Here is a 72,089-nt window from a genome sequence, read left to right on the forward strand (position 1 = left end):
CAAACGAAAATGGTGCAAAATACCCATTGCAGTTGCTTCGTTCCTTTCCTGTAATTCGTGGCTCCGTTTGCGTTTCGTTTCGCAAATGCATACGTGCCATAAGGTCGACACTGCAATAGCAGTGCTTTGTGATGTGCGTGGGGTCAGTTCTTTAACACTGCAAATGCAGGGCTTCGGTTCCTAGGGGTTAAATACGTTGCGTCACTTAAAAATTATATACGTATCTTGAAAGGGACAAAGCTAAAAAAAAAACACATTTAATTTGTAGAAAATCTTTAATTACCGGCAATTTTTAAGATTAAAATGAAATTTGCAACAATACACATAAAATAGCAGTATGGATAAATGCACGTAAATGCGCAACATGGTCTTAAACTAATCCATTCTTGTCTTGAGTGTCTTGGTGGTGATTTGATCCTTCTCAATGACGTGGACAATTGCTCCCCAACCAGAGATCGCATCTCTGTCCATAGCATTCATCAAAGCCTGGAATTATAAAACAATTCACATTACTTATTGAATTAACCACACCTCTATCATTGCAAACTGGAGGAAGACAGCGGAGCGACAGCAGGGGGAGCATTTCCCAAAGGCAGCCGGGAGTCTAAAAGGGTTATAGTGCCAATGGTGATTGGTTTGTGATTGTGTGTTTAACTCTTTGGGTGCAGTATGCCGACGTCGGCACACCAACCTACAAGGCCCTGGACGGAGCTATTCGAGAAAAAATTGAAGCCAGTGTGAAGGGGAAGATGCATGCAAACTGCCTATATCTAGTAAAATTTTTTAATGACATCCCATTCCTTGTCTCATCAAATACCAAAAAAAACCATAAGTCGATATAACTGCGTTAACAACACACAAATAACATTCATTATGCATCACTTGGCGCGCAAATCATTTCAAAAGTTTGTCATACAAGATGGATGCCAGGCAATTTCCTCTCACCCTAGATTTGGCTTCAATGCTAACTAACCATTATGCTGTTACCGCAGGGGTAAGCAGAGAGCACTCCTTGCCTCATTCACATTCATACATCGCGTCTCATACATACTCTTCTGTTATTCTGACTCTTGACATGGCCCGACTCAAGTATCTGTTTCACTTGGTCGTGCCATGTCTTCCTCGGGCGTCCTCGACTTCTGCTACCATTTGTATGCTATTCATACAAAATTGTAGTAATGCTCTGTCCAGAGCTTTTAGGTATATGCATCGACTGTTTGCCCCTTGAGTGTGGTGTGCCAATTTATAGGTTGTGTCGTAGAAAATGTCTCATTACGAAACTTGTTCACAGCACGGGGGACATGTCACCTGCTTATTCAACATTGAAAATATTGTACTTAAGCACTTATATAATATATTAAACATTTTTAATTAAGCATGCTTTCTATACATGCATAAAATAAATGAAGTCAAAGAAATGCTGGATGGTACTCGAAATACTCGTACTCATTTTTGTAAACTGGAATATAAATATTGCCGGAGTTAAGACTACCACGGTCGGGAGATCTTCCAGTCTTCGGCAACTCATTTGGTGGTATGTATTTGATAATAATATGTACATGTTTTGACCCAGCTTTTATCTCAATGAACCCATTATCTGGCAGTTATTGGTTTACTTCTGATTTGACGACCTGTGAGATGAATTTAAAAAATATATATATATAGTACAGGGTTTTCCAATAAGAGGTGTTATTTTGATATTCAATCGTAAAAGATCAATGGTTTCGTTGCTTGTGTGGCACGTAGCGCCGTCTTGTTGAAAGTAAACGTTGTCCAGATCAATACCATCCAATTCCGGCCATAAACAATCATTAATCATCTCTCGATAGCGCAATCCATTCACCGTAACTATTGCTCCAGCCTCATTTTCGAAAAAGTAAGGTCCAATGACTCTGCCGGACCATAAACCGCACCAAACAGTCACACGTTGAGGATAGAGAGGCTTTTCAACAATAACTCTTGGGTTTTCCGAGCCCCAGATGCGACAATTTTGCTTGTTGACGAAGCCATCGAGGTGGAAATGGGCCTCATCACTCAAGATGATTTGCATTTGATTCACTCAAGTTAATTTTAATAATTTCAATGCGTTGTTGAAGCGTGTATAGTTTCATTTTTATTAATCGCCATTAACAAATAACATAGTACTACGCCTAGTTTCTACTTGTCAAATGTCAAAAAATGACAGCTTCAAAAGTAACATCTACCGAAATAGCGGGCTATTCAAAATAACACCTCTTATTGGAAAACCCTGTACTACTCCACCACTGGGCAAGTGTCTAATTGGTGAAAGCGGCGGATTATAATACATACATACAATATATGCTAAAAATTAAAACAGATATTTCGTAAAACAAATTGATTTGAAAGTTAAGTTGTCACGTCTGTGCTTGCGAGAAAGCTTAATTTTGCAAAACAGAAACACATGTGACAGTTGCTAGAATCCTGGTGACAAGAGACCACGCTAGATGGCGGCATAGTAACCGAGTGTGTTAGAGTGAGATAACCCAACCTGTCGGTTTACAAAGCTTGGTGCTCGAGTATAGGCACGCGAGGGAATACTGAACTAATACTAGCAAATTATAGAGCTTGATTTTGTGCTTTCTAACTGACTAACGAACCATCACTATTTTATTACTCTTGACATAGTACTCAACTCAAGTATCTGATTCACTTGATCGTGCCATGTCTTCTTTGGGCATCCCCGACTCTTCTACCTTTCATATTTGCATCTTATATTCTCCTTAAACTCCCTTTTTCGTGCATTCGCTCTGCATGCCCACAAACCATCCGAGCGCCCTTTTTTAATCTTACTCAATTACGCTTACATCAGCCTTGCATTCGTTGCGGATCTCCACATTTCTTACACGATAATACATGGTTTTACCACACAAAGTCTCAGGGATTTCATTTCTACAGCATTCTGTCTACTTTCATCCTCCCTCTGACGGTTCCACGCCTCACTGCCATAAATCAGGGGAGGTACTAGAACGCCATTGTGAAAATAAAAATAACGGCAGATTATAGTAGGATAAAGAAGCACCGAATAACTGATTAGCCTTATCCTGACACTGCGGAGAGTGCTATAATTTTTTTGCTTGTTTGTTGGGAATTGCCTCGAACGCTAGGAGCGCAGTGTCTGGACAGGGCTATTGCTTTAATTACCTGTGAGATGGTTTCAAAAAGTTCATCAGGTAAGAGGTTGGGTTAGTTTAGGTTATTGCTTTAATTACCTGTGAGATGGTTTCAAAAAGTTCATCAGGTAAGAGATTGGGTTAGGTTAGGTTATTGGTTTAATTACCTGTGAGATAGTTTCAAAAAGTTCATCAGGTAAGAGATTGGGTTAGGTTAGGTTATTGGTTTAATTACCTGCGAGATAGTTTCAAAAAGTTCATCAGGTGAGAGTTGGGTTAGTTTAGGTTATTGGTTTAATTACCTGTGAGATAGTTTCAAAAAGTTCATCAGGTAAGAGGTTGGGTTAGGTTAGGTTATTGGTTTAATTACCTGTGAGATAGTTTCAAAAAGTTCATCAGGTGAGAGTTGGGTTAGGTTAAGTTATTGGTTTAATTACCTGTGAGATAGTTTCAAAAAATTTATCAGGTGAGAGTTGGGTTAGGTTAGGTTATTGGTTTAATTACCTGTGAGATATTTTCAAAAATATTAATGAGGGTTGGGTAAGGTTAGGTTATTGGTTTAATTACCTGTGAGATAGTTTCAAAGGATTAATGAGGGTTGGGTTAGGTTAGGTTATTGGTTTAATTACCTGTGAGATAGTTTCAAACAGATTAATGAGGGTTAGGTTAGGTTATTGGTTTAATTACCTGTGAGATAGTTTCAAAAAGTTCATCAGGTGAGAGGTTTGGCACCCAGAGGGCTTCACACATCCCGTACAGCTGTTCTGAGCAAGTACCGGCTACCACAAAGTCTTCAGGCTCGTTGGGGCATCCAATCTACATAGAAGAAACGATAATAATTATGTTACATTGTAATATAATATGTACATATTTATATGGTTTATTATGGTCACCAAATCAGGATAATGATGAATGACGGAGTACATTCCAGGGTCCAAACTGCCAAAGTGAAGTTAAGATTTATTTGTTTATTTATTTACGGTACTAGTATATTTATATACAGAACACATAAATAATTTTTATAAAAAAAAACTACAAAACAATTACAGTGAAAACTCCATTTATCGTTTTTGAAGTGACCTATTGAAAGATGAATGCGGGAAAACAATAGATGCGTGATTATAGAAAAATGCTACATTCATACAAATGTCGTGACAATCTACAAATGATAGAATATTTCGTTGTTTTCACCCATTACTGTGTGAAGGTCCCTTCAAAACAATTTTAAAATGTTCATAGTCATTCATGCCTATTTGTTTGTATAATATTTTTGCGGGTAGAGTATTCATATTCATAAAACGTCTGCATAGGCTTCTGCCATTTGCCAATGTATGACATTGCTGGGTGTGTAGCACCCCTAATGTCTACATTGGCTTCAGCGATTTGCCAACGTATGACGTTACTGAGCGTGTAACCCCTCAATGTTTTGTTTGTATCTTCACAAGAATCCCAATTGTCTAGAGCCATGGGAACAATGACATCCCCACTTGGGGTATGTTGAGAGCAGGGGGGTATAACTCCGAGACCAAAGTGGGTCAGTAAAAGACACGGAAATCTCTATGGCTATGTAACGTATTTTTTGCAAAAACCAATGAGAAATGACTATGAAAAAACTATTGAAAGATAAGTGAAATATCTATGGTTTGAATTCTTTTGTTATTATTTTTTGTGCGCGGTTCATGTTCCTTACGCCGATGTCAAAACAAATATTTTTATGAATATTGTTGTCAATATTGTTCCGCCGAAAATTGAACCGAGAATTGAAATTGGGAATTGAACCCGTGCCTTCTGATGTCCGGTCAGGTGCTCTGTATCCAATAGTATTTCGGATGACTAATTATTGCTTATAATTATTTGTTATCCTTTATGCTATGCATAAAACCTTGCCTTATAAACGTTAGTTTATCATTAAAAAATAATAATATTTGACGAGTCAAAAATATTTCACCAATAAATGAAGATATCATATGTATTTCGGATGACTAATTATTGCTTATAATTATTTAATTCGACATAGGATTCAGAGTTCTAAGGAGTATTGATATGAATATTGTTGTCAATATTGTTCCACCGAAAATGTCAACTCATAAAGTTCAGTGCGATGTGAAAGGTTTCAGGGTTCTAAGGAGTGCGACGAGAGTCTGTTTTAGTCTGTTTCATGAATGGTGTGGAGAATAAACAGGTTGGATCCCGTCATCGGACAATATGTGGAGGTACCTCGACCTCGGTGCGTTGAAAACAAGACCCGTGATTACGGCAAAAATACAGAATCTATCTTTGTTTGTTCCTAATTTATTGAATAACTTATCTTAATTTAACATCAGAATTGAATCTATTTTCGTTTTTAGACCGTACCTGTGACGATACTATTCTGTCAGGATTGTACAGCGCAATAGTGATGCACTCCAATATCAAGATTACATTTTACAAGGTACAAATGTCTTCTATATTACATTGACTTACCTTATTAATTTTATTCATATTATTATTTAAACAAAAATTTTATTTCAGAGCGTAATTTTTTCCCCGAACGCAGCAGTGTGCCTGTTGCTGCCAAAAGGGTGTCAGAAGATAATGAAGGTATATATAATAGTGTAAATATTTTGGTAGCTTTTGTTTTGAATAATGTAACCAAATGTTGTGTTTTTTATAGGTGAACGAAGGTGCATTTTAAGGTACATTGGGCCAACTGCAACCCTTTCTCCAAAGAAAAAGATGTTGCATATAGAGATTTTGAAGACCAGGCGTCACCTACGAAAAGTCCAACAAAAAAATTGCCTTTTATAAAAACGTCTTGCTATGGCAACTCATTATAGAAATAGTTCCTGCTTGGCGTCGAGAATGTATTAACCCTTAAATGCATGATTTATTTATTTTTCTGGAAAAAAAAATATTTTGTAGATATTTACATTCATATGCAAGGAAAAATAAAGAAATTTTTTTTAAATTTTTTAATGATAATTGATTAAAAAAACAATTGTTTGATTTACAACACCGTGTATTTAATAAAAAATAATATGAACAATTTACCTATGAAAAAAAATAAAAAAAACCTAAAACAATTTCTCAAAACTAATTAGTGTACCGGAAAAAATACGAGTTATTATATAAGTATTATATTATTGTATCTACTTACCTAAGAAAATCAAAATAATAACAGCAAAACAAAACTGTAATTCTAACCTCCAAACCAATTTTCGAGAATCTTCACTTTGTTAAAGAAAAAGTGACATTTGACATTCGCGAAAGAAAAAAAAGGTGATGCCACTCGATAAAATATATTACCGTGAACTTGATAATTCTAAAACGGCATGCATTAAGTATACACCAAAGAGTTAAAGGTGTTTTGAACGGTATGTTGCCGTTTTGCAACAGTATGCATTTAAGGGTTAAATCATAATTGCGAGAATTTGCATCTTGTGCCTATTATCAAAAAAATTATCCAAATATGTATGTTTCGATTGGATTAATTGTAAGGGGCATAGAAAAATTGTGATTGATGAAATTATTAAATTCACTGTACCCTTCATAATTAATTCATGCTGTGCAGACATCAATAAGAAATTATGTGGCAAAGACACGAGACCGTATAATAGACCAGATTCCATGAGAAAAATGGCCAAACGTTTTTTATAGTACACTAAATATAGGAGGAAATGGTTGTCCTAATTAGTTTATTTTATTTGTATAGCTTTTTCTTTAACTTACTCGACATTGTAATTAATATAATAATAATAATAATTGGATGACTTGTAAAGCATCGTTTTTGTGCAAAATCACCTCAAGGGCGCTGTACAAACTTATAGTACATTTCTGCAGTGATCTATGTTATAACTTAACTATTTATGGAGATAATATACAGTACAATACTTACCTGGTAGGTCACTTGAGATTAACACTAAATTAACATTATCTAATTGTTTATTAGCGAAATTTAGATACAGGATTGAGGACATAATTGGAAAATTGAATATAACTGGACTAGGAATGGTATATTTAATTTAAGGGTACGACAGCTTAAAAGGTAAGTTTTTAGTTTAGACCTGAATTCTGTTGGACTTGTGCGTATATATTATTGTATTTCCCGTTTACTGTTAAAAGCAGAGAAATGTCAAAATTCGATACTGTCGTAAAAAGCACATATTCACATTTCATATTTGATAATCTTATAAATGTTCTGCCTTTTAATGGATTTCAAATTTTGTATAATTTTCATAGTAATTATGTACCACTAGTGACACCTATGAAGGTTAGATTATATAAGGTTATATTATAAGGTTCTCGCCTCTGCTATTTGTTTGTGATTAAATTGTGTCCGCAAAGACAATCCCTGTTTTGCGGCCCTTTTGAATTTGAAGGTGTCAACAGTCTTTGTCATATAAAAGGTTGTGTTTCCTTAAAAACTCTCTCTTGCTCAAAAACAACCGAAGGTTTCACCTTTCCTAAAGAACCACAGGAACTAGCCTGTACCCAGAGTATTTATTAAAAAGTGCCTAGTCATATCATGTGATAGTGGATGTTTATTGTTAAATAAAAGTGATTCAGTTTGCTCTCAAGAACGGAGTTTTAATTCCAAGGACCTAATTTATAACAAATTTCAAGTTATTTTAGTTTATTTTTACGACAGATTGATTGTTCATCTCAGAACAACAAGATTTCACCTGATATGTGCTGTCCTGAGAAAATGAGCTTTAAACAAAGATACTTTAAGGTCATTTTAGCATGACAGCACTTTCTCGGATGGATCTTTTTTGTTGTGAGGGAATATTATGACATTTCAAACATTTTTATTTTTAAAATAATATTTTAGGTTGGTGAACGGGGTAGGCTCCGAATGATAATTATATTGTCTATGGTTGCGCCTTTTTTTTAGTTTCTTCTATCCTAGTCGATGGTGTGTGACATATTTTTTGCAGACGCATAAAATTTGTCTTAAATATTGGCATATCTATGGTAAAATTTAGGACCAATCGGTTCAGTACAAAAAGCTCGAAAATATCAATCTAGTGAGTGGTTTATTTATGGTTGAGAGGCTAAAAGGAGTGGGCAAGGGAAGGAGATAAAGTACCTACCTTATTTTAACCCGAACACTGCCCAACAAATCAGTCAACAGTCAGAAATCCACACTGCGTGGCTTTAATTTAATATTTTAAAGTTATCATTGTTTTTTAAAATTCCTCGATGAAGAATTATTGACCTTTACATTCTACAAAAAAAAAAATCCTAAGTGCCGTTCGATCACACAGGTATGTGACAGCTACAAAGGCCTTGACTTTCAAGCACGTTTATCACACACGTTGTCAAACACGTTTGCGTCAGCCGCATTAAAAGGTTAAATTATGGTTGGTTTACAAATTTTTAACAATTAAAAGAAGTCTGTTTACCAGGTCCATATTGCACACGTAGGGCTCAAATGTGACAGGATCCAGTCCAGCGATGACGGGCTCCACGAAGTAGGGGCCAAACCTTTTCTCGTACAGGAGGTTGGACACCATGGAGCAGAAGGTCTTGGGGGTCATGCGTCTGTTCTCCTTCAGCTCGTAGAGGTTCAATCTGCAGAAGAAATTAATAAAAATTTGTTTCGAAGGTTGTTCAATTCAGTTTTCATTTCTAGCGTTTATTGACTTTTAATTATATACATGCCCTTTTTAGGTACTTTTAGGACTAGGTGTAACAGTACAAGTCAAAAAAGTGAAATTTTGTAACGAGACGAAACCGCGCGACCCTAAACACTTTCTCGCTCACACCTATTATACGGCATCTCATGTAATATTGTGACAATTATAATTGCTGAATGTACTGTAGCCTGAGCCCAAATAAGTATTTGCTGGTTGAACTCCTTTATACAATATACAATTTACTTATCGTATACTAATACCTACCTGTGTTGTGCCTACTTATGTCTTTCATGCTTAGCTTATTATTTTATTTACTATGTTATACTTCTTATGATGCTATATACTTGTTATAATGCTCCTGTATGATTTACCTTGCATGTAAAAGCCGTCAAGGCGTGAACAAACAAACAAACAAACAAAAATCTCTATCTATGACATTGTAGATCTACTGGTTACGCAAATTATTAACCAACTAATCAGAGCCCAGCTCCACGCTACCTACCAAATGATGTACCACGGACAGCCTATACAAGCGGATGCACGGCCTTGAGTCGGTCGAAGGCTCAAGACCTGATCCTGGTAGCGAGATGTGTCGTCCCTTCTAGTGAGGTCTTAGAGATATCCAGATCAAGCCCTAGGCTCAACACCTGATAACTGATACGAAATGTGTCATAATTTTAAGTAAGTTAAAGAGTACGCAGAAGATTTTTTAATATAGTCTGAGATAACGCGCCGTGTCACCTTTTCCACGAGAACGGTTATATTGTTTTGTATAACTTTTTATTGTCATTTCTTATTTTTTCTACAATAAAGTCTTTGTTACGAACTCACTTTAATATTCAATCTTTGGGACAATATCTTCACGTGGTATCAAAATAAAAAATACATTTCAATTAAAAATAGGAATTTGTTACTTAATCTCCCAGTTTATAAATTTGAAATCGTTCTCATGAAAAGTTGTTATTTTTGACATGTACTCTTTCAGTCTTAGTTATAAAGCTTCCCTAATACACTGCTGCAGCCCTGGTATAGGTATACGGTGATGACGGCCATATAGTGCTCAGGTTAAAATATTTATTCATAATAATATGCATGCAAGATTTTTTAGACTTTGTTCCAATCCTCAAAAACATGGTCATTTTTGCATTTTGCATTTAGTTGCTAAAGTCACTTTCTTTGCTGCTTTGAATTGCTTCGAAATTTGGCCAATTTGATTATGCGTTCCGTATTTGCTTTGGTAAATAGATATTTCGGTTTAAAATATTCCTCTGATAGTGCTGCCAATGGGTATTACTACTTTTTTACATTTTCTTTGCGCGACCGATCAATATTTGTAAAATCAAACAGATTTTTAATAAAGTCCACGATCTTCGTCTTAATAAATTCATTTTATTTTTCTTTTTCTTTTCATTTTTCATTTCTCTAATATAATATTATGAAGTTTAAATCATGTTCTACATTTGTACAATGTATCTGTACTCTTGTACTACAGTGTGTCTACAGAACATTTTGATACGTAACTCACCTCAAATTACTACATTGTGTCTATATAATATTATGATGAACATGTCAACACAGCTTCTAACTTCTAACCTAATAATGTAAAATACTGCCACCATGGGTGGAACTACGGTGGAGACTCCCAAGGAGGATATTGTGTTTCCACCTATGACGGCAGAATAACACCCATGCGAACACCTCGGCACAGGTTCTCCCAGTGAGGTGTTCACAGAACATTACTACCTAAGCTTCAATCATGTACATACACATCACATTTAATTCTACTACCACGTTTTATACATATATATATATATATATATTTTTTTTTTTTAAAAGAAAGACAAACATTCCCGGGTTACGAATAACCCAACAATGTTTGAAAATCTCCTACTACCACCACAGAAAGCCGAAAATGTTGCTTGTGTTGTGATGGAGGACTTAGCCAGCCGAGGAATCGAACACGCGACGCTCGGGTGAGACCCAAGCGCTATGCCCACTCAACCACTGACCGGTCAACATATATATGGAACATATGGAACATCTATCTGTATTACTTGCACCCAATGTCAATATGTATACCTATAAACTGTATGTATAAGTGAATAGATAAATAAATAAACAAAATATCCCTAATCCTGGGGGTCAGATGGTTTAAAAATCTATCAGCCAATAATACTGCGGTATTACAGCTGATATACGCAGTACGCATGCGCGAGATTATGTGTAATGTTTTCTACCAACCTGTTCTTATTCCTCCGTATTATCTAAGTAAGACGGTATATGCTTAGCAAGATAGATTTATTATACATAACTAAACATTCTATTAACCTTCCAGCGGGCGCGTTGAGAAATTTAACTTGAGCGGGCGCTTGTCGTAAATTTTACGTCATCGAGTTTTCTCCATGTAAGTGTTGTTTTCTTACACAAATGTTAGGGAATTTTTTTAAGGATATGTAAAATGATAATAGGCAGTGATTATTTGACTTTCTTAAAAAAAAAAACGAAGCAACATTCTAAACATGTTAATATTTCAAAACAAAATATTTTATCGACCTATTTAGTCAGAATCAATATTCTCATCCTTTAATTGTTACAAACCACCTCAACTGAAGAATGGTTCTTGCATGTAAAGGACTGGCAACGGCAACACTTCATTGATGCTGAGGATCTTTTCTTATCCAGTGCACATAACCGACAAACACCGCGTTTTGGAAAGCTTCTGTTTTCTTCTTCTGTTATCGGTTAAACTGCCCGACCGTAATTCACTTTCAGAAAAACATTTATATCTTGCGGTAAATGTTTGACATTTGATTTGACTCTAGCATAGCTCGAAGCTCGATGCTGACGACTAAGTGGTAAGAGTGGGGGAAGCGATAAGGCGTGTCTGTCGTAAATTTTACGACAGCGCGCCCGCTGGAAGGTTAATTTAATTTAAGAGGGTTGTAGTTCAACTAAATTGCTGGAATACCCATTTTAAAACTTATAAAACATTAGAATTTATTTTGTATTCTTTCAATAGCTTGTACATGTAATGTGGGTTCCAGACGGGAGAATTGTACTCAAGTTGACAGTAAATTTTAACTTAAGACTGCCACACATAATATGCATAAATACCAAAACCAAACTAAGAACATAGAAATCTATAAAAAAACCTTTTTTGCAAAATATATATTTACCTGTTAGCCGGGCGGGATGTATAAATACGTCAAACGTAAACAGTATCGGGTACGGGTAGGAAATATGAATACGTCCTTGAAATATATGTTGCGCCCTGAAACGAGCGGGACGTATATTTCCGAGCATATCACACCGAAATTGAGTTTTTAATTTTTACATATTTTAATTTTTTAAACTCAATGTTTCTCTTTTATCTGTGTGCTTTTGTTTTTGTTCTGTAATTATAACCTTTTTTATATTTTTTGTAATCTTTATAATTGTTTGTAAAGTTTCTATTTTTTTAATTCGATGTTTTAATTTTTATAATGCATAAATGAAAAAAAAATAATATGTTCTATATTAGCACCGTCCGAGTATACATTTAGGCACAATCAAGTTTTAAAAATAATTCACCAAAGTTTGGTAATTAAACATAACTTGATTGACTGCCGTAATATAATACCATATAATGGATATGAAACAAATTCATTTTTAGAAAACGAATTTTATAAAATATATTATGATAAAACTATACTAACGATTAGTCATAATAGACCCGATATAGTTTTACATGACAAAATTAAAAAAATAACTTATATCATTGATGTCGCTATTCCAAATTCCTGTAATATTCAAAAATCTGCTAATGAAAAAATAAGAAAATACACAGATTTAGGAAATGAAATAAAAAGAATTTGGCATTCTCAGACTTTAAAAATAATACCATTCGTTATTTCGGCTACTCGCTGCCTTAGTTCTTGTATGTTCAATAGACCATTTAGCAAATTTTACAGGGGACGTTTTTTTTTTTTACAGGCAAATTCTAAAAAATTCTCGATTTTGGTCATTTCCTTTTATACATATGTGTAACAGGAAATTATTAAAGATCATTTTTCGAAGATTGAAGCTATAATATGCCCATATTATGACTTTAAAGGTGGACGTTGAACATGGCTTGAAAATGATTATTTTGGATATTGAACATATCGTATGGAGATTGAACAATTCGGCTCCCATAAGTTTGAGGTATTTTTTGTTCAATTAGCCAATTAGTGGTAAATTGTATACACAGGGTGATTTTCAGATTTCAAATACTTTACTTTTATCTTAGTTAGTAGTTGACTTAAAGTATTACTTTAAAATATACAAACAGAGTCCTTGAGTTGATTTTTCACAAAAACTGCTCTATTTAAATCATCCAATATTTTGGAAGTTTGAAGATAATGCACAAGTACAAAGGTACCTACCGCTAATATACTACTATCGGCTGTCGGTGCATGCGTGATGTGAAATATTCTTACATCGTACGTATTACGGCCTCCGTGGTCTAGGGGTACTCTTGACTAGAAATCTGGAGGTCGCGGATTCAAATCCCGGCGTGCGCAAGTAAATTTTATTTGATTCATTTATGTTATTTCACAAATTATTCATTTAAAATAACATATAGTCTATTTGCGGCATATTCCAGAGAGGAAGATATGGTGTAAAGACCACCATAAGAATTGAAATGGCTTTAGCCGTGTTTGGTGATCAGATCTGAATAGATACTCACATACCATCTCTCTTCTCCTTCATCCTCCTTCCTCTCTTTCTCCTCTCCATCTCCTTCCCCTTCACACTACCTTCAGCCTCACAATATACTAATATACCCCAATTGGGGATTCCATAGTCTCACTGGCTCCAGATGGTTGGGAGCAGTTAAGACTGTGTGCGGTATTCCATAAAAAAAATCCCGAGTGATGCGTAAAACTATTGAAGTTCAATTTTCAGTTGAAAATTTGTTTTATTTTTATTGTTTTGTTACCTACATTTGATAAATATAATTTTTAAAGTTTACTTACTTTAGAAAGATTTTTTTTTCTTTCGGAAGGTCTTATTTGCCGTGAGCTTATTATTTATGTTGATTATCGTGAGTAAAATATTATTTTTTTAAATACTTTCAGCTCTTAAAATCCTAAAATTATAATATCCAGCGATTTGGGTTATGGGTGTGCGCTATTTAACATTACATTTATTGTTGTTAGTCGTTTGCCTAGTTGGTTTTATTGTAGTTCCTACATAATATGTTTATTGTTTTTTATGTAACTAAAAAAAACAAAATTCAGAAACTTTTAATTGAATGAATTCAAAATTGAAATATTTGGACTTCGTTTTCATCAGCGATCTCAGCAGTGATAACGGACTAAATATGTGTCGTAGATGTCTTTCAATCAGACTATGAGGACAGTCGACTTTCTGCACATTTCCATTTCCTGGCTCTTTTGTTGTATTTCTTGAATAAAAATAAGTTTTAATGCACTAATATAATTTATTAATACTCATTTTAGGTAAAAGTCCTTAGTGTGTAAATAAATAATTGAATAAATAAATAATAAATGAAGCACCTGTATATTTGCCTAGCAAATTCAAGAATTACATTTAAAATATGGTGAAAAAGCCTATAAATGACATACATAATTTTAAGACTTACCTTTCTATTTGAGATACTGTTCTAAGGTTTATTGATTCTGGAGTCGGTGAAGTCATTTTTTAGTTCAATAACAGTATATATTCGCAATTAAATGTATTTTTAGTGGAACAATTTCGTTGTTAGAAAACAACTAAAAATCAACATGGCCGCACATTTTAACTAGCCGGCTCCTGATTGGTTGACAGTGGAGATTGAACATTCAAGACCTCAACCTTCTGCGGGATGTTGAACAAATATCTAAGAACTTTTTTAAAAATATTATATTCATAACTTTGAGTGTTTGAATGTTCAATATCCAGGAGATTGAACAAATAAGAACTGAAACATTATTCCGTGAGTGGATATTGGCACTCGAAAAATGCTTAAAATGTCACTTAAAAACAAAAAAATATGGTTTTTTTGAGCTTCATTAATGCGCAATAGGCTAATGAACATATTGGCATTCATAACTGAGTTTTGTAAAAAAAGGTCTATTGAACATACAAGAACTAGGACAGCGTACTGGCATTATACCTAGCTCTCTCATTAAAAATTTAGGCGTATTAGATCTATCAAAAAATTTATATATAAAGGTGCAAAAGTCGGTCATTTTGAATACATGTAGGATAACGAAAGATTTTTAAATATTTATGTTGAGGGATCAGTAGGATTTATAGGCCCTGTTAGAAGTTCTACCGAGCCGAACCCTCTGATATGAAAATATCTGGAGTCGGTGAATTATTTTCCCATTTGATCTCTGGTGAGTTGACGTGTTGTTCTTGTATTGTTTTGTATTTATTTTGCTTATATAATGCACTTACATAATGTTGATTGACTAGATGATCATTTGTGGAAAAGTGAGTGGAAGGGTTTAGTTTTTCCTATGGGGAAGATTTAACACGGACATAAAATCGGAAGTAATGTATTGAAATTACATCCTCCGGGCGTGACGTACTGATACATCCTAGTGAAGGAGTTCGCGCCCGTTATATGCTGCGTAATTCAAAACGGAATTCCCCGGTTAACAGGTTAATAAAGATAAAAGAGAGGCCTAAAAATGTATTTTATTACTAACTAGCTGTAACCCGCCACGCGTTGCTGTGGCTTAGTCTGTCTGTGAAGAAAGAGAAACAATAGCGCGTGTTGCTTTTATATCCAACAGATGGCCTTGTTTTTCAAAAAATCATGTTTTTACATGTCACAAGTGATATCTATATAACATAGGTATATAAAAACAAATGCGTTTGTTTGAATGCAACGTTGTTTCAAAATTTAAAAGCAATCCGTGAAGAACTTTTGGAGTTTTAAGATTTTGAAGAAACAAACACTTACATTTTTATTTATGTAAAGCCCACAGACATAGGAATTAATAGACGAGAAGATAATGGCGAGGGGTAAAATCAACTGTTGAAGAACGAAGGGGGTAAAGCTGACTGTGATTCGTCAATAAATCAATCTGACAGTAGATAGGCATCTCGCATTATAATATCACCATTTAGTTCTTAAAAGTAAAATCTGCTTTTGAATGAATAGACATTTTTACATGGGAGCGCAAATTACTCGCCACGTTATGAACTAATTTGCGAAGTCCAAATTCGGCAAAGTAAATTTCTTCTGTTTGCAGAGTCGTAGTTAGTTTCAGAGTATTTAGTTAAGACACTTTTACAAATGTTTCATAATTTACTTACCCCAGTAAACAACGATGAGCACACTTGAGAATCGCTACATTGTGATGTGATAGTATATGTTTCTAAAACTGATCCATATAATACGGTGTGAATAAGCTTAAAATAAAGTAAAATAATGCTTACTTATGGAATGTAATACGACAATTGGGTTTATTCTCTTTTTCACATCTATTTTTACAAGTTTTCATAGTACAAGTCAACATTTTGCCGTGTTATTTCGTAAAATGAACCGATGATGCCTCGACCATAGTTCGCACAAGAATGATGACGTCACGTTTTCAAATTTCACTTGAGGCCATACGCGAGCCCAGCCGGCTCCAATGGAACCGGTATGGGGAGTGGGGATAATACGCTTTTAATCACTTAGGGCAGGTCTACTAATATTCATATGTCTATGGTAAAGCCGTAAAAAAATCATTTTGAATTCGCACTATTTTCCATAATCGTAAATGCAATAAGTAATTGTTTAAAAGAATGCGTATTAAAAAAAAAGGAAGTATAAAGTAACAAATTTCTAAGTTGACTTCTAAAAAAGGCAAAATAAACAGTTTAATAAACTGAATATTTTTTAAATTTCTACGTCACAAACCTCACTAGATTTCTGTTCCGAGACGTGTAATTAAGTTGGTTGAGTTTAAACAAAAATGTTCACAACACAAACAAATGTGTTTATAAGTAATTGTGGATAATAAATAGTATGTGTCTGTCTGTTTGTGCGCTTAGTTCTTCTAAACTATGCAACGGAGTTTGATAGGGTTTTTGCTATCATTTAGAGAATTTCTTCCGGAAGGTTTACATATTTAATACATGGATATTATATTTATTGAAAGTAGAGAAAAGTCGACCAACGCCGGGTACACGTCAGCTAGTAATAATATAATTTCAAACTCAACAGTGGACAGTTTTTTCTCATTTAAAATGAAAGACAAAACATTTCCGGGTTACCAATAACCTGACAGTATTTTAATTCTTCCTACTACCACCAAAATCAGAAGAAAACGTTGCTAGTGCCATGATGGAGGACTTTGCTAGCAGAGAATTGAACCCGCGACTTTGGGTAACAATATCGGGGAAACAGCGGTATGGTTTCCTCCAGAGATGTGCTTTATTTCAAATAAATCCATTTCAAATGGAAATGCAAAATGGGTATTTTCAATTTTGCATTTTAAATGCTTTTCTAAAAACTATTTTGCATTTTCCATTTTAAATGCTTTTTTGCAACATTCTTCCTACTATCTCCACTCATCTTTTCTCATAAGCCCCAAATATCAGTCGGTCCTCAACCTCGCTATGAGAGATAATTTACATTTGTCAAGTTGCTCCCTGGTAGGAGCCCTGGCAATTGAGTGATACCATTACAAAAAATACTGATTCAAATACTGAACATGGGGCCATAACGCTGTAATATTAAATGTTAGATAGCAGTTTCTATGTTTTTACATTGGCAACATTAGTCCCGCGCAAATATTTTGTGGTTTCATAATCTGTAGTCGTGGTGTTTATGGATTTACCATCATGTAATATGTTTGTTTTACATTGATGTCCATTATTAAATGACAAAATTGTTTAAAAATTCTATAATTATTTTAATTGTTTGACCTGAGAAACCATTTTGCATTTTCAATGCATTTTGAAAATAGGTATTTTGCATTTGAAATGCTTTTCTAAAACCCATTTTGCAATTTGCATTTTAAAATTGAAAAGTTTTGACCCATTTCCATTTTGAATTTCAAATGGTTTTGTGTACCCATTTTGCACATCTCTGGTTTCCTCACACTGATTACTGCTAAATAAATACGCCCAATTATTGATGTGACACTCTGTTTCAACTAAATTAGTGCAAGAAATAATTAATAAACATGGACAAAATAGGTTCTAAGTTTGGGTTAATTAAGTAATTAGTGCATATATAACATGAAGCTAAACTTTAACATTAATCGTTTAGAAAAGTGATTGTTTCATAAGGTAAATATTTTAACTTTGAGTAAAAAAGGAATTTTAATGCATCTCTTACCATTTCTCCTAACGTAAATAGTTGTTAATTGTAGTAATTAAGTTGAAACGATGTGTAATTTTCATAATCTGTGCCTATTGAAAGTGCGTGGTTAGGTATGTATATACCCAATTTTTTTCATATTGATCATATTGAGCACTGCCGACTATTAAAAATTTATTAAATTTTCTTACCTAAAGCGTAGCCTTTGGAAAACTGTCTGTGTATCTGTGGCCAACCCTGGGAGGCCAATGAATAAGTGAGATCCCATTTCAAATACCTTCTGGAAGTCTAGAGCCACCGTCTGGGCCTGAATACCATACCTCCTGTCGCAGGCAATGGCCACACAATCCTTGCCCTTCATCGCCACAATGGCACCACCATTATATGCCAAAATAGACTGGAAATAAATAAATTACATAAGTGAATAGATCAAGATTGTTCAAATGCTTAAGAAATATATGCATCTATTGATGTATATTGCACAAAATATACTGAAATAAATACATTACATACAAAATGGAATGGATCTGCGCTGTGCAAACATTCATAGAAAAAGTTCACATGATTTAAATTGCAAAAATGTGGATGATGTTATGAAAAACTGTTGGCATTATAATATGAATTTTGTCTTCTGGTATAAGGTCTACGAATAGTACGATTCTTAGCATTGAAAATCTTAAGTATTTGGCTGATTTAATCGTGTATGGAGTTCATGGAAGTCAACGACTCTTGCTTGCACATCATTTTTTCTTCATTCATTTTGCACATACAGTCATATTTTTGGTTATGAATACAATTTATTTAAGTTTCCTCAAAATATTAAATTCGTATGTGTACGTTTACACTGAAAATAGCTAATGCATTTCAGAAAGATCGTGATTCAGAATAAAAAGAGCACTATTTGAAAGCCGAATAAAATAATAGGAAGATTGGCAAGACCGCAAAATGTTAGTAAGTATTGTCGAAAATATTACAGTTAAGAGCTTTAATTCTCAGTTACCGGGAAATAAAGATGTTAACCTACCATTTTCTAAAGCGTTTTGTTTAGTTGACGAGAAACACGAGAAATAATGCCGATCACTTCAAAACTGTAAAACTGACATATCATCGAATAATGCATAGATTATCTAAAATATAGATGGAAGATTAAATTTCTCTATGCTTCGGTTCTTACTCTTTAACTTTCGATTTCGATATAATATTATTTTTCAGTGCTTTTACGCCTCGCAATTTTTTTATTAGAAATGAACTTCCAGGTTTACCCAACCTTCCTCTTTCCTATCTCCTTCCACTCCCTTAAACCTCATAGTCCCAATTCCCAATGACTTTAGGAGTTAGGACTTTTGTACTACAGGTGCATTTTTAAAATGACGGTGCAAATTTACACACCATATATTATTATTATATTGTATTCTACATAATACAGGGGTCCATAAAATAGTGTCCCAGTTTCAATGGTGTATTATAACAGTTCAATTTAGACTATTTACGACAAATCATTCTTCAAATTGAAGTTAAACTAACCTAGTTGTCGTGTTCAGTGATGAGTCAACTTTTCATAAGTCGAAAGGTAAATACCCATAACTGGCGCCAAATCTACAAATCTGATACTTTTTATTTATTTTATTTTATTTTTTTTATTATTATTTTTTTTTATTGTACAACAGAACATTCGTTCCAGTTACAGTACAATTTTACATACAGTATAATTTTACATCATATCAGCATTTGGGTAAGTGACTCTTCAATAATTGTTTTAGGTCGTTTAGAGCAGTGCGCCGCAACCTTTTCTCACCTACGACACACCAGATTGCTTCCTAGAATTCCGCGGCACACCAAAAGCTAAAATTAGATATTAAATTGATAAACAAATTTTACAATAATTTCTTGTTTTTTTATTTGAAAAGTATACATACAAACATATAAATATAACATATTTATTTTTACGCAATCTTAATAATTATTATAAAATAATAATAAATTAATGAGCGATTAATTGTTAAATTATCCTGCGCTTGTTTCAATGAACACAAGTTTTATATTCGGCTCGATTTTTGACAGCGCAACCCGAAGTTCTTGTAATTAATGGAATAAAAATACCGACCAAATTTCTGCTGAAGCATACTTAAATGTAGTTGGGCCAGATCCACAGTAAATTGTTTGTTTTCAATTGTGCTATGATTGATCCTTTGGTACATTTCCAAACATCCTTTTTGCAGCTCTTTCTGCCAAAGTTCGTTATTAAGTTCATTCAAATGCTCGAATATATCTGCCATGCATGCAAGTTTGGCTATCCAGTAATTATCATCTAGGTGCTGATATAGTTTGGGAATATTTTGATTTAAAAGAAACTCAGACACCTCGTGACAAAGCTCAAACAATCTAGCCAAAAGTTTGCCTCGGGATAGCCAACGAATTTCAGTATAAAACAATAAGGATTCATATTCGGCTCCCATTTCTGCACAGAGTATTCCAGAAGATTCGCGAGTTTAGGGCTCTTGATTTAATTATGTTTACAATTTTAATGCATCCATTCATCGTGTTTAAAAGTTCATCTGGTAAATTTTTGACCATCAATGCTTCTCGATGTATGCAGCAGTGTGTAAATTTTAACGTTGGTTTTTTTTGTTTTACACAAGAGACAAAACCCTTTTTACTACCCGTTATTGCCGCAGCGCCATCCGTGCAAACAGCAATGCAATTGCTGCATTTAATATTATATATTTTGAAGAAATCATCGGTTACTTAAAAAAATCCTTCACTGGTAGTTTGCTCTGGAACCTCCTTACAAAATAAATAATGTTCTTTAATAATGTCCTTGTCAACTAAAAGTACAATAGCTATCAACTGTGCTTTATTTTTGATCTCGGTTGTTTCGTTGATCTGAAGTGCAGCCAATAACAGTTTTCTAATCAGTGTTTATAATATATTGTGAATACGTCTTTTAACAGTATCTGCAGACAATGAAAAATAGATAATATTATGAAAAATATTTTGTCATTGTGTATTAAATACATAATGAAATATTGTAAAATGTCAAATACATTGAATTTGCCCGCGGCACACCTGTGTCCGGCTCACGGCACACCAGTGTGCCACGGCACACCGGTTGCGGAGCACTGGTTTAGAGAACAGTCATTTACATCCAAATTCTTTGCTAGTTCGTTCAACAGCACCACTCCCCTCGTCATGCTATGCTTTGCCAGGACGTCGGTTTTGCCTTTTGGTACTCTGAATAAGTCATGGTATAGACTTCGGCTGTAGTGGTCTGGTACATATAAATCATAGCATCCTAAGAGGAATGGGCTATCAATAAAATTGTTCCAAATTTTGAAAGATATAATGGCTAGGCTTGCTTAGTTTCCAGACTAACAGAATTAGTTTCCTCAAGTAAGTCGATATGGTGCATGAACCTGGGATATGTTCCATGGGTCCGCATATAGACATACCTGAGGAATTTCTTCTGGATTTGCTCTATCATTTCAATGTACTTCTGGTGGTACGGTGCCCAAACATCGCTCGCATACTCCAGCTTGCTTCTCAGTATGCCATCGAACAATGCTAACATAGCATCTTGGTTATTGAACTGCTTGCATGTCCTAATGACGAACCCATATTTTATAATAAATGTGACAAGTAACGCATCGTCTCGGTCAGGGCTGAAATTCCGCATAGGCCCGAGAAGCCCCGGCCTAGGGTCACTGACCTGGGGGTAGTGGGCCCGGGCCAGGGAACAATTTTATTTTTTAAATAACTCCACACAGAAGGCCCCCATAAGAAATGCATTCCTTGAGGTATACCATATCACATTTGGGTGCTGTGAAAATGGTACACATTGAGGACATAGGACTCAGAAAATAGTAAATGAAATTTTCCACAAAGTCCCAACTTCGGAGAGAGCCTGGCGAGATGCCAAAATAATACACACCAAGTGGTTAGATGCGTTGTCCCGGTAAGATGGAGATCCTGGGTTCGATTCCCAGTTGAGACCGTTACCTTTTTATTTTTCTGTGGCTTATTCTGTTAGATTTATAAGTATTATGTTCTTCTTTAATGAAATAAATAATTTTTTCAATCATTAGGAAAGGGTTGATTTTATGAACTAAACAGATAAATTTGTTGACACATTGATAATACTTTTGATCAATATTGCCTTCTCTTCGAGCACCGTATAAAATTACTAAATAAATAATATAATAATTTGGTTTTTTGGACCAAAAATATTGTTTAAAGATGGATATACATTCTTAAATATTTCAAATATAAAACTAATTGAGTAACAAACGGAATTATAGTAACAAATTCATTTTTAAAACATTACATGGATATCTTTGAAAAATCAGTAGGTATTCAACCGATATTGATGAAAATTTCAGGAATACTTAACGCAATTGATATACGGAGTCGATGTAATGTAGTTTTTTAACAGTAACATTGTGGAATACAGTAGTGAATGGTGGAAGAAGTGGGAGACGCCGGAGAAAGACATTAGCAATAGCAAAGCATTGTTTGCTCCACTAGTAATATATTAATTATTTGACAGTGAGATACTTTTAATCAAGTTCTGTTATTGTATCATTATCGGTCAGTTATTTCACAGAACTGAGATAAAAACAGAACTTGGATTTTAACTTTGATATTCGATGAATTGCTCAAATTCTGTGAATGTTTATACACAAAAATTTAGGTAAAAAAATAACAAACTAAACAATGAAATATTACTTCTTCAAATTTTGCAAATTCACTTTGTGGCACCATTTTATTAATAAAATAATTAAAACACTTTGTTTTTACCACGATAATCTTTATTTTTTATATAAAGTCAACATGTTTCGAGAACGATGTTCTCTTCATCAGGACAATTAATGTACTAAAATAAATAATATAAAATATATAAAAAATAAAGATTATCGTGGTAAAAACAAAGTGTTTTAATTATTTTATTAATGAAATATTATAATAATTTAAGAAAATTACAAATAATGTGTTGCATCACTAATATTACTGCAGAGAAAGAGTTGCATAATTATTCCATTCATACTGTTCATATTATGTTTATCAATCAATTCACAAATGTATGAACCCAAGAACTTGATTGAAAATTCCTTTATCTTTATGAATTGTAAAAAACTGGAAAAGCGTGGTTTACATGGACTTGGCGCAAACGGCTGCCCTCTTCTTGTTGAGGGGTTCTCTTCTTAGCTTGGAAACCAGACTTGATGCTGGCCACAGAGCAGCGGGAACCACACGTCTAAAACTGCAGGAAGAATAACCTAGTATCCTTCTGGAGGATGGTGTCGGGAGATCTACACGTATGATAGGTCACATATTCTTTAATATACCGCCGCATTCTCTATTTGTTTTTGCTGGAACCTCCTCTTAATAATAAGTTGACTGTTGCCGTCCACAGAGCTGCCGGTACCCGACTCAGCTAGCAAGAAGTCCAGAAAATGCTTGGGCTGTCTGTGTAAGGTTGGGCATATTTCTGTGAAGTTTGTGAAAGATGTCTTCTTGGTGGTGATGCGGACCACCTGAAGCGGTCTAATCAAGAACTTCTGTTTCTTTCCGGAGACGATGAATGGATTCTTCTCTCGTGTAATGTCAAACCATTGTATGTGTAATCTCCGTCGGATCCATCCCACGTATTACTCTTCGCGATGATATTTTCTTTATTTTCAGATTTTCTTTGCTCGTCCTTGGCTATAAAATTACCCAACTTCTTGTAATTTATTTTCTTTCTAGTCTTTGAGAAGTCAATATCTAGATCATTCGCAACTTTTTCTTCTGGGTGCTCTAATTGTTCCGTGGGTGACTTTTCCTTCCTTGGCTTCATGAGGAGAACCCTCGAAGAACGGCTTCTTTCTCTTATTTTTAGTCTTTCCGAAAGAGTCTGATTCCAAATTGTCATCGTCAATTGGTTTGACGTCGGCTAAACAGGTAAAAACTTTTAACAAATCCCCGGAGAGAACTGAATTCATGTTGAAAGCAGTCTTTTTCTTAGCGACATCAAACACTAGATGATCCATGATTTCTCTTTCCAATAATCAATGTTTTGAGTTATACACCTGAGGGTGACCTGACTGTGAGGGACTGGAAAAATAATTACATCAGCCACGCACTGTTGCCAACAACATTTATATCAGAGATGTGGAAAATGGGTACCCAAAACCATTTAAAATGCAAAATGGAAATGGGTCAAAACTTTTCCATTTGAAAATGCAAAATGCAAAATGGTTTTTAGAAAAGCATTTCAAATGCAAAATGCAAAATACCTATTTTCAAAATGCATTGAAAATGCAAAATGGTTTCTCAGGTCAAACAATTAAAATGATTATTGAATTTTTAAACAATTTTGTCATTTAATAATGGACATCAATGTAGAACAAACATTATACATTATGGTAAATCCAAAAACACCACGACTACAGATTATGAAACCACAAAAAATTTGCGTGGGACTAATGTTGCCAACGTAAAAACTATATCTAACATATAATATTACAGCGTCATGGCCCCATGTTCAGTATTTGAATCAGTATTTTTTGTAATGGTATCACTCAATTGCCAGGACTCCTACCAGGGAGCAACTTGACAAATGGAAATTATCTCTCATGGCGAGGTTGAGGACCGACTGATATTTGGGGCTTATGAAAAAAAGATGAGTAGAGATAGTATGAAGAATGTTGAAAAAAGCATTTAAAATGGAAAATGCATTGAGAAAAGCATTTAAAATGCAAAATGCAAAATGGTTTTTAGAAAAGCATTTAAAATGCAAAATGGAAAATACCCATTTTGCATTTCCATTTGAAATGGATTTATTTGAAATAAAGCACATCTCTGGTTATGTTGTACTGTAAACAATCATAGGATATTGCATAGATAGATAAAAATAAATTAAGTGAATACCACACAAGAGTCCCAATTGCTCCCAATTGTCTGGAGCCAGTGAGACTATGGCATCCCCAATTGGGGTATGTTGTGAGGCTGAAGGTATTGGTGAGGGGAAGAGGAAGATGGGGAAGTACCTAGCTAATCAGATCTGGTCACCAAACACGGCAAAAGCCTTTTCGAGCAACGTTTCAATTCTGATCGGTGGTCTTACACCGGGGTAATATTGACAGTATCTTCCACTCTGGAACTTGTCGCAAGTATACTATATATTATTATAAATTGTGAATTAACACAAATTCATAAAATAAAATTTACTTGCGCACACCGGGATTTAAGCCTGCGACCTTCGTATTTCTAGTTGAGAGCCTTAATCCAATACAGCTCCCCCGATACCTCTCCCAGCTCCTAGCATAAGAGTAAGAATGATCGTACGACTCTTGGTACCGGTACGCCGCCTTGTGCCACGAGAAAAAATAAGATGCTAGGTAATATGCTTTTTGATAACTTGAAAGTGATTACTAGGCAGGAGATGTGCTTTATTTCAAATAAATCCATTTCAAATGGAAATGCAAAATGCAAAATGGGTATTTTCCATTTTGCATTTTAAATGCTTTTCTAAAAACCATTTTGCATTTTAAATGCTTTTCTCAATGCATTTTCCATTTTAAATGCTTTTTTGCAACATTCTTCCTACTATCTCCACTCATCTTTTTTTCATAAGCCCCAAATATCAGTCGGTCCTCAACCTCGCTATGAGAGATAATTTACATTTGTCAAGTTGCTCTCTGGTAGGAGCCCTGGGAATTGAGTGATACCATTACAAAAAATACTGATTCAAATACTGAACATGGGGCCATGACGCTGTAATATTATATGTTAGATAGCAGTTTCTATGTTTTTACGTTGGCAACATTAGTCCCGCGCAAATTTTATGTGGTTTCATAATCCGTAGTCGTGGTGTTTTTGGATTTACCATCATGTAATATGTTTGTTCTACATTGATGTCCATTATTAAATGACAAAATTGTTTAAAAATTCTATAATTATTTTGATTGTTTGACCTGAGAAACCATTTTGCATTTTCAATCCATTTTGAAAATAAGTTTTTTTTGCATTTTGCATTTGAAATGCTTTTCTAAAAACCATTTTGCATTTTGCATTTTCAAATAGAAAAGTTTTGACCCATTACCATTTTGCATTTCAAATGGTTTTGGGTACCCATTTTGCACATCTCTGTTATTAGGTAAGTACTGTCTTATTTCATAATATCTACCACTTCTAGAATTGGAGGTAATCTAAAAGGGTAAATATTAAATATTGATTCCAGATAGATAAATAACACTGAGTAGATTTGAATGTATGTATGTAGCCACTGACTTAGTACCGTTTGGTTCTAGCCCATTGAGTACACGCGCTGTATCTTTTACAAATGACTGACATTGTATATCGCCATCAAATTTGATTTAAATGAAATTTTAATAATGACGATTTAAAAAGTGTTCTGTATTTGAAATTTAATCGAAGAATGATCTGACTTTTGGATCATGAATAACGTCCACATCGCACATAAGAAGATAGGTAATACATATCGAATGATGACATTATATTTATAAATGGCAGTTATTTATTGTGAAATGCTGTGTGCTATCTTTGTATTAAATCTTTATTATGAAACTGAAGGAAATATTGTGAATATACCTGAATAATGATAAGTTTCGTCAGAATTATAAAATAAAAATTACAAAAATATAATAACTACTTAATTAATTACCCTTTCGTTAATCAGGGCCAGCCCTGTGCGGGCGCCATTGAAGCAGTCTGCTCCGGGAGCCACTTGCCAAGGCGCCATGTTGCTGATAATACCTAACAGCGCCAGGCGCGTTTGGCTCAGGGACAGCCCTGTTATTAATAAATAATTAATTGATGATAAAATTGCAATTTGCTTTTATTGTAAAATACTTAAGGTTAAACGCAACGCTCGTTGTATTATACGTGTTCACAGATGGCGTTAATTAATTAATTTTGTTTAAATACGCTTTTGCAAGGTATTGCTTTACAATATTAAGACAAATCATTTGTTTGCGCCCGTATATACGCAATATGAATATATAGTTTTGTCCATATAAAACTCAATTCTATCGAGAAAGGCATACAAATACAATATTGGATTGAATCATCGGTAAAATATTGTATTTGTGTGCCTTTCTCGAAAGAATTGAGTCTTTAAACGAACAAAACTATTGATTCATATTCATATTGCGTATATACGGGCGCAAACAAATGATTTGTCTTAATATTGTAAAGCAATACCTTGCCAAAGCGTATTTGAACAAAATTAATTAATTAACGCCATCTGTGAACACGTAGAATACAACGAGCGTTGCGTTTAACCTTAAGTATTACAATCACACATTTATTAGAAGTTGTGATTGGTTGTTGTAAAATAACTGTTATTTCATTCACACATCGTCTCATACATACTCTCCTATTATTCTGACTCTTGACATGGCCCGACTCATGTATCTGATTCACTTGGTCGTGCCATGTCTTCCTCGAGCGTCCCCGGCTTCTTCTACCGAGCAATTCTGCATTTGTTTAATAAGAAAGTTATTCTAAATGAGGTTGGCAGCTAATTATTTTTAAATTAATGAAAATGTATTACATCTATGGAGTTAATAATGGCAGTAAAATCAATTTTTCGATATTTACAAAAATGACGAAGTGAACTTGGGTAAAATGTATACTCGTGACATCCCAATTCGTATGATGCAGTACTGCCTCGCCAGTTATTGTATGCACCGTGATTTCACACGCTTATCACCTGGCCGCAAATATCAGCGTAACAAAGATTACTACTGGATATTTAAATAAGTTCCAACCTTAATTAATATGATATATTTGTAAATAACACGAAATTTCGCCATTGAGACAACGTAATTTGTCGGTCTGGGTATTTCAACATTTAGATGAAAATTCTCTACTTTCTTCGGAATATTCTAATTAGGAAAGGGTTGATTTCGTAAACTAAAAAGACAAATAGACTTACAGTAAAATTTTATTTAATCAATTTGTTGACAGGGTGATAATACTTTTGATCGACATTGCCTTCTCTTCAAACACCGGGTATAAATCAACTAAATAAAAATTGCCCCTTGGTTTTTTAGACCAAAAATATTGTTTAAAAGATGGAAATACATATTTAAATATAAAACTATGAGAATAACAAGCGGAATTACAAAGTATCAGATTCATTTTTAAAACATTACACGGATATCTTTGAACAATTAGTATTTATAAGTAGGTATTTGAATACTATGTATATAAAAGTTTTTGTGGAGACACTTATATTTTAGCAGCTATGGAGGATGTTTATTTATATACAAAAATGGAAGTATATAAACAGATAACTAAACGATGAAATATTACAATAATTTAAGGAAATTACGAAGAATGTGTCGTATCACTGATATTACTGCAGAAAAATAGTTGTATAATTGTTCCGTCCATACTGTTCATATGTTTGTCATTAATCAACTCACAAATGTATGAAAGTTATCCCAAGAACTTGATTGAAAATTCCTTTATCTTTATGACTTGTAAAAAACTTATAGGAAAAGCGTGGTTTAGGCGGTCTTGGCGCGAATAGCTGCCCTCTTTCCGGTGACAGCCTGGAAACCAGACTTGATGCTGGCCACGGAGCAGCGGGAACCACACGTCTCGCACTGCAGGAAGAATAACCTAGTATCCTTCTGGAGGATGGTGTCGGGAGATCTACACGTATGACAGGTCACATATTCTTTAATATACCGCCGCAGGACATTCTCTATTTGTTTCTGCTGGAACCTGCCCTTAATAATAAGCTGACTGTTGCCATCTACGGAGCCGCTGGTACCCAACTCGGCTAGCAAGAAATCCAGCAAATGCTTGGGCTGTCTGTGTAAGGTTTTGCATATTTCTGTGAAGTTGGCGAAGGATGTCTTCTTGGTGCCGATGCGGACCACCTGCGGCGGCCTCATCACGAACTTCTGTTTCTTTCCAGAGACCATGGATGGGTTCTTCTCTCGCATGATATCAAACACTCTGTCCAGCAGTTCATCGTATGTGTAGTCTCTGTCGGAACCAGCCCAAGTATTGCTTGTGTCGTCGATATTTTCCTTATTATCAGATTTACTCTGCTCGTCTTCAGCTATAAAATCATCCAAGTTCTTCTTCTTTTTTTTCTTTTTAGTCTTTGAGAAGTCAATATCTAAATCTAGATCATCCTCAACTTCCTCTTCTGGGTGCTCCAATTCCTCAACGGGCGCCTTTTCTTCCTTGGCTTCGGGAAGAGCACCCTCAAGCTCTTCCAAATTGAAGAATGGCTTCTTTTTCTTCTTTTTAGTCTTCCCGAAAGTGTCTAAATCCAGATTGTCATCGTCGACTGGTTCCACGTCGGCTTCACGGGCAACATCTTTAGACGATTCCCCGGAGAGAGCTGAATCCAAGTCGAAAGCGGTCTTCTTCTTTTTCTTCTTCTTGCTGGGATCAAACACTAGATCATCATCCATGATTGCTCTTCCCAATAATCAATTTAATTAATGTTTTAAGGTTATAAACCAAACATGAGGGACCTGACAAACGATTACATCAGCCACGCACTGTTGCCAACAATAAACTTTAATGTTGCATATTGGTATGCTTGCTTGATACGCTAACAGTTTAGTCAATATAATCATTACTGCGTTTACCTACGTAAGAACCTGGTTAGTACCTGCTTATTATTTTAAATGATTTGGTACATATTTCTATAATATTAATAAATAATTCGTAAGATTCTTTTGAATATTTTTTTATTAATGCACCTGTTGGGGTCAGTTTGTACAAGAGGCGGCGTTTCGATTGTTAAAGTGACCAATCGATGGATATTTCGATTGTGCCTGTCGCTAGTTAAAAATTAGAACACATCAATCAATACAACGTTGACAGCCTCCCGAAAATCAGTGTTTTAGATAATATTGGTTTTTTTATCACCCTAAAGCGTTTAATTGCCACTATTTTTCTTTTTTGTAAAATTATGAAGAGCGGAGAGTGGAACAACACCGTAATATTAAATACAGTATTTTATTTTGTTTATAAACCAGTTTCTTAAAGCTCAATACGAGATTTCATTGTTGTTGTTTCACATTTATTTTGGAAATGAAACATAATTTGGGCCCTCATTAATCAAAACCCGGACGGAAAATTATTTGTTACATTCGGGGATATTCGGATAATCTTCCAATAGACGGGGATTATTATTTTATTGAGTATAATATTGACATGTACCTAAGTGCAAAATTTCGTTGAATAAGCGAGTTCTAAGTAGTTCTAAGTAGTTCTAAGCGAGAACATCATCTTGTTACTTGCGTGAAGTTATAGATTCATGTAAAAAAGTTAGTTTTTAATTATGTACCGAAGTTTCAAACTGTTATGCGTACTGTATTGTTACTTGCGTGAAGTTATAGATTCATGTAAAAAAAGTTTTTAATTATGTACCGAAGTTTCAAACTGTTATATGTTAGCGGTTTTAATTATGTCATATTCGACATTTTCTTCACAATAATATCGATTTTATTTTCGAATTGGTTTCAGTGTAACGGGATTTTAATATACACATTATTACAGTCGTCATGATCAGTGTATTATTAATACCAGTATGTTGTTTAGACTTAATACGATGCATTTTTTTTAGTGAGGTTCTGGAAAATTGATAAATCGTTTGTCAAATGCGGTCACGGATGTATTTTGGCACTTTGGTAGAATAAAATAATAGTAGTGATGAAATGCTGACATTTTACCTTGTGTTCTTTAGTAATAAAAGCGGTTAAACTTTAGAATAAAAACGTCTCAACTCTCGACGCCGCCATACAATATACAGTGCCAGACTGCCTGTTAAAATAAAAAAATAGGCTCTTTCATCCACCGATTTAGTGCGCTTTTGGGAGATCCGAAAAACCAAATTTTTTGAACTAGTAACTGACTATTACCATAAAAAATACTGGTATTTAAGTTAGAAGGTCAAAAATAAACAAAAAAAGGGACTGGAGTTTCTCACTATCCAATAGAAATAAATGTATTTTCGATGAGAACCTTTATTCGGAATATTAGGGAAAAATTAAATCCCCGAAGATCGAACGATTCGAATTATCGAATGAATAAATAAACCACTCACAATGTATCGATGTATCGAATGTATCATTGTAAAGTTTCGATTATACGTTATACGCATCATTACTTTTAACATAGATAAACTTTTACCATAGATTTGTTCGTTTTCTAAGCTTTTCGGATTTTTCTTGCGGTTGTCAAATTTCATACTATATTATATTGAAAAATAACCTTACAATAAAAAAATATATATTTATGGAAGCATATATTTGAGTACATTGTTTTTAATATGTCGGTTATACGACTGAACAGATTTTTAAATCTGAAACCATCATGTTTTTACCGAAATATGAGTACAGATTTGAAGAAGGAGGAGGAATACACAGACCAACCGAATTACCCTGAAATATTGGATGTATCGAAAAAAGCGGTAAAAGCTCGTGCTGTTGCTGCTTACCATGAAAGCCTAAAGGAAATTAAAACTGTGGAGGAGAAAATCTTCAAGTTAAATATGCCTAAATATTATGGCTGGAAATCTGTTCAATTGCTTGAACATTCAATACCTCTGCAGTCTTTGCCATTTATGCAACACACAACTCGTACACACTTTATCAAAGCCAATGCTCTCCCTGATTTTTACCTATCATACGATAGTGCGGCCAGTTACATAGTCAAGCAGTTGAAGTCGGAGATCGAAGATGCTATTATGTTCGAGTACCAAGGTTTAAGGTTGGTAATTTACAATTCAAAGTACTCACACTTTATGAAGGCTGCTTGACGGAAACTAAGTTAAATTATGTTTTTGTAAATTGGACTGTCTTACCAGATAACTAATATCCAGCCAAGTGATTTTTGGCATATTTTGGCAAGTTTGCGAAAAAACGTTTTGAGCGATCGCTTGTCATAACTTGTCAAATTTATAGAACCTAGAAATATGGAATAGACGGCAAAATCTAGGTAGATTATTGGCCATAAACTGCAGTAGGCAGGTCATATGTTTCCACATTATTATTTTGAGGAATGATATTAATTATAATAATACAGTAAATGTAAATATGTACAACCAATCACATGGATATGTTTATATATTTATGAAAGATAGTATCTAATAGCTTGTTATTTATGTATTTACTAACGGACCAAGTCTGATAAACGCATTTCAGCCGGATATTTTTTGCACTGGCGCTATGCTGAGTCCGGGCGAAAATAAAGGTCCCGTCCAAATTTCTTTAATTTGTTTTAAATAATCTATATCTTCGAAACTAATTAAAATATTTTAATAAAAATTGCTACATAGTAACTCAGCATACCCAAGCTATAAAATTACCAAACGAAAATCGAATATTATTTGAAATGCAACTCAATTAACCCAATAATTTGTTTGTTACGGTCCGCCTATCGGTATTTGCCCATACCTGCTTTCTTTAAATACGCCCGACATCTCTCGCTCGCTTGCACATAGGAGTTGAGTGGGTGCGGAACAGAGAAAGAGATTTGAATCGGGTTTCACGGTCATGAAAACCCTCATTACAGGAATCGAATTATTTCACTAACAAATAATACATTATCCTTTTGTTGAAATACCGATGTAAATGAAAAGCACTAAAATAAATTAAAAAAAAGACTTGCATTATGATTCGATAATTATGTACATATAGTTGGGATCTTTACAAAGAGATTGGTATATAATATTCATGTAAAAACTTTGAATAATTCCGTCTTTTCTGCCATTGAAACGAGGCCGGCGCAAAAGGTAGAACTACCCTTCCTGCCGTTAAGCATCAAGCGACCAAACAGGTAGAACTACCTTTCCCGGTTAAAGTGTGTTAACACATTACATATTAAACGAAGTTGATACAAGGAGAAATGTTACAATAAATGATACTATGACAAAAATAGGGCACAAAAACAATAGAGATAATGTCAAGTCAAGACAGGAACAAGGTTTTGATGGAGTTCATGACTTCTGCCATATCAATACAAAATATTACTTGAGTAATGACTGACAAAAATCATTTAGGCTTACACCAAAAGATTCAAGGTCCTGATTTGAGTTGACAAGTCTGGCCATTCTGGACATTGGTGAATGGTATCCATAATTTGTGGAGTGTTGATTGAGGAAAAGCAAATCATTATTTCTGAGTCTACGGGAAGGGATATTGAAAAGGATGAGTTGCAACAAAGTAGTCAATCACGCTGTTAATAACTTTAAAAATGCAGATGAGATCAAAGTCCTTCCCACATTTATCTAAAGAAGAAAGATTTAATTTTACTTCAAGTTCATCGTATGAGTAATCGCCTGTTTCTAGCCCCAACCTTCAAGCAATTCCCGTTAAGAAGCGATTCTCTACTGATTCAATATGATTAATGTGAACATCATAGAATGGAGACCAAATAACGCAGGCATATTTTAGATTAGGGCGAACCAACGAACAGTTAAGAGTTTATAAGGTGAAAATATTATTGTAGTCAGAGGTGATTCTATTGATGAAGCCAAGAGATATCTTAAGAGATTTATTAACCGCCTTGTTAATGTGTTCACGAAAAGAGTTCAGCTTGTAATCTAAAGTGACACAAAGGTCCTTAATAGACTGAACAGTAGATAAGCAAAGATCATTTAGTTTATAATCAAAGATAATTGGTTTCTTTGCTCCATAAAATGACAAAATTTTGCATTTGTCAACATTTAATTCTAATCTGTTGCTTTTATACCAATCAGTAAATGATTTAATATCTAATTGAAAAAGAAAACAATCATGGTAGGAATTAATTAATTTGAGGACCTTATTATAGTCTGCATAAAGTCAAAAACGCATGTGAGAAAAAACACCAATAACATCATTAATACATCAGTTAAAAAGAAGCAGAGCTAGATGAGCTCCTTGGGGCACGCCAGGCGTTACAGCAATATTAATAGATTCAAAGTTATTTATTTTAACTGTTTGCTTCCTTTCTCTCAAGTACGAATTCAAGAATGATAATAATGGATTTCTTATGCCGGTGGCATGCAGTTTGGCCATAAGGATTGAGTGGTTAACTTTATCAAAGGCTTTAGAAAAGTCAGTGTTGTTGTCATAGTTTTTGTGAAAAATCACCTCAAGGGCGCTGATTATTAATATTATATTTGTATTCAATGTTTTTTTGTTTGCAGAAGGAAGTTTAAACTGAACAAAGAAACGAGCGATGCCAGACAGGAAGACGATTTAATGGCAAAGTCAGTTTTGACCCAGATTAATAGAATATTGACCAACCATTTATCATCAAACTTACCACACATTATGGATTCACAGGTATTTTCATTATACATGTTGTATTTTAATAATCACCTCAGTTGGACAAGGTTCTAACTGACAAAGTGATTTAATGGCAAAGTAATTTAACAGAATATTGCCCAACCATCTATCATCAAACTTACCACACATTATGGATTCACAGGTATTTTCATTACACATGTTATTCATCACCTCAGTTGGACAGGGTTCTAACTGACATTTTTTAAAGAAATGACCTTTGATTGCAAAACCTTTTCTTTTGCTCATTTCTATAACCAAAATAACTTTAAAGCTTCCATTTATTTTATAAGGTTCTAACATCACTTTGAACCTTTTGCAATCGCCATTTTGTTTTTAACTGACCGTTTGAACGTTTTTATGAGGCGCAGTGCAGTTCGTTACTTTAGTTGGATAGTGTTCTAACCTCCCCTTACCACGTTCTGAGGTGTCAATGTTTGCAAAGACAATTTCTCATAATCTATTTAGCATTTTCTGATTTTGAGGTTCAATCTTCTGTAAAGTGTTTTAGTTTTATATAAATTAAAGAAAAATATTTAATTAGAATGTCCCTATCTTGGAATGGCATTGGGGAAATGTAGTTAACCTTATACAATGAATTATTATGCCCTAGTTGATTGCTTATACTTCTATCTGCACATTTAGGTATCTTCTAAAATGGTAAGTATACATACTATTTAAATATTTTCTTTTCAAATATGTTAAACTAAAATACTTCAAACAAAATTCAAGCTCAAAATCCGAAATCATATCTCAGAATAAGGTAAAGTGAAGTTAGAACCCTGTCCAACTGAGGTGACGAATTATGTATATCGTTGTTGGGAGGATTAAGTGAGTGAATCGCCTATCCCTTTCAGCACTGGCTGATACGATCGTGCGGGTCCGTTTATAAAAATATTTCTCGAAAACGGTTTTAAATTTCGTTGGTATTCCGGCCTACAATGACCGTGTGGGCTTGTATCTAAGCCCTACTGGCCATTGTTTCCAAAATTTACCGCAAAGGGCATCACTAAAAACTGTCAAAATGTCGCGTCAACAACGGAGCCAACCTCTGCCTCGTAAATTATTTATAAATACAAATATATAAACTATTTAAGTAATTCACCGTGTTATTATTGTAGTTAACATGTTAATCAATGAGTTAATTCTTTTTTTTAGTATGACATTCAGCATTGTGTTATTTATTTATGAAAATATTAACACCAGCACGGGCGTGCTGGTCAGGTTTTTTCTCATACATTCCATTCCAATTCTGTCCGATAAATATTTGCGAAGTGTTATAATTTTTCTCTTTTTCTTTCTTTTTCAATGAGATACTGTCTCACTTATAACACCAGATATTCATTGTAACTATGTTTGGGCATAATAAAATTGTATTGGAGTAAGTTTTTAATTTTTTTAAAATATTTTTTTTAATGCGAAATTCCTGAAATATCACCAGATGATGAAGGATTCGAATTTTGAGATGGAAACGATTTGGAAATAGAAGGATATTCGAGTGAGGATGAGGACCTTGTTGCTGATACCCTCGCATTATTAGCGGACAGATCCATTCCTCAGATTCCAGACGTGGAAGAGAATGACGATCAAAATGATGATTTGTTGGATGATGTAGAACCTGTTGTATCTACTTCATCTGTGAGGCCTCCGCTAGTGAGCTAGTGGTAGATTTTGAAATCTATCAAGGACCGTCCACTCCACTTACCAACAGAGAGTTAGGCCTAGGTCCTGGTGTCGTTCTGCGCTTATCACAAACTTTACCACCTAACAGCTGCCTATATTTCGATAGGTATTTTACAACACTCGCCCTTCTAGAAAAATTAGCTCAAATCGGTTTTCATGCGACGGGAACTATTATAGCTAACCGTTTAAGAGGTTTGAAATTAAAACCTGATAAATTGATGCAACAAGGAGACCATCAACAGCTTGTCAACGAGAATATCGCGTTAATTAAATGGCGAGATACAAAAACAGTTTTAATTGGGTCAAACTGTACAGGAGCTGAGCCATTTTCAACTGTCACGAGGTGGAACAAATCCACAAAGACATACGCTGCTGTTCGAGCACACCAAATTATAAAAAAATATAACAAGCTAATGGGAGGTGTGGATATTTGCGACCAGCTAATGGAGTGTTACCGTACGTGGATCAAAACAAAAAAATGGACCCTAAAAACCATAATACACCTTTTGGACTTGGTTTTGGCAAACTCATGGTTGTTTTATCGCGAAGAATTAAAAAAAAAGCAGCAAATAAAAAGCCTTTATTAAAATTTCGTTTGGAGGTTGGTGAAGCGCTTACTACAACTCCAGAACGTAAAAAAAAGTCACCTGAGGATCTGAACAAAGTAGAATGTGAGCATACCCAAAATAAACAGTACAAGCCTGTGAATCTGCCAGTAACAGATAGGAGATATGACGGTTATGACCATTTGGCAATATTTGATGATAATATTGTTACACCAAGAATTTGTCGCATGGAAAATTGTAAAAGCCGCACGAAAATTTTATGTGAAAAGTGTAAAACCTACCTGTGTCTTTCACGAAATAAACACTGTTTTAAATTATTTCACACTAAATCCAAGTAGTTGTTAGTTATTTTTGTATTCAAACATAATAAATCTTAATTTCGCACAAATAAATTGGTTTTATTACTCTTTTTCGTAAGTCATTGCTACAAACAAATTTATCTTGGTTTGTATAAAGATAGTCCTGACCGTCACGATCGTGCTGGTGAGTTTACTCGGAAAATTGGATTTTCCGAATTTTTCCAATATTTTTCTGTGCATTTATGGGATTGAATTATTCTAAAAATAACAAAATTCTGGAAAAAAAACTTTTTTTTTTCTTCAGTGCTGAAAGGGCTATAGTGGAAAAGTGTGAGATTTCACCTTTGAACAACAGTTTTTATTTTTCGGATATGTTCAGAAATACACCCAAATTCTCTGACTTTCTGACAGCTTCTTTAAGAAATATGACGGTCAATATGCCAGAGGCCTGAGGCATATAAATATATAACCGACGTCCTGGCAAAGCATAGCATGACAAGGGGAGTGGTGCTGTTAAACGAACTTGCAAAGAATTTGGATGTAAGTGACTGTTCTCTAAATGACTTATCAATTATTGAAGAGTCACCTAGCTAAATGCTGATATATGTAAAATTGTACTGTAATTGGAATAAATATTCTGTTGTACAATAATAAATGGCCTATAAAAAAATAAATGATCTATTAATAAATGTGTGGGTTGGCACTGTATTTATATAAAAGAAAAATCTTACCCCAACAAAAATATTCTTAACTCCCGGGTAAATAATGTCATGCCACTTGCCTCGATTTCGATATTCAAATAGCTAACACTTCCAATAATGTCAGAAGTCAGAGTTCGGACAGAATTATCAAAATCAATGGTTATTGTCAAAATTTAGTCTCCTGCAATAATGACAAAATGTACCAAAAAAATGGCTGTATCTGTGCTATGCCGTGGGTTAATATGAACAGCGTTGGAATCATTCGAACCATTCCGGAGAAAGGGTTATTTCTTCATAGGGTTTGAACGAGATAATAATATTTCGCTTGCAAAATGCAACCATGTGTCAACGGGTCAGCTAATATCTCATGCGTTATTATTATGCATGTATTGTATCGACTCAAACTATTTTATTACAGTAGTGATCTTTTGGGTGCGTTTCTCATTTGTAAACTAAAGACAAGTGCGCTACACAAAGTAAAACATTTATTGCATGTTATTACATAGAATTATTCTGTTATCACTATTTTGGTAATACATAATTGAGACCTTTTAAAACTGAGTGATAGTAAATAGGTTTTTATTTGGTGCTCAGTAAAGCACCAAACATTTAACCCAGCGGCCGCGCCTAAACTGTACACGTTTTTTGTTTGTTTACTTCATTGTATTATTGATTCACCTACTCTACTGCAACTCATTCTCTTCAATATCCCCTCGCAAAGACTCAGAAATAATGAGCTGCTCTTCCTCAACCATCATTCGACAAATTATGGATATTATTCACCATTGTCCAGAATGTGTAGACTGGTCAACTCAAGTCAAAACCTTAACTTTTTTGGGATAAGTCTGAATGATTTTTGCCAGTCGCTAAACAAGTGACGGAATATTATAAGTGTCCTGTGGTCCTGACCCACGGCGTATTCTTGACTTGATTCGAGTTGTCACTTTATTTTCTTATATTATATCTACCATATGTACCTTTGTCTACTCCTGTATTTTTCATTTTACTTTATTCGTGTTATTATTTTGTAATTTGGACGATGTCCGTTAATAAATAAATAAATAAATTGTACGATTGTATGGTTGTAGGTGGACATTGAGCCCCGACACGAAGCCTTCTGGTTCGCTGGGGGCTACCAGGATTTGGAGCAGAAGAAACCCAAGAATGGAAACAAAGGTCCCATCCCCTATAAACCCCGAGATAATCCCTTCCAATACCATGGTAAATATTTTTTATACGCTTTTACATTACTATACTTTGTTTACGCTGGAGGGAACGGAAGGTGACCATTTAATTTCACCTTCAAGGTGGTACTGATATTGGTTGAGAGGGAATTTTGTACATATGGTAAAACACCCTATTTCTGACACTGCACCAATTTCTGACATATATAATTCATATTACGAATTTTACCAATTGAAGCAACATTCCTATACATTAGTGTATTGAGAAAATTGTACCTTTCTCTCTCTAAACCATGTGTGGCGAGAGAATAATCCAGATTGTCTCGCTAATAGTAAACAACTCGACCTACCTATCTACTTGCGAGTTACTACCGAGAACTACCTACTCGCGACGTCTAGTGCTACCTACGACAATACGTTGCTAATTGGTCTGGCACATTACGCCAACTCACAAGAAGGTTCTAGCCTATCGCCTATGCGTAATAGCAGCGCCAACGAAAGTTCCAGTAGGACCCAGACTGAGCGAGTGTCTCCGTTTTACTTGCGATCTCGCCTACCTACTGCTGCCATCGGCCGGACTGTATAAATAAGCCCGACGCAGCGAGCAGTTTGTATTCAGGATTCAGTCAACTACTACCGCGCTAGAAACCTTGACCTAGATATCGCCTGCATTCCATAGTATTATTTCGCATAGTAACGCGTTGTTATTGTGATTTGTGAAACGATTTTTAATTCAATAATAAACGCTGTATCTGAGTTCAACGAGACTTTTATTTTGTACACTAAGACTACTACATGTGTATAGAAAAGGGAGTATTCCACTCTTTGTTCTACCAAAATCATATTTAGTATACCCGGGCACGTGCTATTGTGCGGTTGATCATTTTTTCTTTTTTTTGGTGAGTAACACAACTTTTTCATTCTGTGATGACACAGTTCACCAACATTTTATATATTGTTTTTTGTATATTTTTAACTAGAGGATTGACCATATTTATAAATAAAAAATACAAGTACCCATTTCAATGGATTTTTGTTAGTTTTTGAGGGGTCAAAAATTGGTACCATTTTTAACGAAGTGACCATATTTCGGATATGTGTGTCAGAAAATGATTCGTCTCGCTATAATCATGTTCATATTTCTGATATGGAATGGATATTTATCATAATTTGAGGGGTTTTAATTTTGACATAAGTAAAAATTTTTGTGGTTTACTTAAGGAATTAACTTTAGATAAATGCAAGAGTCCTTAGTAAAGGCACTGAAATTGAAATTGGAAAATCCATCAGGAGATTTAGCACTGAATATGGCATTCCAAGAACATCAATAATCTATTTGTAAAAGGTAGAGGCTCTGTGGCAGGCGGGCGTCGCGGCTTTGATTTTAATACAAATCTACAGTTTTGTTCTGAGATCGATGAAATTTTGCGCACTTGACCTTCACAACAAGAGAAAAGTCTAGCACTTCGGCTAGTAATATATTAAAATAATCTGGAATGGGGAAAAAAAGCGGAACAGGAAAAGTTTTATCCAATAAAGAGAATTGGATTGAATAAAGGAATCAATTACAGAAAAAAAACTGGTACCAGGAAGTTGAAGCATTTAAACTAAAGGAAATGTAAATAATAGGCATGTGTAATTTTACTCTACTAATCAGGAGAATAAATTCTTTCAGTTGAATATTTTACTCTGCTAATCAGGAGAATATATTCTTTTACTTTGCTAATCAGGAGAATATATTCTTTCACTTGAATATTTTACTCTGCTAATCAGGAGAATATATTCTTTCACTGGAATATTTTACTCTGCTAATCAGGAGAATATATTCTTTCAGTTGAATATTTTACTCTGCTAATCAGTAGAATATATTCTTTCACTTGAATATTTTACTCTGCTAATCAGGAGAATATATTCTTTCACTTGAATATTTTCAGTTTAAAAATTATATGAATGATGTTTCTGTAAAATACCGATGTACGTGCAGGTATACGTATGTGTAGGTAGCATTCTTGAGGTAATTTCTCACGGAAACGGCGCTATATAAAGTAGCCAAATAGTATTATTATATTATATACTTTTGTGTCAAAACATTAATTTATAGAAATAAATTTTGTTTCGTTGTTTGTTCTGCATGTAGGTTTGTCAATGATGTAGGTTTGTCAGTCATGACTCATTTTATTAAGAGCGGGAGCCACGGTCGAGTCGACTCAATTGCAACGGCAGATTAAACAACGGCTCAAATGAAAGGGAGCCGTGAGCTCAGAGCATATGAGCAATGATAATAGTGTGCTCGCACAATATGACTCACACGATACGGTTCCCCCGGTAAGGCTCCCAACTCTTAGCTCTCAGCTCCCAGCTCCGAGCGTATGAAAGATCGTACGACTCTTAGTACCTCGGCGTACCTGGCTACCTCGTAACACAAATTAAATAAGATGCTAGCCGGTTAGTAGGTCTAGGTACATACGTCCGAGTCCAGATGTCAGACTTTCTAAGGACGTTCACGTCTCTGAGTATGTAATGACAATTAATACTTGGCTTATTTATATGGAGCCATTTTTCTAAAATATCTCCTGGTATAAAAGGGTAACCATTCAATAAGGAATTTGAGGCCAATTTTTTAAAAACTTATTGATATCCACATTCAAACATAAATACCAGTATTTTTTTTTTTCGGAAATTCGTTTTTATAGTTAAATTTCTGTTCGCTTTTGGCTTAATAAGTCGCGATTTCTGTAAATCCAGTCTACCACCTCTTACCAGTCCTGACGACTCACTAGCAAACACCGCCACCGAAAAGGCCGACTTATTAGGTAACATGTTTGTGGAAAGCTCGACCCTCGATGATCAGGTTGCCGTCTCGCTGGCAGTTCCTTACTACAGTTTCTATATAAAAAAGCTGTGGAGTTAATTTTAAAAAAAGGGCCAGTATGATTTTAGCGCTCAGTGTGAGCAGACTGTTCCTTCACAATCTATAAACTGCGATTGTTACCTTTAGAAGATGCAATGCAGTGTGTGAAATTTTATAAAAACTCTAAGGAAGAAAATTAAAAAACTAAGGAAAGGCATTACTTTTCACTTTTGATAATAAATTGCTCCTGTTTTTGCCACATGTTTCTGATGCTTTTTGTCATAGTAGACTTTTTTATACAGCAATGTTATGTGATAATGTGCTCTGAAGAGACTTAATTTAGAGCTCACAATCGCATAGCATCGACATGTCAAATAGAACATTGTTATTCCAAAGGGTCGATACACCATGTTGATTTCATTGTTTCTTTTAAAACTGCTAGATATCTCTCTTCATAATTACACAAATAAATATTAAAACCCATCTTTATTATGCAGTGTATGTCACCTGGCTTGTAAAGTATTAATATATAAATAATTTTTTTGTTTACAGCCTAAGTTACACTTCAATTATTAGTTTTTTTAATTAGCGCCATCTGTTGTTAATTTTATTAGCACACTTATTAGTGCCGGAAAACAAATTATTATGATTTGATTATAAAACGTTGACTTTTCTCTACTTTCTATAGATATATACACATGTATTATTTATATGTAAACCTTCCGGAAGACATTCTCTAAATGATAGTGAAAACCGTATCAACATCCGTTGCGTAGCGTAAGAACTAAGAGCACAGATAGAAGGACGCGGATAGCGACTTTATTTATTTATATTTTCATGTCCGTTTGAAATTTCTCCCCTACACGCCAGGCTTCCCTCCCCAAAGTTAGCGACAAAATACTCAAGGAAATGTTTATATGACCATCTCCGCTCCCTTCTTTCCTCCGTGGTTATAATGTTTAATTTTAGTCCTTTCGGTGAATTAAAGTTATTTTTGTGATTTTTATGGTTTGTCATTATTTGTTTAGGTAAACCTGTGTTGACACTGAGGAGTTCCCAGCCCTTGGAGCCAATAGTTCCCTACAGCGATGCTGACAATGAGAGTTTGGAAGTTCCTTTCTACGATCTGGATCCACGTGCCAGTGGATTCTTTTCCACCAACATTCACGGAACTAACATACCTGGTAATAACAACAATTCATTTATTATTAATCTTCATCAATAAACCCAACCTCTTTATTAAGTAACTTTATTAATCTTACTTAATCTCTTAAGGACCACTCCCGAGTGGCTATTATGTGCCAGAATTCGGAATTCATACTAAAGAAAAATTTTTAATTATTTTTTCCACAACATCAATATTCAGTCCCATTTTGGGCCCGAAATGGCTTTTATATGAGGATATATATTTTAAGCAAAATAAAATTCATTGATAAAAAAGGTGTTTTTTTTTTCCATTTTTAATTTTTAAATGATTACTGAAGGGGTTAAATGACCACGATTTATCAGTAACTACAAATAAATTGGTTTTCAAATTACTTCAACTTTTTCTGCATCTGAATTTTGAATGACAGCATATCTCAATGTTTATTATTTTTTATTTATTTAATATTTGAAAAATTTTTTTTTTTTACATAGAGATTAAAGTAGCCTTTCCTCACCATAAAGAGACAATGCTCTTGTGTTTGGTGAGGGAATTCTAGTTCAATTATATATATGTTAGTATTAAGGTAAATAAATTATTAAGAAACAACGCAAGATTTAAACAATATTACTTCTAGATGTAACGTATTTTGGACTTATTATAGTTTAAGGTAATTGTTTAATTTAAGGTGAAATTCCTGAATATTTTCGATATTATGTTTGTTTTTTTTTTCAAAATTGAAAAATACAATATTATTTCATGCAGTGTAAATGTGACTACATATTTATAATTGTTTGAAAAGGAGCATGAAAAACAAACTAATATTAATAAAATTGGCTTGATTTATGTTTGGGGTATTATGCCGTGCTGCACTTCCTCCTTTAGCCAACTTTTCACATCTTCCCTGATGATGGAGACTGTAATGCTGTAATCTACGGTGAAAATCTCAAAACATTATCAAATAATTATAAACAGTTATATAAGATTAGTAGCAAGCACTTAGTTACTTAATTTAGATGTAAAAAAAACCCCGCTAAATGGGTACAAAAGATTTTAGTTAAAACATAATATTGTGTAAGATTTTAATTTTTTTTTGTTTTCTTTTATTCAGGATTTTGGCCAGGAGACAGTCACGAATTCGGCTTATTGTCTTACCATTCCCGAGGGTACATGAAGGACCGAACGTTCGGCTGGGAAGACAACAAGGAAGCTCTAGACACTCAGGGAGTCATGACCAGTTTCGGTTGGCTAATGTCCCAGGCCGCGTACCAGGGCTTCAACACGTACAACGACATCACCTACCCGCTCACCACACAAACAATTATATCAAACGGTCAGCTGTGGTCATTCTACGCTTATCAATTAAACACCATTCTTCTCCACTCCGATAACACAACGAACAACAAACTCCGAAACATCTGCTACGGAACGGAACCCCTGAAACTATTCGAAAGCATCGATAACGAAGGAAAAATTATCGGTTTTAACGATGACGTTTTAAAAATGCTTGTGCAGTTCTACGTTAACGTTCCGAAAGAGCGCACCGACACCGTGATGAAACCCTACCTCGGAGAGGATGTTAAGGTCATCGCCGATATCGAAGATGAGGTCAGAAGGGAATGGTTGGAGAAGTACTACAAGCACCTCGTGTCAAACCGCCCTCGTCAAAAACTTATGTACGAGGTCTACAGCTGGGAGAAGATCTACAAGATCAAGTTCCAGACTCGATTCCACGAAGCCAGGAAGCGGCCGTTTGAGCTGGAGCAGAATCCTTTCAATCGGAGACTGGATGAGCACACGCCTCAGTATATTCCTAAAGTGCTCAGGCCCGGCGGAGCTAGGAACAAAAAGAAGTGGGAAACCACTTATTATCCATAAGTCATCCGCCTTTACTTCGTTTGTCTTCATTAGTTGTATGTAATAGCATTTTATTGAAATAATAAATCATTGTCTCCGAGTTCTTGAGTTCTTACTGATTACAGTTAAACCTATCTATTGAAATATGAATGCGGGAAAATAATGAATGCGTAAGTGTAGAAAAAAAATCCATTCATATTTGCTTAACATAGAGGTTTCCAAACTTTTTTGCCCCGTAGACCACTTGCAAAATATTTTTTTTTCCGTAGACCCCCTGCCTGCCGAATATTGAATTTTCCTAAAACTATTAACGTCCCATGTGATAATCCTTTATTTTTTTAGTAAAAATATTTCCTTCCCTTGCCTGCCCAACAACCGGGTTGCGGTATAGTTGCTCTGTCTTTACATTGTGCAGACAGGGGCACCCTTGTGAGGTATTACACCAAATGAAAATGAAGCAGGATAAGCAACGGGAATTTCTTTCTGTAGCTAGCCCTACAGAACTCCCCCATAAGTTCTTTGTCAGTGCTTAATCCGGTCAGTTCTTCTTGTCACATGATATCCGATTCCTCAACGTTGCATTTCCATAGTCAAAATGTCCTCAAACTTAGTTTTGAAGTCTGTGTGAAGTGCATTTAAATGTTGAACGTCATTATTACCCTGGACGTTTTTCAAAAACAAGTTTGGGAACTAGGAAAATTCGCAGCCTCCAATGTGCAATGTTTTGCTTGAATATATTAATTCTGACGAGAAAAGGAACGTAGACTCTATTTATTTACCTCAATTAACAACTTAAAGAAATATAAAAAAAATATCAAATAAGTAATTACTCAGTCTATTATGATTGTGTTAGGTCTATTGTGTCATTTACGGAACTCCTAAATGTGGACTTGAGGTAAATGGGGGTCCGCTCGTATGTGCCCCCATTTGAATCTCGTGGACACCCAAACTTTTTTCTCGCTGACATAAACCCCCAGCATGCCTATATCGACCCCTGGGGGTCCATATAGACCACTGTGGGAACCTCTGGCTTAACACCTCAGGCTAATTTGTTCAGTTTTGGGAACAAACAGCTATTACCTCTATAGTAATTTGTTCAGTTTTGGGAACAAACAGCTATTACCCATAGAGGCAATTTCTTCAGTTTTGGGAACAAACAGCTATTTCCCATGGAGGCAATTTCTTCAGTTTTGGGAACAAACAGCTATTACCCATAGAGGCAATTTGTTCAGTTTTGGGAACAAACAGCTATTACCCATAGAGGCAATTTGTTCAGTTTTGGGAACAAACAGCTATTACCTCTATAGTAATTTGTTCAGTTTTGGGAACAAACAGCTATTACCCATAGAGGCAATTTGTTCAGTTTTGGGAACAAACAGCCATTACCTGTAGTAATTTGTTCAGTTTTGGGAACAAACAGCTATTACCTCTATAGTAATTTGTTCAGTTTTGGGAACAAACAGCTATTACCCATAAAGGCAATTTGTTCAGTTTTGGGAACAAACAGCTATTACCAATAGAGGCAATTTCTTCAGTTTTGGGAACAAACAGCTATTAACCGTAGAGTCATTTGTTCAGTTTTGGGAACAAACAGCTATTACCCATAGAGGCAATTTGTTCAGTTTTGGGAACAAACAGCTCCCTTAGAGTCAATTTGTTCACTTTTCAGAACAGCTGATATGGTCTTAAAGAAATTGTAATCTCCCTTAGTCAAAGTGAGAAATATGATCTAAATAGTGTTAGAAAGAAAAATTCAACTTTATATTCAAATATAAATAACCACAGAATAATTAAAATGTACAGCCGCAAATTGAAAAAAAAAGTGAGGTGGCTGTAATGTTTATAAAACACTTATAGACCTCGAAATGCTTCGCTATTGCTAATGTCTTTTTTGGGCGTCTCCAATTTCTTTCACCACTCACTATTTTATACCACAACTGTTTGAAAATTACATTAGTATCTCAACCACGTGCAGAGATATTGTGTTAAGTGTTCCTCGGGTGTATTCGACTTCTACTACCATTGAAACCACTCTCTATACACATCTGGCACTTATAAGAACAAACTTAGGTCAACTATTTTATATTAAGATTTGTCTAGTAAAATTGTTTTTTTTTTTTTTTTTAATAATCATTTATTTTAGTTAAGTGCTTAGATGAAAAAACGAAGGCGAAGCTTAATGCCAAATCACTATTTCGATTAATCTTTATAACGAATTGGTGTACATTGTGAATACCAAAAAATATGCTTTAGATAAATTGAAGGTTTTCCTATCGTTTCGCTTGATTAGAATACAAATAAATAAAAAATTACTCAATAAAAAATATAAATGCAAACTACTAAAAAATATTTTTTTTCAATAGAAATGTATGAACGCATAATGGAAACAACTTTTTAAAAATACAGTATTATAGCCAAGATTATCTGTGACAGTTTCACTTGATTGATTTTTTTGCTTTCTTATAAAATTATTTACAAAATAAATAAAAACCAGTTTTTAGCTTGAAATCGAACGTTTCTAGACTCCGTTTGTCAAGCGATTTTAATGCCTATTACCTACGATATAAGGTATACCAAGAATATACACATTTTTGGCTTGTAGCTTCCTCTTAAAATAAGCCATTTTTAAAACTTTTTTATGTTTGTTCTCAACATTTTAATATTTTAATAATTATGTGTTTTTTTAATAATAACATTTGAAATAGGATACGTTCTGAAATATTCTATTTATTTGGATTTTATGACAAACACATTTTCTTTAATGATTTAAGACCCCGTTGTAAATCAATAGAAATTCGGAATGCGGGTGCTTAAAATGTGTCATTTTCGATTTCCTGCCAAAACGAATTATTAATTTTTATTCCTGAATTCGGCGGCATTCACGTCACGCAGGTTGACGTTGTAGCCAGTTGGAACCGTTCCGGAATGAGCGCTTTTAGATCGTTTTTAAAATCAATAATTATGAATGAAAATAATTAAATTACATATAATCAGAAAAATAAACTTTAAGTCTTCCATACATTTTTAACGGTTCATAGTTTGTGAAAATACTCAAATGTGCAACTGGGACTCTTGTGCAGCATTCACATTAAAAAGGAAAGAAAGGACCGATCAAAAAATGTAATCATGTGCCCAAGAATGCCCAATGAAATTAATTAGCACAGTGAAAAAAAAATTCCGTTAATTTTCACTAAGTGAGTTCAAGTTTTTTAGTTAATAATAACGATAAATTAATAAAAACACGGAAGTAACGTTATTTTACTTGTAGGTACATAAATAAAAACAAATGTATGTATTTCTTTTGTTTAAGATCTGAGTCTATAATTGATTTTATCTCAGTGCTTTCGAAAAAATGCATTTCGTAGCATTCATAAAACGGCAATGTTTTACGTAAGTACCTAGCTATCCGATTTTCCTCGTATGTTCACAAAATACTCAACTAGGATTGTGTTATACATAATGGTTATACAAATAATGTATGTATTTATCGAATCACTTGTATTTTCCATTAAATTAGCCTTCAACTGGTAAACTTACGGTGTTTAGTTAATAAATAATAAAAAAAAAACCCAAGTAATAGTTAACGTCACGAAGTTTCTAGTACAATCTACTTGTTGTGCGCATTTAGAACCTGATATTTTATTATTATTATTTTTTTTTCAAAGAAAGACAAATATTCCCGGGTTACGAATAACCTGACAATATTTTAAAATCTCACACTGCCACCACAGAAAGCTGAAAATGTTGCTTGTGTTGTGATGGAGGACTTAGCCAGCAGCAGAATTGAACACACTACGCCCGAGTGAGACCCAAGCGCGATGTCAACTCGGCCACCGACCCCCGATTAAACCCCCGCATTCCCAATTTCTACCGATTTATAACAAGTTTCTCTTTAACTCTTTATGTTTTTAAGTTCCAAAAAGAAAGTTAATTTTGAAGATAATATTCATGTACTAGTTATGCCGAAACGATAATCATATAAAATTCTTTCGATAGAAAAAATGGCAAAGTAAGCTCCGAAAATTATTAAAAACACGTTTTGTTCTAATATTTGTGATGTTATAGGCATGAAAAAATTCACAGTGTATCTTTAAATGCAATTAAAGCATTTTTCGAGAGATTTTTGCTCTATTTCAAAGGAGTCGTGTTTTATTAAATATTTTGAATTGCTATCGTTTTTTAATATAAGCGCGCTCCCTCTTACATTCGTCTTTACATATCTCCCTTTCATACCGTCTTTGAACGCTTACTACGAGACCAGTAAAGAAGCCGTATCAAATTTTATATTTTTTTTCGAAGAAAAAATCTTGATTAAGCTTATCACTTTGTGATGTCAATATATATATATTAAAAAGACAAATAACTTTGTTTACATCACTTTTATACATATATATATATATATACAGGGTGTCCGGAAACTCGTAGTACAAGCGGGAAACTGGTGAATCTACATCACATTTGGAGTCGATTTTGTAGTATATTTTTTTTTTATTTGAGCTTTCGTTATCGAGTAAATCGAGTTTGAAGTTGATTTTTTTTTTTTTTTTTTAATCAAATTCTTATAAATTATTACTGAAGATCAAAGTACCCAACTAATTAAAACTATTTGAAAGTAAAACAAATGAAGAAACTCGGATTTGAAGCATTATTTTGAAATCACCCTTCATTTAACCCGGTGTAATCATAAAATATTTCTGCTCTGCAGGGTTAAAACATCTGTTATTCAACTCTAAACACCAGAAAAAATTTTAACCCTAAAATAGCCGAAAAATATTTTTTTTTGGTTTTTTTTTTTTTTTTTGAAAATGCTCAAATCAAAAAATTTTATGTTTTTTTGGGTTCCCCATGTGGTGTAGATTCTCCAGTTTCCCGCTTGTACTACGAGTTTCCGGACACCGTGTATATACCTACACCCTCAACAGGTTTCGTGAACGATGTTTACATCATCAGGATTAAGGCGTAGCTTAATGATAAATCACTATTTTGATTAATCTTTATAACGAATTGGTGTACATTATGAACACCAAAAAATATGCTTCAGATATATTTAAGGTTTTTCTATCGTTTCGCTTGAGTAGAATACAAATAAAAAAATAAATTCTCAATAATAATTATAAATGTAAACTACAAAAAAAATATTTTTTCAATAGAAATGTATGAACGCATAAAGGAAACAACTTTTTATAAATACAGTATTATAGCTAAGATTATCTGTGACAGTTTCACTTGATTAACTTTTTTGCTTTCTTATAAAATAATTTACATAATAAATAAAAAAAATCAGTTTAATGTTTGAAATCGAAAGTTTCTAGACCCCGTTTGTCAGGCGGTTTTAATACCTACAATATAAGGTATACCAAGAATATACACATTTTTGGCTTGTAGCTTCCTCTTAAGATGGAAAATCAATCTTTTTAGTAAATAAAGAATATTTGGCGTGCGGTCAAGCATAATAAACGCGACTTAAAACTCGTTCGGAATAGAGCGAAAATCTCTCGACAAATGCTTAAGTTGCATTTAAAGATACACGGTGAATTTTTTCATGCCTTATAAAATATTAAATAACAGAACAAAACGTGTTTTTAATAATTTTCGGAGCTTAGTTTGCGATTCTTTCCATCGAGGGAATTTCATATAATTAACGATTCGGCAAAAAAATTAGATATATATTTTTTGGAACTTAATAACTTATGGAGTTATCGAGAAACTTGTTTTAAATCGGTAAAAAATTGGGTATGCGATTAAGATTTCCACTTTATTTCAGAGGTTTGCTAGGACAAATTCAACCGTAGATCCGTCCAATACACCTTATAGACCGGCCGCGTGTCGCATACTTCTGTGTATGGCTTCTTAACAGTTTGACAGTAAGATTAAAATAATATTTAAAAATACATTAATGTCTGTTTAGCTAATTTACGTAACTTGATAAGTAGGCATATAATTAAAATAAAGAAGAAAACTAGAAGTGCCTAGAGCTATTCATTAGAGGCGCTCATATTATCTCGTTGAAACGTGTTCCACTATTAGAACGCGATAAGCGGTTTTAGATAATAATAATGAAAAAAAGTATAGCCTAATTTTTTGCTTCATGTCTCAACTAAATATAACACATCAATGCCTTCAGTACAAATTTGAATGGAAACAAATGTGTCACTGACTTACTACCTTTTGTTTCTAGATCATTCGGCACGCGGTCTCTTTTACACTCGTCTGAAATTGTATATCGCCTTCCCATTTGAATTTCGTAATCATGGTCAACACACATTTTTGTAAGGAAATATAGGTCCAAATTGGACTTATATTTGCATTACGAAACAAGCTCACATTATTATTATACTCGTGTTATTCTTTATTTATAAAGTTAAATGATTAATAAACGACTAATTTTTAATTTTAATTTTTATTTTTAAATACATAAACGGCTATACTGCCTTTTATAAATAAACATATAATAGAGTACAAAAGTAAGAAAAATAATATCATTACATAATAGTAGTTTTAAACTTAAAAAAAAACATACAATTATTTTGTGTATCACAACCAAAAATAACAAAAAAAGAACAATGAGAAATATCATCATTTCATTTCAACATGTCCATATTGCGTATATAAAGTTACATTATGAAAAAATAATTTTTGAGTGCATGTTTATATTGCGCTAATTTTAAGAAATAAATGTCGCCGATGTTAGCAGGTTCATTTCTCAAAATGTGTAATCGACTGATTGGTGAGTAATAATGTGATAATGTATGTATGTGTGTTATTATAGTAGAACGGTAGAGTCAGTTTATTGTTAGCGCGACCAGGGCAATGAAATCGCATTAGTTCTATTAAATCAGGGGTATCTAGGACCGAGTGAATTATTTTATATAATATTAATAGATCACAGATTTTTCTGCGATCTGATAAATTTACGAGATTAGTCCAGTTTAATAACAAATTATAGTCCACGGATTCTCTTGGAATAGGTACCTAATTTACAATTAATATACCTAAGGAATCTATGCTGGACTTTTTCAATCGCTTGAATATGGATATTGTAATGTGGAGCCCAAATCGTAGAGTTATATTCCAAAATGCTGATAGTCTCGATTGGAAACCAAATTTTTGCAATAAGCGTACATACCTACATGATTTAAGATTTTCACGGCCAAAAGTATTTTTGTTATTTGTTTTTGGGGTATTATGCCGTGTTGCGCTAACTCCTTCTTTAGCCAACGTTTCGGACAGCATTGCAGTGTCCATCATCAGGGCAGATGTGTTATTAATCAATAACACATCTTTTTTTTTTTTTTTTTTTTTATATTTACTCCACACAGGAGGCCCTGAAGAAAATAATTTCCCTCAGGGCCTATGTCATCTTTGGGGATGCTGTGTGGAGGGTCTTTTTGTGGAGAGGAAGGAGTGAACATGGGTCTTGAAGAGTCCCATGTTGTAGGAGGGAGGAAACACAGAGGCCGGCAGTTCGTTCCACAGCCGAGCTGTTGAACTTAAGAACGAATCGTAGAAGCGACCCGTTCTCATGTGACAAGTGTCAATATTATCAATAACACATCTGCCCTGATAATGGACACTGCAATGCTGTCCGAAACGTTGGCTAAAGAAGGAGTTAGCGCAACACGGCATAATACCCCAAAAACAAATAACAAAAAAAAGCGTACATACACTTCCAATATTACAAAGATTATCGGAAATTCGAAAAAATATCCATTCGTTTGCCCCATCCAATAAAGATTTTTTTTATTCATTTGTTTGTCCAGTCTTCTTTGCACTACTCTTTGACAATCTAAAAATCCATTAGCTACATATTATTATTCACAATGAAAAGGAAATGGCTTTCGTTTAACATTTTACAACCATTATTCGGTATTGGGTACCCATACATTCTTTTTAAATAACGAACCATTCAACCATCCATCCTTATTCATGGACATTATATTTCAGAGACATTGTTCACCCTCCTTTCAATTTTAGATTTTAATTTATTTGTTCACCCGCATCAGTTAAAAGAAAATAAGACAGCCATTGTTATTTTTAACTTTAGTGTAAGGGTACCAATTGTACTTACCTGCTATTGTGTACAATGTGTACAGCATAATAGATTTTAAATCGGTTCATAATCTTTGAGACATAAATACCAGATATGGTAATGACCATGTTCATTTGAAAAAATACACATATAAGCCTAGGCGAATTTTATTCCGTATCATTAGACAGTTGTTAGTTTTCTTGCTAACATGCTGCAGTTAGTGTGTCTCTTCGTGGGGGTGTCGTCCGTCGTTGGACTTGGCTTTCCGAGTTTTCCGGGCCTTCCCGCTCCTCCGCCGATCAACATACTTGACCCTAAAAGTATAATAGGGCAATTAGAGCATGACGCCAAAACCGCGAAAGACGCTGCTAGTGGTGTAGCGGGAGAAGTAATTGGGGACGTCGGGAAGCTACTCACCGGGGTGCCGCTTGCCATAGCACAGGGCGTCAGTGGAACGGGGGACTGGCTCGCTGGAATCTTAGACACGAGGGACGCTGCTGCCAAAAATTCTCCCGAAGAGAGAAAATCGATGATCGCCAGATATAACGACGCCGTTTTGCACAGATACGAGGACACCACACTCAAATTCCCCGAGCTCGTCAAGAAATATGGATACCCCGTCGAAGAATACTCCGTCAAAACAGAAGACGGATATATCCTGACTCTCTTCCGCATCCCCCATGGCAAGAGTCTGCCTGATAGTGGAGTTATTCGTCCTGTCGTCTTCTTGCAGCACGGCCTCGTCGACAGCTCGGATGATTGGATCCTGATGGGACCGAACAAAGGACTGGGATACATTCTAGCTGACGCAGGATACGACGTCTGGCTTGGAAACGCTCGCGGAAATACTTATTCCAAGAAACACGTCAACAAAGTTCCTTCCGACCAATGCTTCTGGGAGTTCAGCTGGGATGAAATCGGTCGCTTCGACTTGCCTGCCATGATTGATTTCAGTCTCGCCAAGACTGGTCAAAAAGATCTTTATTACGTTGGTCATTCGCAAGGCACCACCAGCTTCTTCGTCATGTGTTCTATGAGGCCAGAATACAATGCTAAAATAAAGATTATGTTCGCGTTGGCGCCGATTGCTTGGATGTCCAATATGGTGAGTCCCATGGTCCGTTTGTTGGCTCCTGGTAGCCCGGCTTTGGACTGGGCCCTTGAAACATTGGGAGTTGGAGAGTTCTTGCCGAACAGCCAACTGTTAGCTGTTGCGGGTGGAATTTTGTGCAAGAGCAGAGCAGTAACCCAAGACATATGTTCCAATAGTTTGTTCCTCGTGTGTGGATTCGACGTGGATCAGTTAAATGCTACAATGCTGCCTGTGATAATGGGCCATAGTCCTGCAGGGTCGTCAGTGAAGCAGTTCCTTCACTACGCTCAAGGGTTGGTCAGCAAGGATTTCCGGCGCTACGATTTTGGATATTCTAAGAACATCGATGTCTACGGTTTGAGGGTACCACCGAGTTACGACATGGCCAATGTGACAGCTCCGGTGTCCCTGTTCTACAGCACCAACGACTGGCTCTCCCATCCCAAGGATGTCGATACCCTTAGCCAGAAGTTAGGTCACTTGGTGGATAAGTACCTTGTGCCTAACCATAACTTTAACCACATGGACTACATGTGGGCCATTGACGTAGACAAACTAGTCTACAGCAGAATACTTAAAATGATCAAAGAGTATTGAAAAGGTAACAAGCAATTTTTTTTATTTTTAAAATTCTTCAGCCTACTGCTAAATTTTGTATTGTACTGCTAAATTCTATAGACTACTGCTGAATGCTAAAAATAAAATTTAAAAAAATGGCAACATTTTTCAATGCCGCAAAAAAAGACTAATCGTATTTCGTTTTTATGATTTACCACACAAAAGGATCGGAAAGAAATATTTTCCCAATACAACTAATGTCAGCTTTGGGAATTCTGTGTGAAGGTTACGTAACAAAAAAAGTTGAGATACGTAATGCAATTTTATTTGTGTTACTTTTATTATTAGGTTAATATTATTTTACCATAATAGATTGGTATGTAAACCTACTGTATTGTGCAAAACAATATTTAATTAATAATATAAGTTCCTTACATTTGGAGACTGAATATTAATATGTAATTGTATTATTGTAACAATGCGTAAAAAATAAAGTTTAATTTTGTATTATTCTCTCGTCCTTATATATAACATGTTTGGTGACCAGATTTAAAGAGCCAGGTTCTTCCCCACCCTTTTCTTTCCCTCCCCACTACCTTCAGCCCCACGACAGATCCCAATATTGGGGAAGCCATAGTCTCGCTGGATCCAGTCGTTTGGAAGCAGTTGGGACATAGCGTACATAATATATATTTCACATCGAGTACCCACTTGAAACTTTGATTTAATTGATTGCAGATGTTTTTAGACATTAATATGAAAAATTCTACAATAGCGTATTTATTGAGAAATAAAACTATATAGAACATGTAATTTTATAGCAAATAAATAATAATGTATTGAAAATAATTCCGTGGCCTGATTTTACTTCAATGTTCCAAAAACGCTGTCTAATTTTGACAAGAAATAATATTGACATTTCTTCAATTTTTAAAGACTACTAAAGCTTGAAAAAAGTGTGTTTTTATGATTAGTCCACAAAAGAGGACCAGAAAGAAATATTTTCCCTCACGGCCTATGTCATCTTTGGGGATGTTGTATGAAGTACATATCCTGATTCAAATATATGCAAGTAGATCAAAAAGTTGAGATTACGTAATGCAATTTTATTTGTACAGGGTAAATCATTTGCCTTTGGTTCTATCTGGTATCATTAGGTTATTATTATTGTATTATAGTAATAATTACTTGCTTTTGGACACTAAATATTAATATTTAATATTAGCAGTCCACAACGGAGTGCTGGTACCTACCTTGATGTATGGAAGTGAGGCATGGAACTGGCAAAGAAAGGATGAAAGTAGATTGAATGCTGTTGAAATGAGATCCCTGAGGCGTATGTGTGGTAAAACCATGTTTGATCGTGTGAGGAATGTGGAGATCCGCAAAGAGTGCAAGGCTGATGTAAGCGTAATGAGTAAGATTAAGAAAGGGACGCTTAGATGGTTTGGGCATGTAGAGCGAATGAGCGAAGATAGGAGTGTAAGGAGGATATATGATGCAAATGCGAATGGTAGCAGAAGTCGGGGACGCCCGAGGAAGACATGGCACGATCAAGTGAATCAGATACTCGAGTCGGGCCATGTCAAGAGTCAGAATAATAGAAGAGTATGTATGAGACGATGTATGAATGTGAATGAGGCAAGGAGTGTGTGCCAAGACCGAGTTGTTTGGCGGTCCGTCCTCTCTGCCTACCCCTGCGGGGAAACGGCGTGATGGTTAGTTAGTTAGTTAATTATATTATTTTAAAAATGCGTAAATAATAAAGATAATTTTCTATTCTTCTCTCCATTATATTTACACGAGAGTTATAGATACTTTCAGCATCGCCCTAGTGAAAGACCACCATTCAGAGTCGAAAAGTTGCTTGAAATGGCTTTGAAACAGGACAAAATTTCCGCGAGCCGAGCCGCGAATTATGGGAAAGGAACGAAGCAACCTCAAACGGCAGATATTTTTGTTTATACTCACCCTTTGGTGAGATACGAGTATTATCAGCGCTTTTGCACCTTAGCAATTCGGCGCCCGGAGCGGACTGCTCCAATTACGTCCGCATAGGTCCAGCCCTGTACTGAACTCACATAAAAAATCAGATAAAGTGATTATTCCACATCGAGTATCTACTTCACACATTAATTTAATAGATTGAAACTTATCTGTATTTTATTTTATTTAGGAAACAAACAGTCATTTGTATATTTAGCATAAACAGCAATTATTTACAATATTAGACCAATAATGGTTCATTAATTCTAGTCGCTGATTCAATATTTGCACCTATACAATATATTTATAAATGACAAAGAAATATAAAGAATAAACATTATAAGGAATTACAAAATGTTATCAAAACAATTAGACAGTTAGTAGATTATAATAAAAACAATAAAATAAAAAAAGACGATGAATTAAGTTATCAGTTTAGTAAGTTACATTTTATATGTTTTCAACTTACATTTGAAAATGTCTACATCTCGTAAGGCATTGTGAGTTTTACAGATACGATATGACATACATGATATAAATGACATAAAGTGATTATTCCACATCGGGTACCTACTTGAAACATTAATTTAATAGATTGAAACTTGTCTGTATAAAATTGTAAATTTCCATTAAAATAATTGTTTTATTCAAACTAATATTATAAATGTGAAAACGTGTTTGTTTGTTTTTTCCCATCGCAACGGAGCGACCGATTGACGTTTTTTTTGCATTGGGATCGTTGGAGGACTGGGAAGTGACGTTTCAAAAACGTTTCATTCCCGTCGAAAAGGGGAGAAATTATTAAAATTGATTTTATTTATTTGCCTACTGTATGTAATTGAGTGTAAATATGTATATTTTCTAACAAACACTCTATGCATAGAAACTGGAGGGTATAGAGTCGTTCAAAATAATTCAATGTAGCTAAATTTTAAACATTCTTGTCTTGACCAGTCGTTGGGAAAGAGGTGGGGCCCCAATCTCCTTCAACATCTTCAGTCTCATAATATACCCTAATAGTTAGTGATGCCGTAGTCCCGCTGGCTCCGGACAGTTGGGACTCTTGTTCGTTATTCCCCTACTACTGATCACGTACAGTTTAATAAGTGTTCGGGTATTATTTTTATCTGCCTCGTCATTATTTGACTGGTTTTAACGGACCAACTTTATTGGATCAATTTAAAAAGCATTATTCTTGTCGGAAATTACATCGTCATGCTTATCGTTTCATACAAGTGATAAACACACCAATTTAGAAAAATTTTGTGAAAACATTCTCATTTATGGAATTACGTATTTTGTATTTCCAGCAATTGAAAAGATAAACCGATTGATAAGTTTAATTGGATTGTATGAGGTTATACCTACCTTGATTATCTTTAATTTATCTTAGATTAACTCCTCACTGGTGGCCTTGAAGAAAATGATTTCCCTCAGGGCCTATATCATCTTTAGGGATGCCGTGGGGAGGTCTTTTTGAGGAGAGAAGGGGTGAACAGAGGTCTTGAAGAGACCCGTATTGTAGGGAGGAGGAAACGCAGACGCCGGCAAATCTTCCACAGCTGAGTTTTTGAACTTGAGAACGAGTCGTATTTATTTTTTATTTTATCACTTGTGTTATAATAAATCTCTTGAAAATTTAATTTCTTTTCAAATTAACGTTGAAAAAATGCTCGAATGTGAATGAAGCAAAGAAAGTTACGAATAAATAATACAACAATTATAGTGTTTTATTGTCTTACGCTTCCCCAGAGTTATTAATTCTTATTGAGGCAGGATTTAAATACAATACAAGTAGTGTTTTACTGTCTCACGCTTGTCCAGAGTTATTAATTCTTATTTAGGCAGGATTTAAATACATTACAAGTAGCGTTTTATTGTCTCACGCTTCCCCAGAGTTGTTAACTCTTATCAAAGCAGGTTTTCACATGAATAATAATAAAACAAAATATATATGTTATTTATTTGCATTTCGTACCTAAGAACGAGTATTCGAAATCGAAACTTTACTTGAAATGGCTTTAGCCGTTTAGTGGTCTTGTCTTTAATGGTTAGGTACTTCCCAATATCCCTCTTCCCTTCGAGATTGTGTCCCAATTTTAAATGGCATAGGCCCGGTATATCAGTCGGTCCGTATCCTCGCTGTGCCACATTCCTCACTCAAATTTAAGCGGGCTAAATCGGCCGCTTAAACCTTGGTAAGCCGCAGAGTAGTTCCTATTTTAGACGTCAGGGCGCTATAAGTTACAAATGTCAAATATGACGTTTACGTGATTAATTACATATCGCACCTCCGGTGCTAAACTGTCACTTATGCAAAAAATGTAATTTTTCAGGAGAAGCGTTTGAAAATTCGACATCCTATTATGATGTATAGTTCTTTTTGTCTAAAAAATGAACTGGTAATTATTTAAACTACAACTTTAAACTCCATATCAAAGTAAAAGCAAACGTCTCACAACTTTGTAATAAAAAAATATAAACATTTTAAATTTACAACCCTCCCAGAAGTGACGTTATGCCACTAGAAAACAATTTACCATGCAGTTATGTCATAACAATCAAAACACAATATCATACTTTTCTAAAGTTTTATTAATTAAAAAATCAAAGCAGTATAACAAACTTTCTTAATTCTACATATAGAACTTTACTATTAATTAGACTTTTTAATCTTAGTCTTCTTACCATTTTACGAACGGTTTTCAGCGACGTTTCATATTAAATCAGTCATTGGTCGCGTATTGTACCTATTTAAATACTATAATTACGGAATTTTAGCATTAATTTTGTACTAATTGGGTACTCTTAAAAAATTAAAAACCTTTAATTTATTGTCACATTCCCAGGAAAATCAGGGAGTCTTTAACACTGCGGTTTCAATAAACTTGTTTTCCTTGCAAGTGGAAATGTGACTCTATAGAATGTTAGAAGTACAAAAAATGAAATGAGATCATTGTAGAAACTTTCATTGTATCTTGGTATGATATTTGCCACCACTAATTGCAATAAATCACGCTTTTTGCGTTCTGTAATTGGTATTTTTGAAGTATATGCTTGCTTGAAGGGAATTTCATGTATTCTTTGGGCGTTGCCTCTACTTCCGCGTAAATTTTTTCCTCTTGGTTGAATTATAGCTTTTGCTTCCTCCCAGTTTTCAGTTTTGTAAGTTGTTCGATATTGGTAATTTTCACAATTCTTTGTGAATTTAATGCATTTAATATCACCAGTTTTGATTACATCTCCGTTTAAATTTTTTGCTATATTGAACTTCATGTTTTCCTCAAGTGACTTCAAATCAAAGAAATCATCGTAATTCATTTCTTTTACCACAAATGGTTTACCAGTCTTCTTCGCCCCACGAATCAGTGACATGTATTGGTCGGGTACATTAATAGATCCAGCATTTTTTGCTCTTGTTACAGCTTTTTCAATAACCGAATGCGCTACGTCGCCTTCGTTTTGCGTATGACCTCGAATCAAAAAGTTATGTTGAATGGAATTAATGTCAAACTTACTGACTGCATAATAGTACATCGCAAACACAAACCTGTTCTTTTGTTGGCCACAGCAATTGTCCGAGTAAATAATTATATCGCAGCCATGACTTTCAAGTGCAATCTGCTCCAGGTATTTATACACACATGATCCTATTTCTATGGCTCCTCTATTGCCCAAGCCTTCGTGCTAAAAATAACAGGTTGTTTCTTTCTTTTTTGCATTAGACATTGTTAAATTATAACAATTTAGTCTCAATTTGTAGTAAAAAGAGCTTGATATGCCAACAGGACAGGGTAACACTGCTTGTAAGTCATAGATGAAAACAATTGTGTTGGTGTCAGGTTCATGACACTTTTTCATATCCCTGTCTTTTTCAAGTCTACTTAAATTTTTTTCTTCCTGATTTAACTTGAACCTGTCATGTAACATTGTCACAATTGTTAATCGAACGAAAACTTTATACCATAAAACATAAGGATTGGGGAAACAATGTCACTACGTACACAAGTATCTTTATTATTTCAAGAAAAAAATGTCACGACAAACTTAAGTGTTGTTATTGCTCCAAAATCATAAAAATGAATTGTCACAATTACCTTAGTGGCGTTGTAGCTCCAGGAGACTGCTACTCGTGCGGGGTGCCGCGCGCAACTAACCAATCAAACGTTGTTTCTCACAGTGGAGGTCAGATTTGCACCAAAACCATAACGACATAACTGCCCTCACGCGGAAATTATACGCACTACACAAGCGACGATGACACACCAAGTAAAGAGGTACATTAATTATTTTTTCTCATGCTCAGATCAATTTTGACAAAACTTGCATAAGTGACAGTTTAGCACCGGAGGTGCGATATTTCCATCTCACCGCAATACACGTAAATTGCCTGATTTTATCAGTGTTGACTATTGTATTCATTGAGCGATGAGGGATGTTGATATTATTAATTGACAATCAATCTAAAATAGACAAATAGTCTGGGAAGGTATTATAAGAGCGATTTCCAACGTTATGACAGTGTTCTCAGCGGGTTGTTCGTCACATTTTCATGAATAATGAATTGACTCCAGCAAGCAAATACCATTTAAAATTCAATCAGCATCATTCTGATTGATGTTGGGAACTGTTCAAAAAATAGCACAGTAGAGAGCACAGATTGCACTAACGTATACAATAATTAGGTTTTACAAAGAAAAAATAAACACATTTTTCTATTAAAATCAAAGAAAAAACGTGTAATATTACGGATATCGAAGCTTCCAACGTATATACGGATTATGTTCAAAGCCGCGCTAAGCTCGACATTCCAACCAAGCCTAGCTTTAAATCAACCGGTACACCGGGCCATAGTCATATCGGCTCCGAGAAGTCGGCTTATTCGTCTATCTTCACATGGTATCACATAAACACCATATCTTTGGTAGATGCATTAACGCGTATCTATAATGATAATAACCATGGAGACGTAATTAATGAGATAGTATTTTCAATATACGGTAAATGCGGGAGAGACGCCACGGGAGGTGAGATGCCTCACTCTAAATAACTTTTAATGTGGTGAAGATCCGATGATTTTTCAAAATCTGTTCGATACAGGCATCGGAGTTGAACAACATGCCTACCGGACTGTGATTGCGTTTGTGGCGTTCGCTGAGCGTTGATGAAAATTTCACCCGAAAATAACGTCAAAGTTTTAGGCCATTGTCATTTTGGTGCGATAAGCGATCATTTTCGCTCTGAATGGTGTAGTTTATTTTTAAAATGTTATTTAGTGTTATGAGTCGCATTTTCTCGGGGATACAATACGGGCAGATAAGCCATACTGATTTGTTAATATTTTTTTACATACTTACGCCAAGGTACATCCAAAAAACTTAAAATTTTAGAGAATAGAGGACTAAGGAAAATCTAAAGCTGGTCGTAGAAAGAGTATGCAAACAGAAAATATCAAAGCACGAGACAGAGAGAAAATATAAAATTCTTACTCGGATCTTAACAAGATGACTCCAGTTTGAAAATCTTACTAAATCTTCCTGATCCGGAACGTAGAACTGCCCAATCTATTGTGACGATTGAATCGATTTATTGTGACTGAGAAAGTACAACAAAATATTTGAAAATGCCAAACCAATTCCATTTGCCAATTGCCAATATGTACCGTAAAACGTAAGCAAGTAGTAAACATGTTGACATCCCCAGAAAATTAAAGGTATAAAAAAACCGTACAGATAAAGGGTGCAGCCATGATTCGGAATATGGTTACATCGACTTCTAACCAGGATTATTCCCTGAATAGGATTGCAACGTCTGAATTGCACGTTGAGAAAATTAGATATTTAACTGGATCTGATAAATTCTTTCATATTTTTACCTAAAATGGTTCCACGAGACGATAGTTGTGTACACTGCAGAAACTCCGTGTCTGGCATCCCACCCACACATTGGAGGAGAGACGCCACTTTTAGTCTTTCAATATATTTTTTTGCTAAAATTCTGCGTATGAGAATTTTATTTAATTATTTATACGCCCATTGGGCTTTTACATACATAGTTCATAAAAAAATAATATTCTGAAGATTGCAAGTTTACAAAAGTAATAGTAAAAATACATATAACCATATCCATTTGACATATTATAACAGCAAGTAAATAGTACAAAAATAAGAATATTCCTACTCCTAAGTTATACAGATTTAAATTAGTTAAAAAAAATGTAAAGTTTATATGTAAATGCTAGGTATTGGCAGCAGTAACATGATACAATACGACACATAGTGTATGAGGCCTTTGAGTTAGAAAGCAACGAAATAATTATTGGCAGTATTGTTAACAAATATACGAACAAATATGCGTTTGAAAGGTTGTAGTGGCCTGCTAAATCGAGGGCGATCGGTCAGCCATTTTACATAGTTTATGTAAAAAAAATGTGCTTGGAAAGGACTAGTGTATATTTATAATAAAAAAATAAATCCTTTGATATAAATGCAAAAACTGCAATTTTTCGAAAAGTGTGGCGTCTCTCCTGTCTTTTCCCTGTTGATAACCGGACGCAAGTTGAACTGAAGTCCCGTACAGTATTTTTATCTCACTCTTCATTTGCTTCCCGCAAGTGAACAAGTTTGAGTGTGTCTAGAGTGTCTATTCTATCGGTAGTTAAATTGTGCGTGAATCGGCATTACCATGAGCAATGAGGAAGAGTTGATCGAGTATCCTTGCGAGTATTTTGAAAGTGTTATCAACGACGTGATCCAAGGAGAAAACATGAAAGACTTTATATTTAGTGTTACATCTGCTTCTGGCAAAGGAGAAAACTTCAATGGCGTTATCAGCAGGATTAAAGTCACTGGAAAGAAAGATAACGGAGAAACGACCAAACTAAGCCTTATAATGAAGACTCCTCAACAGTTAGAAATGCTGAGAAAAATGTCCCTCATTGAGTCTGTTTATATAAAAGAGGTTTTCGTTTATAACACAATGCTTCCAGAACTGAGCGCTTTGGAAGAAAAATACAATGTTCCAAAATCTGAGAGATTTGAGCGAGTCAAAAGTTTTAAAGCAAGTTCAGAGCAATTCAAGGAGTACTTGGTTCTTCAGGATATGCGTGAAGAAGGCTTCAGGATGGCAAACAGAAGGGAAACTCTTGAACTCAAGCACTTAAAATTAGTTTTGAAAAGCATGGCTAGTTTCCACTCCCTGTCCTTCGTCTTCAAGAGAGATCATCCAGAAAAGTTTCTGGATTTTGCCAATAACTCTGGCGGCATGAATGACGTGGAGGCTATTAAACCTTTTATGGAATTGTCCCGTCAAAAAGCTCTTGGTGTTTTAACAGACAAAGCTATGAGGGAACGAGTTGATAAATTCACAGCTAATATGGCGGGTGTATTTGACATGTACGCTGATCCGAAGATCGCAGGACAATACAATGTATTGTGTCACGGAGATTTCTGGATAAACAATCTATTATTTAAATTTGAGGTAAGACCTATCTATATATTTATAATATTTTGTTAGTTAGTTTGTTTGTTTGTTTGTTGTTTGTTTGTCCCCTTTAGACTTAAAACTATCGGATTGATTTCGCTGAAAATTTAATAGTTTGTTATTATTATTGCCAGTAGTAACAAATTAACTACTTTTTGAAACCATAGAATTTAATATGTCTACATTTTTTTCTGATTAATGTTATTGTAATTTGAAAGTGTGCTGCTGATGATGCGCTGCTGATTTCTAACAGTATGGAAGATCTACAATCTACATCCTCTCGTGTCTAGAAGGAACGAAGTATGTATGAAGATTAAGTTAATGATGAATGTAAGTAAGTCTAAAGCCACGGTGTTTGAAAGAGAGAGTACGAAAACAGTGTGCAATATAGTTGTGAATGAGGAATAGTTGGAGAAGGTGGATGAATTTGTGTATTTTCGTAATGATTGAAAATAATACAGAATTAAAAAAGGGATGCTTACATTTTTTTAAATTTTTTTATTGAATAAATAGTTAATACATATCAACAAACAAGTCCTGCTAAGCCAATTGAATTGGCTTGTCAACAGGTGCTTAAAGTTTAGTTTCATATACATTTTATAAGTTATAATTTACATCTTATATCTACAGAATCAACAATTTTTTCATACAATTTTTCATACATATTAAAGTAAATATTAAGGAAAGGGGTATAAGAATAATATTTGTGAATAGCGTCAAGAGTCCGAGAAAGAGAATAGCATATATGAGACGATGTATGAACGCAGATGAAGCGAGGAGGTTGTGTCAAGGCCGAGTTGTTTGGCGGTCCATCCTCTCTGCCTACCCCTGCGGGGAAACGGCGTGATGGTTAGTTAGTCATTTCTTTATAAAACTATTTAATACCCTCCCTTTTGCATTAAAAACCATAAAAAACATACCTACTTCTAAAGAAGAATTGAGATATGGATTATGGACACGAGAAGTAAGAATATAGATAAAATGTTGCAACTTAACAAAGATTAAAGTTATTTTATGTTTTCAAACTATATATTTATCTTGTATAATGTTATGTTTTTCTTCTATTATCTCTCTTTATAATTTAGGTCTTGTTATATTTTGACACGCTTAAAAAACCTTACTTAAAAAAATTAACTTAAAAATAAATAAAATGAAAGATAGTAATTTGGCCGCTTGATGTCGATATTTTGTTTCAACATTCTTTAATATTCTGAATCGAGCCGCTATCAATAACACACCTTACGTAGATGTCGATAAGGCTTAAATTCCCGCTTCACACCATCCACCTGTTTTGATTTATGCAAGAAAAAAACATGGCCAAAAAGTGCCTTTTATTTTATTTTTGGATGTTCAGGTACAAATATTTAAATGTTTTTCGATCCTTTAATAAATAACTTAATTTTCCACATTATACAATAAAAACATAACCGAAAATGGGTTCGAAAGTAGGAGATTTTCAACTTTAAAGCAGTTTTCATAGGCCTATACATTATTTTTTTCTGGGCTTATAAAAATACTTATCTAAAATATACTCGATTATTTCAAAGGCCAGGATGTATTTTACTCGCAGTATTTAATTAAAGCATCTGAAACATTTCTAGGCTACCAAATTTTTAAACCAAAAACACATGATGTTAAATTACTATGTAGTGCATCGCCTTTAGTTATTTCTAGTTTTTTTAGTGTATTTTCCATTCGCATTCTCTATTAATCATATACTACTAAAATACTAAAATTGTAACCGTGCACAGTAACTAACAAATCAATATATAAATAGGTAGTATGTTTTTATAAAGCTATATATCTCTAATTCTTCAGAGATTCTACTAAAATCTAAATATTTATCGTCATAACACGCTGTGCAGGAACATATGTACGGCCACTGAAGAGAATAACAGACAGAAGTGTGCTGTGTACTGTGAATCTATGTTATTATTATGAGCAATTATATCACTGTGCTCGTCCGATATAGCTCCCAGAGAAAGCATATTAGGTACGTGTACGTGAGCCGAGCCACCAATTTCTGAAAAAAAACGAAGCAACTGCAAGCGGCGTTTCGCGCCATTAGCGATTCCATCGTACTTTCCTATAAGTTAAGATTCAACTCACCAGTTCGGCTCGCGTATGTACACGTAGCATTAGATGCTAGGTAGTTATTAAGTGTAGGAACATATATCCAAGTCCAGATATTAGACGCCATTGACGATATCAGATAAGTGTGTAACCCACAAGAGTCAACTTTAAACAAAATAACCACCCAAACTTGTATTGACCACATTATGTTAAAAACAAAAAGATCATACAAATCCACAATCTATCACTCGAAAATTACAGAACACTATACACATATTCTGAAAATAAACACAACAAAAAATTCACAAGAAATACACCCCGAAACCACAAAAACCTACAATACAACTGATGTTTTAAAACTAAATGACATATTACTTAATAAAAATGGGAAGAACTCGTAGAAAATAATAAAATAATGAAGCATGGTCACTTTTTATAGAATGTATTCAAGACGAATTTAAAAAAAATACTATCACGTTCGAAAAAAGTTCTCCAACTAAACATAAACTTCTAAAACCGTGGGTATCAAAAAGACTCAAGTTTCAGTAAAAGACACAAACTCCACAAACAATGCAAATCAAACCCATATGAAATCTATCTCATAAACTTTTATAAACGATATCGAAACTTATGCACACGACTTGCACGTATATCAATAGGAATATATTATAAAAATAAATTAGATAAATGCAACAAGGACCCCAAAAAAAATTGGAAAATCTTAAAAGAAATATCCCACACATCTACAAATAAAAGTATATAAAAATATATAACGAGATTATCAAGACATCAGAACAACCACTAAAAGTATGTAATTTTGTGAATAATTAGCAAACAGAATCACTACAAATGACGATATCCCAGAATTCTCAACCCGCTATACACACACTGGTGTGTCTTTCTTTAAAATTCCACACATTACCCAAACAGAAACACTAAATCTTATAAATGAACTAAAAAATACAAACTCACAGGGTAGCGACAAAATATCACCGATGAAACTAAAAATATTAAAGTCAGCACTTCTGATCCCACTTACCATACTTATAAATCGGTCCATTAAATAAGGGATGTTCCCAACTATTTTGAAATCGGGCAAAGTAATTCCAATCCACAAAAATGGAAACAAGGGAAGGAATAAATAGTTACAGACCAATAACAATTCTGAACACTCTTTAAAAAATTCTCGAGAAACATATCGAAAACAACCTTTTAATTTTTCTCAACAAAAATAATATACTATCACCAAATCAATTTAGATTCAGGGAAAATATGAGCACTTCACATGTCATAGCCTCAGTAACAGACTTCCTCAAAAAATATAGATCAGGGTAAAAAATGCTTGGAATATTCCTAGATCTGGCAAAAGCGTTTGACACAATTCACCACCAAAACCTGTTCAATAAACTAAAATATATCAGAATCACGGGAACCGAACTCAAATTGATTGAAAGCTACATGGAAAATCGCACCCAATATACCTCAATAGAAAACACATGTAGTGACAAGGAACAAGTATCCTACGGATTACCACAAGGCAGCGTACTTGGCCCAATCCTATTCCTTATTTATATTAACGATCTATTTCACCTCCAAATATACGGGGAAATTAAAAGCTTTGCTGATGACACTGTGTTACTTTTTAAGGCCACTGACTGGAACACATTAATCACAAAAGCTGAAGTTGGCCTAAATATTACAAAAAATGTATTGACTTTAACTTATTAACTTTAAATACAGATAAGACTAAATTCATAACCTTTTGCATAAACTCGAGAGGCCAACCCTCCAAAAACATCTACCTTAAAATACATTCCTGTCACTCAGCGAGCACCCCATGCAATTGTCCTCCAATCATACAAACGGAAAATATCAAACATTTTGGTATTTACTTCGACCGTTATTTGAAATGGGACAGACATATAGAGTCGGTTAAAGGAAAGCTAAACTAGTTGATTTACTTTTTCAAAAACGTAAGAAATATAATAAACATATATGATATAAAGAATATATTATACCTCGCAATAGCACAATCCATAATGGAATACGGCATTATTGCCTGGGGCTGTGCCAGTAAAAAATACATAGACATACTGTATAAAGCTCAAAAAACCTCTGTTGAAGATTCAAAAATTATATTCAAAACAAATACTTACTTTCCTTTACAAGAACCTAAACACATTTAAAATTTCTCGCAATACTAGAAGAAGACATGCACTACTACTAATACCAAAAACCAACACATCCTTTGGACAAAAACACCACAGATTCCAGGCTATAAAACTATACAATTCACTTCCAACTCAATATAAAACATCTAATCTTACAGAGTACAAAAAACTCATATGGAACTGGCTACAATCATTTAAAATATTTAATTTTCTTATATTTCGCATTTGTTTTTGTTAAAACTATGTAAAAATCGATATTATATTTTAAATTTTATTGTTTCTCTGTGTAACTAATCTCCACTGTATTGTTTACTATTATATAACTTTACAATTTAAAAAGTCCTCCACAACACAGGTGAACTCCTAGCGTGGATAAGGCCTTTAAGAAAAAATCCCTTAGGGCCCATGACGTCTTTGGGGATGCTGTGTGGAGCTCTTTACAGGGAAAAGAAGGAGAGGAAGTTCTGGGAAGGAAAAAATTATAGTGGGTGGGTCAATGTATCTAGGAATGACGGACATAAGAATCCCCCGCACTGCGGTACAAGGCTACGGGTCGAGAGAGTCCGTCTGGAGAGGGCAAAAGGTCACTCCCGATCCGGCTCACCACGCAGTAGGTTGGCAAATGCATCTGCCGCCCAAACTTAGACAAAACTCTCCCCATGAACCCGGGCACTCCTGATAAGTCACCAAACATAGCTAACCAATTGTGGTGACCTATAGCAGTTGGTTATCCAATAAATGTTTCCCGGGGTGGCGGTACGCATACCCGCCTCCCAAATTAGCATGTCTCATGGCATAGGAGTCGAACGGTTTTATACAGGGTGTATCGGCACGTACCCGACAAACTTTAACCAGCTATTCCTTAGCATATTTGGAGTAAAAAATCTTATGTGCACTTTGCTGTCCGGTAACGTTTTTTTTAATAAAAAAATTATTATTCATATTTTCACCACATGTCACCACTGTTTTATCCTTTGTCAAAGTTTGAAAACCCATCTGGCAATGTTTTATTCGAATTCCGTTGAATAATGTACGTGTGTATCTATATTGGCGCGCTTTTACAATCACAACGAAATGGCACGGCACCATTCGTCTCATTTTTAACTATTATTATTTAGTGTGTGCGAAAGAGCGAAGACGCTTTTCGACATACTTGCTTATAACAGCTGTTGAACACGAAAAGCAATGCCAATGACAGTGATGTAGTGTGGAAATTTTAAATTTTTTTGTTTTTAATTGAAAAAAAATGCTATCGGACAGCAAAGTGCCCATAACATTTTTTACTCCAAATGTGTTAAGGAATAGCTGGTTAAAGTTTGTCGGGTTAGTGCCGATACACCCTGTATATATTTTGAATATAACAATTTTGTTTAAAATCTGTATTTGAGCACTTCTAGGAAATACCTGATCAGTGTGACTTACCATAAAAACATTTGCTAAACATATTATCATGGCTTTGGCTGCGGCTCAAGCCAGCATTCGTATTTCATTATGCGCAACGGCTGAAGAGGCATGTCCAGTGTACGTATAACCAAATCAAATACAACGTGTTCTATTTTTAAAAGTTCTAATAACATCAGGTGTAGCCGTTGGTATCCAGAAGAAATAATATTCAATATAATTATAACATGAACAATAAGGTTGCCTTCACGCTCGTAAGTAAAATTTACGACTTACGACGTAACTTACTTACAGAAGCGTTTACGTATGGATCCAACTTACGGTAATTAATGCTTACGGAAGTTGTTTATCCGAATGACAGCCAGATTACAGCAACCGATTTCGAATTCGTCGTGTTATATACAGAAACATTGAGATTGGACCGATAATTAAAAAGAAGGATTATTTTTTTAAAAATAAACTAATATTTATAAGACAAGGTTTTTATAAATTATTATAAGCAATAATTAGTCACCTGTAATATCAATACAAATTGAAAATATCTTCCGAGTAAAAATAGTAAAGTTGGTTGTTTACAGGTGGAAAAAATATAATAAGGTAATTGTTGATTGAAGTACTAGTACATATTGAATTATTTGGCTGGTTGGAAATAAGCCGACGTGGCTTAGTGGTCCAGAGCGTCTGACCGAATATCAGAAGGCGCGGGTTCAAATCTCGTCGGCGGAATTTATTTTTGCTCGGGAGATATTTTCAATTTGTATTGATATTGACTATTTCGAAAAACCTTTTTCCACCTGAAAAATAATATTTCTTCGGTTTTTGGAAACAGATTTTTTTCCGTTTACATTCGTTTTCGTAGGTACCTAATTCTTATTTGAGTTTTATGTAGTATTTTTAGTATTGTTTGCGAGATATGATAATGTACTTATCATACTTATAATCAGGTTTTAGTTTCGTATGATATAAATACCAGTATTTTTAGGAAAACATCCTACAAAAATCAATCTTCTAATTTTTGGCATCTACATCGGCGCATTTAGGTACCATTTCTTATACAGGATTTTCCAATAAGAGGTGTTATTTTGATATTCAATCCTAAAGATCAATGGTTTCATTGCTTGTGTGGCATATAGCGCGGTTTTATTGAAAGTAAACGTTGTCCAGATCAATACCATCCAATTTCGGCCATAAAAAATCATTGATCATCTCTCGATATCTGTAATTGTTGCTCCAGCCTCATTTTCGAAACAGTAAGTTCCAATGACTCCGCCGGACCATAAACCGCACCAAACAGTCACACGTTGAGAATAGAAAGGCTTTTCAACAATAAATCTTGGGTTTTCCGAGCCCCAGATGCGACAATTTTGCTTGTTGACGAAGCCACCGAAGTGGAAATGGGCCTCATCACTCAAGATTATTTGTATTTGATTCACTCAAGTGAATTTTAATAATTTCAATGCGTCTTTGAAGCGTGTATTGTTCCATTTTTATTAATGGCGTAGTTTTTACTTGTCAAATGTCAAAAAATGACAGCTTTAAAAGTAACATCTACCGAAATAGCGGGCTATTCAAAATAACATCTCTTATTGGAAAACCCTGTAGTAAGCGTCTCAACATATCAAACTGACTTCATAAGCTGTGAGAAAGCTGAAAGTTCGCGAGGACGCGATTAGATATATCAAAAACTATTTTTTTGTTCATTTTCTAGATTCTTATTTTCCATGAAGTGGTGAATCATTTCAATTTAGTGAAGTTAATGTTCTTTATACAAATAGAACGGCGTCATATGCGCCTCACAATTTTTACCTCGTATGGGTGTTTTAATGTTACCTGGCTATTATAGACTTAGAGGCCTTATGTTTTCTCAGTAGGGAAAAAATTGTTTCCAAAAACCCTACTAAAATTGCATGTTTTACCATCATCATCAGCCCAAACATCAGCAACAGTAGCCAACCGCGGTCATATATTACAAACATGTCTGTTTTTGTTGTGTTGGGAGTAGGATGGGTTGGCTAAAGTCAAAAACTTACGCCTTCTGTAACTTGCTTTAAATTGCAGCAAGAGACTTACCGTATCGATACCGTACCGTATAGTTTACATGGTAATTTAGCCGTAAGTTACTTACGTAAGCGCATGGAGAAAAATGTTCCAACATTGCAATAAAAAAATCGCGTTTTACTGATAGTTCATTAGTAAGTTTTCTCCGTGCGACTTTGCTAGAATTTAGCCGTATTCGCGATGCCATAGAGTTACAATTAGAAGCGCTACTACTTGTTCCACTATTAGAACGCGATAAGCGTTTCGCGTAGACCAGAAATAAATAAATATAATAAATCAATGGTCAAAGATGTACGGAAAATGTCAAAACCTACTTAAAATTTTTAATGACGTATTTCATTCCTCGTCTCTTCAAATACCCCCAAAAATCATAAGAAGTTATAAATGCATTAACAACACAAACATAAAATAATAATTGTTAATTATGCACCAATTTGCATACAAATCAATTAAAAAGTTAGTCATGCAAGATGGCTACCAGGCAATTTTCCCTTCACCCAATATTTGGCTTCAATGCCATTCATACAAAATCGCACTGATGCTCTGTCCAGGGCTTCTTAGGTCCATAATGATAATCGATAATAATTGGTAAGGACCCCATTATTCTA

General features: G+C 34.5%; 4 protein-coding genes and 2 pseudogenes across 4 annotated transcripts in view; 3 read left to right on the plus strand and 3 right to left on the minus strand.

The window, feature by feature from the left end:
• Positions 1–256: 256 nt before the first annotated feature.
• On the minus strand, positions 257–19,170 carry Prosbeta3 (proteasome subunit beta type-3). Its single transcript, XM_089642822.1, has 5 exons — positions 19,063–19,170; positions 18,230–18,435; positions 8,516–8,684; positions 3,819–3,947; positions 257–486 (listed from the first exon to the last, which is right to left on the minus strand). Exons 1-5 carry the CDS (start codon positions 19,063–19,065, stop codon positions 376–378), a joined length of 618 nt encoding a protein of 205 aa, XP_089498948.1. The 5' UTR covers positions 19,066–19,170; the 3' UTR covers positions 257–375.
• A 3,981-nt stretch (positions 19,171–23,151) lies between these two features.
• On the minus strand, positions 23,152–24,064 carry LOC149425997 (eukaryotic translation initiation factor 2 subunit 2 pseudogene; annotated as a pseudogene).
• Positions 24,065–27,968: 3,904 nt separating this feature from the next.
• Positions 27,969–29,582, minus strand: LOC149425998 (eukaryotic translation initiation factor 2 subunit 2-like). Its single transcript, XM_089645451.1, has one exon. The coding sequence runs from the start codon at positions 29,474–29,476 to the stop codon at positions 28,553–28,555; it is 924 nt and encodes a 307-aa protein (XP_089501577.1). The 5' UTR covers positions 29,477–29,582; the 3' UTR covers positions 27,969–28,552.
• Positions 29,583–31,212: 1,630 nt separating this feature from the next.
• mRpS30 (mitochondrial ribosomal protein S30) lies at positions 31,213–44,724 on the plus strand. Its single transcript, XM_089645459.1, has 5 exons — positions 31,213–31,784; positions 34,207–34,345; positions 38,683–38,815; positions 42,658–42,813; positions 43,885–44,724. The coding sequence occupies exons 1-5, from the start codon at positions 31,345–31,347 to the stop codon at positions 44,649–44,651; spliced, it is 1,635 nt and encodes a 544-aa protein (XP_089501585.1). The 5' UTR covers positions 31,213–31,344; the 3' UTR covers positions 44,652–44,724.
• Positions 44,725–52,867: 8,143 nt separating this feature from the next.
• Positions 52,868–54,349, plus strand: LOC149426000 (lipase 3 pseudogene; annotated as a pseudogene).
• Positions 54,350–62,909: 8,560 nt separating this feature from the next.
• LOC149426001 (uncharacterized) overlaps positions 62,910–72,089 on the plus strand; it is a 10,127-nt gene continuing 947 nt past the window's right edge. The window contains exon 1 of the mRNA XM_089645469.1: positions 62,910–63,775. Coding sequence (XP_089501595.1) covers positions 62,981–63,775 — 795 coding nt within the window. The 5' untranslated portion in view covers positions 62,910–62,980. The remainder of the gene's footprint in view (positions 63,776–72,089) is intronic.

Source organism: Hesperophylax consimilis, chromosome 2 (assembly GCF_061612785.1).
Source record: "Hesperophylax consimilis isolate HC1 chromosome 2, BYU_Hcon_1.0, whole genome shotgun sequence".
Classification (NCBI taxonomy): Eukaryota; Metazoa; Arthropoda; class Insecta; order Trichoptera; family Limnephilidae; genus Hesperophylax; species Hesperophylax consimilis.

Excerpts from the sequence above, each read along its gene's own strand:
- Prosbeta3 (XM_089642822.1), bottom strand. Across the intron at positions 8,685-18,229 it reads TTCCAAAGGCTACGCTTTAG|ATTGAACCTCTACGAGCTGA; the intron begins GTAAGAAAATTT and ends TTTCTTCTGCAG. Across the intron at positions 487-3,818 it reads TTTTTGAAACTATCTCACAG|GCTTTGATGAATGCTATGGA; the intron begins GTAATTAAACCA and ends TTATAATTCCAG.
- LOC149425998 (XM_089645451.1), bottom strand. The coding sequence starts at position 29,476 with ATGGATGATGATCTAGTGTTTGATCCCAGCAAGAAGAAGAAAAAGAAG.
- mRpS30 (XM_089645459.1), top strand. The coding sequence starts at position 31,345 with ATGTCGGTTATACGACTGAACAGATTTTTAAATCTGAAACCATCATGT. Across the intron at positions 34,346-38,682 it reads CACACATTATGGATTCACAG|GTGGACATTGAGCCCCGACA; the intron begins GTATTTTCATTA and ends GTATGGTTGTAG. Across the intron at positions 42,814-43,884 it reads TCACGGAACTAACATACCTG|GATTTTGGCCAGGAGACAGT; the intron begins GTAATAACAACA and ends TCTTTTATTCAG.